The sequence below is a fragment of the Urocitellus parryii genome, chromosome 5, assembly GCF_045843805.1.
Source record: "Urocitellus parryii isolate mUroPar1 chromosome 5, mUroPar1.hap1, whole genome shotgun sequence".
NCBI lineage: Eukaryota > Metazoa > Chordata > Mammalia > Rodentia > Sciuridae > Urocitellus > Urocitellus parryii.
Window position 1 is genome coordinate 103505902 of NC_135535.1, and position 70878 is coordinate 103576779.

Genomic DNA, 70878 nt, shown 5'->3' on the forward strand with positions numbered 1-70878 from the left:
CCCAGCCCTTCAATTTGTGTTCTGACTTTGTTATGAATTATGTAATTCCTATATGTTGAACATCCCTAGTCTTTGAGACATAATTTGGGTATTGAAATCCTAGAGGTTATGTTTATGTATTCAGCTGTTATTTTCACAACATTTCTTTGAATCAAATGTTAATCTACCTGTCAGTACTATATCAATAAATATCAAAAATATATTTGCATTCAAGGATCTAATATTCTTGTGGGGATATCAAGCAATAATCAAACAAATATAGCAGTGAATACTAAGAGTGAATACTAATACTAATACTAAGAAGTGAATCATGCTATCAAGAAAATAGAGAATATGACTAGAGAATGGTAGAAAGAGTGAGTCCTGTTTAAGATGGATTTGGCAAGGTTTCTGGTGAATTTTTTAAAAAGAACTGAATGAAATGAATAAGCACAACATGTAAAAAGCTAGAGAAATATTATTTCAAACCGATGGAACAGAAAGTGCAGACATGCTCTAAGAGGAAAAAAATGTTTTTTTGTTTCTTTTTTTTAATAAAAGGGATAACATATTTAGAATGAAAAAATGAGGTGAGAACATTCAAGAGATAGGGGTAAGATTTTGCAAGGATATGCAAAGTAATATGTCTTTTTATTTTATTTTTTTATTCAAATTAGTTATCCATGACAGTAGAATGCATTTTGACACATAATAAATGGAGTATAACTTCTAATTTTTCTGGTTGTACATGATGTAGAATCACACCAGTTGTGTAGTCATATGTATGTAGGATAATACTGTTTGATTCATCCTTCTATCCTTCCTACCCTCATACCCCTCCCCTCCCTTCACTTCCCTCTGCCTAATGCAAAGTACCTCTATTTTTCCTACCTCTCTTATTGTGAATTAGCATCTGAATATCAGAGAAAATATTCAGCCTTTGGTTTTTTGTAATTGGCTTATTTTGCTTAGCAAGATATTCTCTAGCTCCATCCATTTACCTGCAAATACCATAATTACATTCTCCTTTAAAGCTGAGTAATATTACATTGTATATATACACCCCAATTTCTTTATCAATTCATCTTTTGAAGGGTATCTAAGTTGGTTTCATAGTTTAACTATTTTGAATTTAGCTGTTATGAACATTGATGTGGCTGTATCATTGTAATATGCTTATTTAAAGTCCTTTGGATATAAAATAAGGAGTGGGATAGCTGGGTCAAATGGTGGTTCCATTCCAGGTTTCCTGGAGAATCTCCATACTTCTTTCCATAATGATTGCAACAATTTTCAGTCCTGAAAGCAATGTCTGAGTGTACCTTTTCCCCCACATCCTTGCCAACATTTATTGTTTCTTGTATTGTTGATAATTGCCATTCTCACTAGAATGAGATGAAATCTTAGTTTTGATTTGCATTTCTCTAATTGCTAGAGATGTTGATTTTGAGTGTGATGAGAAATTCAATTTTAAAAAGTGATAGTGGCAGTTTGATGGATTCTTTTATAAAACTCTTTTGTTTGCTGTGTTAAGAATACATTAGTGTGGTGAAAGAAGAGTAAAGGAGTTTAGTCAGACATATTGTAGATAGCTAGGAGATGTATAATCAGAACCTATACTGAAGTACAGAGAAAGGCTGTAAAAAGTCTAAAAGTTGAAAGAATTTTCATATGCAGGGTTTTTCTGACAGGAGTTGGGAATTGAGTAAATGCTGTAAAGAGAAGACCTAGGACTTTTATGTTTTGTTTTGTTTTATATGTATATTTTATTTTATTTTTCTTTTTTATTGATTTAAAAAAATAAATGACAGTGGATTGCATTACAATTCTTATTACATATATACAGCACAATTTTTCATATCTCTGGTTGTATATAAAGTATGTTGACACCAATTCATGTCTTCATATATGTACTTTGGATAATGATGTCTGTCACATTCCACCATCCTTGCTAACCTCCTGCCCTCCCCCATTCCCTCTCACCCCTCTGCCCTATCTAGAATTCATCTATTCCTCCCATGATCCCCCTCTCTACCCCACTATGAGTCAGCCTCTTTATATCAGAGAAAACATTCAGTATTTTGGGGGGAGGGGGATTGGCTAACTTCACTTAGCATTATCTTCTCCAATGCCATCCATTTACCTGCAAATGCCATGATTTTATTCTCTTTTATTGCTGAGTAAAATTCCATTGTGTATATATGCCACATTTTTTATCCATTCATCCTCTGAAAGGCATTTAGGTTGGCTCCACAGTTTAGCTATTGTGAATTGTGCTGCTATAAACATAGATGTGGCTGTGTCCCTGTATTATGATGTTTTTAAGTCCTTTGGATATAAAACAAGAAGAGGGATAGCTGGGTCCAATGGTGGTTTCATTCCCAGATTCCCAAGGAATCTCCATACTGCTTTCCATATTGGCTGCAGAGCAATAGTAACAAAATCAGCATGGTATTGGCACCAAAACAGACTGGTAGACCAATGGTACAGAATAGACGACACATATACTAACCCACAAAATTACAATTATCTTATATTACACAAAGGTGTCAAGAACATGCATTGGAGAAAAGATATTCTCTTCAACAAATGGTGCTGGGAAAACTGGAAATCCATATGCAACAAAATGAAATTATACTCCTATCTCTCACCACACACAAAACTCAATTGAAAGTAGATCAAGGACCTAGGAATTAAACCAGAAATTCTGTTTCTAATAGAAGAAAAAGTAGGCCCTAATCTTCATCATGTTGGATTAGGCCCCAACTTCCTTAATAATACTCCTATAGCATAAGAACTAAAACCAAGAATCAATAAATGAGATGGAATCAAAATAAAAAGTTTCTTCTCAGAAAAAAAAAAAAAAACAATCTGAGGTGAACAGAAAGCCTACATCCTGGGAGCAAATTTTTACCCCTCACACATGAGATAGAGCACTAATCTCAAAGATATATAAAGAACTCTAAGCACCAAAAAAACAAACCATTCAACAAATGGGCCAAGTACCTGAATAGACACTTATCAGAAGAGGATATACAATCAATTAACAAGTATATGAAAAAATATTCATCATCTCTAGCAATAAGAGAAATGCAAATTAAAAACAACTTTAAGATATCATCTCACTCCAGTCAGAATGGCAGCTATTATGAAGACAAACAACAATAATATATGATATTATTAATATTAATATTATGATATTATGTGATATGGGGAAAAAGGTATGCTCATACATTGCTGGTGGGGACTTTTATGTTTTTAACAAGAACAAGCAGTTGAATGATACTGTCATTTACTGAGATGAGAAATAAAAGGATAGGAGAGGTTTGAAAGTAAAATTAAGAATTCTACTTAATTGTGCTAACTTTTGAGATAAGTATTATACCCACAAGTGACTATTTCAAGTAGACAGATGTTAGAATCTTACTCCTGCAGGAAAGGCAAGATCTGGGGCCAAAAAAAGGGATAAATCAACATGCACATTGCATTAAACCCACAGGAATTGTTGCACTTAATTATATATGTAAATTTAGTCTGTGAAGATAGGAGGTTTGGAACCCAGGCCACAGGATTTACCAACATCTGAAGATCAAGGCAAAGATAAGTAAACAGAAAAGTTGACTACAATACTGACAAATAAGGTAACAGTAAAACCAGGAAACTGTTGTCCCAGAAATCAAGTGGGAGAAGACGTTTTAAGAATGAAGGTGCAGAAGATTCCAGGTAGATTAACTAAACTACCCGGAATCTTCTGCACTTTTATTTACAACAGAACTAGGTGACATTTCCCTACAAGCCTTCAATTATGAGAAAATTAGAACAAATTGTTAATAATGACAAGATCTACGAGAGTTTAGCATCTGTTTTGTGGGAAGCAGAGGGAAAGAAACTGAGCTTCTGATGTCTCTGAGAAGAGTACTCCCTACCACCACCTAATGAACAAGGGATATTCACTGAAAAATGAGGCACAACCATCTGAGAACAGCTGCTAAAACTGAGAATGAATTGGGAAGGATTCAACTCATAAAAAAATCTAATGAAGCCACTGTGAAATAAGATCCAAGTATGCTAGAAAATTTGGGGTATTTTAGACTGTCTAGATTTAAAAAACTAAATCTTTCTCTCAACTAAAGGAAACATTCCTGATAGTATAACACAAACTGAGTATGTTAGAAACAAAAGAATCAAAAAAAAAAAAAGAGGTAAGTTTGCTATTGACAAAATTCTACAGAGAATCCTAAAGTATTCACAACAAAAACTACAAGAGGTAATGGATGTTATAAATGAATTCAGCAAAGTTGCTCAACATCAATTTACAAAACTGGTACAATATAAACATACAAAAACAGTTACATTTCTGTACACCAGCAATGAGAACCCAAAAAAGATATTGAAACACACTTATTTAGTATAGCATACAAAAGGAAAAAACCTTAGGGATGAATTTAATTAAAAAGATAAACAACTATTACAGTGAGAACCACAAAATATACGGAAAGGAATTTAGACCTTTCTAAATGGAAAGATATTCTGTTGTCAAGGATCAAGAATTTAATGTTGTTAAGGTGTTGATACTCTCTTAAGTGATCTGTAGATCCACTGTAATTCTTGTTTTAAAAAGTGTCTTTTGCATGTCAAAGAACATTATCATGGAAGTACAAAAATCTATATAATAGGGTAAGCTATTTGCAAATCATTTATCTATTTAGGTTAGTTACCTAGAATGTATAGGTAAACTTAACCACAAAAAGTTAAATAATCCAATTCAAATCAGGCAAAGGACAAAACAGATATTTCTCTCATATATATATATATATATATATATATATATATATATACACAAATATCCAATAAACACATGAAAGAATATTCATTTTGTCACTAAGGAATTACAAATAAAAGCATAATATAGCACTTCACATCCCCGGTGAGATATAGATATAATTTAAAATAAAATAAGAAATGACAAGTGTTAGTTAAGATGTGAGAGGTTGGGCGTCTCACATATTCTTATTGAGATGAAGAATGATGCAGCCACTGTGGAAAAGAGTTTTTGTAATTCATCAAAAAGTTAGATATATAACTACTATGCGTTATAGTGATTATATTCCTCTGTTAATAGCAAAAAGAAATGAAAATACATGTCTACCCAGAAGTTTAAATATTTATGTAAGCATAATTTACAATATCCAAAAAGTAGAAACAACCCAAATATCCCAAAAGATTGAATGGATAAGCCTGGTGTGGCAGCAGCTCAGGAGGCTGAGGCAGGAGGATCATGGGTTCAAAGCCAGCCTCAGCAATAGCGAGGTGCTAAACAACTCAGTGAGACCCTGTCTCTAAAATAAAATATGAAATAGGGCTGGGGTTATGGCTCAGTGGCTGAGTGCCCCTGAGTTCAATCACCAGTAAACCCTCCTTCCCGCCAAAAAGATTGAATAGATAAACAAATTTTGGCGTATGCAACTGTCCCTTAGTATCTGTGGAGATTGGATGAAGCCCTCCCAAACCCCACTGATACCAAAGTCAGTGGTTGCTTAAATCCCTTATAGAAAATGGTATAGTGTATATGCATTTAACAGGCACACATGTCCCCCGACACTTGAAATCATCACTGGATTATTTACAACACTTAACACAATGGAAATGCTATGTAAATAGTTTTCAGACTGAATTGTTTAGGGAAAAATAAGGAAAAAAAACTGTCTGTGAATGTTCAATGTAGACATTTTTTTCCCCAAATACTTTTGGCCTACAGTTAGTTAAATGTGCATGCAGGACTCACAGATATGCAAGGCTGATCTATATATAAAATAGAATATTATTCAACCATAGTAAGGACATGCTGAACATGATACCACTTGAATGAACTTTGAAAACAACATGCTCAGAGAAAGAAGCTGGCCATCAGAGTTCACATAGGGTGTGACTTCCTTTTAGATGAAATATCAAGACCAAGAAGTTCCATAGAGATATCAGAATAGTAGTTACAAGCAGCTTCAGAGGAGGGGAAATAGGAATAATTACTAAAGGGAATGAGATAGTCTTCCGAGCAAATAGCTTTTGAAACTAGAGACACGTGGTTGCATGATATTGTGAATGCACAAAATGCCAGTGAATTGTACACTTTAAAATAGGTAATAGTATGTAATGTGAAAACCACTTTTTAAAAAAATTAGAAGCAGGACAAAAAAAAAAAGCATAGTTCAGGAGATATAATGCCTTTTATTCCTTCTACTCTGAATAAACAATGGAAGAGGGACCTCTAGAGTTGTAAAGCTAAAGACAGTCAGTACTATCCCCCCCACTGAAATTATTGTACATTTTACTAAAAATAAGGAAAAGGAAATAGTACAATATTTGAGTTTAAACAAAAAATATATTCTCAGGGAAATTAAGTAAAGAAGGTCAACTTATTTATAAGATTCTTTTAAAAAATTCAGATTCTTAACAGCCCTTCCAAAAGCAGCAGTCTATGATAGAAGGTAATAAGTAATATATTTAAGATATTCAAATCAAAAAAGCATGAGACATGCTCTTGCCTGAGAATTGTACTAAAGAAAAGGCAAAATATACCAAAATATAAAAAGAGAAAAATATATGCCCTAAATAAAAGATATTATAAGATACCTATTAATATATCTATATGACATTCAAAAAATATCTCTATCTGTACTTACATCAAATTATATCTTTAAAATAGAAAGTAATACATTAAATTATGTCAAATACAGATAAGTTGTATGCATCAGTTTACTTATTTTCAGCACTATATATGGTAACAAAGACTTGTAAATAGCAAATGTTATCAACAGAGGACTAGTCGAATAACTATTGAAAATCGAAAAGAAGAGTATTATTGTCTATACAAAAAGCAATGAGGAGTACACTGAACACTGCTGTAAGATAATTGCTAAGATTTAGTGTTATGTAAGAGGATCAGAATAAAGTGACCAACATGACTCTTCAAGAGGAATACTGACCCATAAAACTATTAAAATGGTATCTTAGAAATAATTATATATAGAAAATTGGTAATAAAGTTATCTTAGTAATATTCATATGAATAGTGTAATAAATAAGCTCCCAACTATGACATATTTAAGGTAGAAATAATGATACATTTAAGGAATTTCAGGCATTAGTAGGGGAGTTTCTTATTTAGTATAATTGCATAGGGAGTGGGAATATCAAATACAATGAGGAAACATTCTGAGTATATAGGATTATACCTAAAAGTGTTAAAATGAGACATTTGCAGAAAATAATACTAAATATGTCTTACTGCTGGTATTTCCTTTAAAAGATCAGTGTGCACTAGTATTGCAGTCTAGTAAATACAGTAAGTTTTAGCTAGTACTAATTGTAAAATAAGAGTATATAAATAATGCAATAAATCAAAATAAGATATACATGTATATACTTATATACAGATATGTTGAATATATATATATGTATATATGTATATATATACACACACACATATACATTTTGTATATATTTATATACACAAAGTACAAGTAACAGAAATGAAAGAGAAATAATTGCTACTTATGCCAAGGACATTGGAAGGATAATATTAAAGGAATATTATGAACAACCCAATGTCTACACCTTGACCTGGAGGAAACAGACCCATTCCTTAAAAGACAAAATCTTCTAAAACTACACACAAAGAAAAATAGAACTCTGAATATCTTATATTTAATGATAAAATTGAATTGATGATTAGTAAACTTCTAAAACTCAAAGCACTGGGCTAGCTGATTCATTGGTATATTCTAACAACAAACAATCAAACATTTAAGAGAGAAGAGCTACCAAATCTCTTCCAGAAAATAGAAGTAGAGGAAAGACTTCCTAACTCATATGATAAGACTAGCATTGTCTTAGTACAAACACCAAACAAAAATACTACAAAATATGCCACATAAAATAATTATCTCTTATGATAGTAGAGGCAAAATTTTTCAAAATATTTAAGAATTAAATTCAACAACATATAAAGATTTATAATGACGTGATTTTTGCAGCTATGCAAGGCTGGATCATCATTTGAAAATAAATTAATTTATTACCTCAATAGACTAAAGAATTAAAGTAATTTAATCATGACAATAAATGCAGAAAAGGCATTTAATAAGTTCAATATTTATTTATGACCAAAAAATTGTTCAGCTACATGGTAATAATTGAGAACTTTCTCTACTTGATAAAGAACAACTACAAAAATCCTGTAGCTGACATCCTACTTAATAATGAGAAAATGGATTTTCCCTTGAGACTAGGAAGAAGCAAGGATGTTCCCTCTCAGCACTCCTATTCAAAATTGTACTGAATGTTTAAATAATAAGGTAAGAAAGGAAATAGAAGTTATACAGATTGGTAAGAAAAAGAGATAAAGTTGTCTTTGGATATGACATGATTGTTTCATTTTTTTAATACTTCTTAAAATAATTTGCCAAGAAATTTAAGTTATATTTGCCATATGAGGCAGCAAATATTTGTCATGTAAAACTTTAGTTTTCAAATAATTACTCAATACCTGCAATGTGCAAGACTTGGGTATAAACTAGGAAATTATTCATTTCCACTATGAAGAGGATACATTTTAATAGATGGCAAAAACAAATAAGTAAGCAGTGATGTAATTCCTGTGCTCACTTAAGAACACAGAATAAAGCCTCTTAAATAGGAAAAACAAAGAAGTCTTCCTACAGAGAATGACATCTTGTGAATCTGGATGAATAATCATTGAATAAACAGCAACTAGAAACATAAGATTAGATGATAGGTATAAGCATGCATATTTATAAAGTCAGGGCATTGGCATGTAGTGCTAAATGACAACCTGAGAATCTCTTTCAACAATAGAGGTAGGCAGTTTGCACACGCTAAATGGGTGGAGACATTGAAGTGAGGGCTCTTATGGAGGTGATCACAAATAGGATGTTAAAGCTTGGGTGAGGACCCCCAGAGGTGAAAGAGAATATTGCATGTGTAAGGTTAAGAGCTGGGTAGAGTATGATGTTAGATGAGGTGAGAGGTCATAGTAAAAATGAGATTGGATTGCTCAGTGGGGACTTAACAAAATAGAGGTTTGTAGATAATGTCAGAGAGCTTACTATTTTTTAGAACAATGGGGAGCCAAAGCATGGAAGTGTCAACATAATTTTGCTCAAAAAATGGCAATAGTGTAGAGAATGGGAAGTGTCAACATTAGGCAGCTATTTTTTGTAAGTATGTAATACTATGGGGTAGTATTGCTCATGCAATAGTAAGGGGGGACTGTGATGGTGAACAAAGTTGGACAGACATTAGACCCAATAAGTGTTTCTCCATGAATAGCAAACTCATTGCATGATATATGCTTGGTTTCTATCAAAAAGATATTATCTATGTATTTCTGAAATGGGTAGTGGAGAAAATTTTGCTTTTGTCTTACAGTCACCAATGTCACCACGCCAATTTTAGACATCTGAGATAATCCAAAACATAATCTACAGCCAGGGCGAGAGTAAGAGCTGAAAATAGAGGGCACACTAATCTCCAGGGGTTAGTTTTGCCAAATCACCTCATTGACCTTGGACATAGTTCAAAATTAGATATGTTGAAAGGGATTCTCAGGTTGTCATTATAGTTACTACATGCCAATGCCTGACTTTATAAATATATATGTCTATACCCAGCATCTAATCTCATGTTTCTAGTTGCTGTTTATTTAATGATTATTCATCCAGACTCACAAGAAACCAATACCCTTGCTCTTTGAGGATCCATGTCATATTGCTTTGGCTCCCAAAATAATAAATGGATGTGGCTACATTAACAATTAGTCTTTTTCAAAATAAAAGTTTCATTTGTTCCAGGCAGAATTTGCTTCTCAAATTGTAATCATTTTTATATAGTTTGACTCATTGAAACTAAGTAAGAAGTCACTAATAATCAAACTACTAAATGAAAATGTAGTTCAAATATAAAAAACATATTTGCTTTTTTTCTTTCTTTCCCTTTCCTTTGTAAATATTTAAAACTCAATTATTGACTTTGAATCCCTTAAAATGTCATTTCCCTTTTTTGTATCCATTTTCCTTCTGAATTTATACAAGATATGTGTTATTATCATTCTTTGAGAAACATCTGTATTGCAGTTTTTAAGCAAGAATCCTTAAGACATATTATTTTAAGAATGCTATAGGCAGTTCTTAAACTCATGCCAAAGAACTTTGAGATAGTGTTTGATTTTCTGTGATTTTTCCATTGGTTTTCTCCCTCTAAGATATTTTCTGGTAATTATTTCACTTTTAACTTAAATTATTATTTTTTTACTGTGCTCTTTCAATTTTTTATTGATTTTTATATATGACAGTGGAATGCATTACAATTCTTATTACACATATAAAGCACAAGTTTTTATATCTCTGGTTGTATACATAGTATATTCACACCAATTCGTGTCTTTATACATATTTTTTGGAAAATGATATTCATCACATTCCACTGTCATTTCTAACCCCCTACTCCCTCAGTTCTCCTACCACCTCTCTGCTCTATCTAGGGTTCATCTATTCATCCCATGCTCTCCTTACCTACCTCACTATGAATCAGTCTCCTTATATAAGAGAAAACATTTGACATTTGTTTTGGGGATTGGTTAACTTCACTTAGCATTATAAGAATGGTCCTTAAGATTTGATTGCATCAGGATATCAAAACTAATAGTGGTAAATACTTCAGAGTCCTCCCTTAAACAACTCTGAACACTATTCCATTTTTTTCTATGCTTTCATTACTTGTATATGAAGAAAGCAATCCTGTCACATTTCCCAGTTTTATTTTTCCAAGATAAAAACATCAATGAACAATAATAAGAAGAAAGCATGTATTGCTTCAATATAAGATCATATAGGTCAGTTTTACAAACATTTCACAGTCTGTCAAAGATGATTATCAGGACTACTATTAGGATCTTATAGAGCTCTTGTATCTCTCAAAAAGAGCTATGCTCTTAACTCTATATTCATTAATGGAGTAAATGAAGAATATAATACAGAAAGTCATGATAACTACTGAGAGGCTGGCCAGAATTATTATGGACATTCTCTTCTCCTCTGTCCCCATTAACACACACAAATAAGGCCCTTGACACAAGTCGGTACTGCACCAACTCTTTTTTCTTATCAGTGGTTCCTGATAGTGCATAAGGATGGCCAAGAAGATCACCTGTACAGACATCTGTAGCATAAAGTAGACAAGATACATTGCCAATATGGGCTTTCTTTTGGACAAGTCAAAAATCTCTTCTTCCTTCTTTGCTTCATCTGCATTGTTGTCTTCTAAGTTTTCTCTTTCTAAGGATTGCTTCTTAAACATCATGTTCTCTTTATATATACCTCGAAGAATAGCAAACTCCATTACAAAAAAGAAGGAGGTAAAAACAAAGCCAACCATATACCAAACTCCTAGAATAGGTTTGGTGAAGTGGTCCTCGTAGCATTCTGCTAGACAGGCATCAGAAATATTCCCATGGCACTGGAAGTCAGTTTCTACATAAATCCAGGACATTTTCACAATATGCACAACTGAAACGTAAATAAAAGTGACACTGAACCACAGTGTTCGTCCTATGTAGAAGTTAGTGGGATCTTTGCTCATCTCTAGTATGGTTGGTACCACACCCCAAAGTTTCGTTTTATCAGCCATCTTAGAGCCTAGGAAGACAAAAAGAAAAGTAGCAACAGTATGAAGAGATTTTTAGCCACTTATACAATTTTTGCTATTATCATATAGACTTTCTGTGAGGGTACCCAGTTGTCTTAGGTGAGAGGAAAACTCCAAAGAAAGTTTTGAAGAGCATCAAAGATATTTTACCCATTTCATTTTTTTTAACATGCTCTCATTTCCTAACTCCAATTTTCTCTTATCAGTTTCTCTTTCCTCCCTGATTCATTTCCAGCCCCCGTCCTATTGTTTATTTTTTAAACTCTCTGCATATTTATTTATCCTTTTTGTTCTCATTACAAATTCTCAGGATCATTTTCTTATTTTTATAATCTGTACCAACCTGTGCCAATCAACCAACTTGAGTCAACAGTAAGTTTCAACTGTCATAGAACTCTGGATACCGGTGCTTAACAGTGAATCATCACCACTTGTCTCTCAAGAAGTATGTGAGATAGGTTAATGGAACTAACTGGTACCCTTTAAGGCTCTTTCTAAATCCAACATTTCCAAAGTCCATCACATATTTCAAAACCTGTTTCTGGTTAATCAAGATGGATGGATCAATATATGATTGCTTTCTCCTGAAAAAAAACAGCTGAAATTAATTTCTTTTTCCATTTATATCCTCTTGATTTCTTGAAAATTTTATGGATTTGAAGATATTTTGAGCCTCATATCATTCTGGGGGTAGAGAAATGAATGAGACAGTTTTTTACTTTAAAGGCAAAGATCTGAGGGTGGGCTTCCCCAATATGTTTATAATGACCCCTGTGGCTCTGTGATTTGTTTTCCCTTTTATAAGCTAGAAAAATATCATTGGAACAATTCATTATTAAGTTGAACCTCGGTCTTTGCTGCTTCAGCCTTTACCACCCAGTTAGCTGAGGTTTTGTTAGGCCTGCAGGACAGTTTTAAATTCTTCCTCTACACAACTCTGTTCTCTCATCAACCCCCAACTCTATTTATTTTCAAAAGGATTAATCTTCAGTAAATATTTTGCACCCTCAATTCTAATCCAGCATCTACTTCCACAAAACACAATCAGTGATGCTCTTCTGCTCTGTGGAAGTCCATGAATCAAGCCACATCCACAAGGAGTTGAGCTGCCCTTCACCTCTGGAGTGAGAATTTCTAAAGTGCCAACCATTCTTTAGAACTCACAATACTTAATCCTTGCCCTGGAGCCCTCTGAAAATAAACTCTTATTTAGCACAGAGAGGTGATAGGTTTACAACAAATGTCTCTATAAACATTTCCATAGAGCCTGAAGTTTTACATGTTTTGCCAAGGAACAGACTTGTGATTCTAGGGGCTGCTCAACACAGGAGAGGGAAATGTATTCAAATGAAAATAAAACAGGAGACAGGATGCATTCAGAATTAAATACTCTTACTATCTCCTCCTAATTTTTAGGTTATTTAAAATGATTTTTTATAGTTTTTTGAAGAGGATTTTTAGTATACTTGGAACTTATTTTTAAGTGTAAATATGTACAAAATATAAAAGTCACACTGTTCACTTCTATAAATTTCATAGACTGAACATACTCATGTAATCATTATCCAGTTCAAGACAAAAACCATTACTGACATTCCCAATTCCCCATTTTCACATTCTTTCAGATATTCTTTCATATCTTCCGTTATGTGATCAATAACTGGACATCTAAATACAGCTTAGATGTCCAATTAATAATACAGCTTGGCTGATATTTGCAAATATATAAATAGAACCATGTGGTATTATGTCTGGATTTTTTAGTTTTATATATTGTTTTCAAGAGCTATCTATAATATTGTTGAGTATAGCTGCAGTTCCTTCACTCTCTTTACTCTACAGCATTCCATTATATGAATGTAAGATCTTTTATTCATTTTTCTGATCATGTTTTATAGTTTGAGGCCACATGAATAGAGATATTGTAACTATTTGATACATGTCTTTTGATATATTAGTTATACTCTCTTAACCATAAGAATCTGTTTGCTCTATATCCTTAACAATACTTTGAATTATGTTATTGGTTTTTCATTTTGATCTTTATGATGGGTATGCAGTTGTCACATTGTGGCCTGGATTTACATTTCTTTGAGGATTAATGAAATTGAGCAATTTCCAAATGTTTATTGGCCATTTGAAAACTATCCTTTGTAAAGTCTTTTGCCCATTTATTCTAATAGCTATTTATCCTTTTCTGATTGAACTTGGGAATTCTTCATATGTTCTAGATTAAATATAAAGTTCTTCATAGACAAGTGAATTGCAAATATCTTTCACCATTCTGGGGAATGCCTTTCTCTTTTCTCAATAGTTTCTTTTTTTTTTTTAAGAGAGAGTGAGAGAGGAGAGAGAGAGAGAGAGAGAATTTTTAATATTTATTTTATTTAGTTCTCGGCGGACACAACATCTTTGTTGGTATGTGGTGCTGAGGATCGAACCCGGGCCGCACACATGCGAGGCGAGCGCGCTACAGCTTGAGCCACATCCCCAGCCCTCAATAGTTTCTTTTAATAAAAAGAAATTCTAAACCTTAGTATTAGTGATATAAAAGGGTTTTTTTCCCTGTGGTTTTGGTATACTGTTTAAGAAAACTATTTATGCTGAAATCAGAAGATATTATTCTGTATTTTATTGTGAAACATTTATTGTATTTTCTCTTTTTTGTTTTACATTAAGATATAACACAGTGAAGTTCACCATTTTTATTGTACAGTACTTCAAGAGTTGGCAAAGGCATACAATCATATAAACACCACCATAATTTATATATAGAACACTTTCATCATAAAAAAATGCTCCTGTGTCTTTTTGTAGTTAATTAGCTTTCTGCCAAATCCTGTTTCCATCTCTATGGTTTTGCCTTTTTCAGAAATTCTTGTAAATGGAGTCACACCATATGTAATATTTTGTGTCTTGCTTCTTTCACTCACCACAATGCATTTGAAGTTTATCTGATGTATTATGCAGACGTAGTTGTTTCTATTGCTGAATAGTATGTATGTAATTGTTTGGATGTATTGTCATTTGTTTATACATTACCCAATTGAAGGATATTTGGGTGGCTTTCAGTTTAGGGTAGTTATGTATAAAGCTGCTATAAATATTCACATATTGTGTCAACATTTCATGTGAATAACTATTTCAGAGAGAAATCTTTAGGTTATATGGTTCCTTTCTGTTTAACTTTATAAAAAAAACTGTCAAATTGTTTTCTGAATTGCAGTGCCATTTTACATTTAAACAATGTATTAAATTTCTATCACTCATCACATGGTATTGTGAAATCTTTTTATTTTAGCTGTGTGTCTATTAAATATCTTTTGGCCTATTTTCAAACTTTTATATTGACTTATGAAAAGAGAATCATTTTCATGCCTCTCTTCTATTTTCTGGTGATTTGCTAGCGATCTTTGGCATTCTTTGGCTTGTTGATGTGTTGCTCCAGTTTCTTCCTTCATCTTCACAAGGCATTCTTGTGTGTGTCTCCAAATTTTCTTATTTTATAAGAATACCAGAGATAGTGAATAAGGCACCATCCTAATAAACTTATTTTAACTTGGAAATGACCCTATTTGAAGTAATATCACATTTTGAGATTCTCAGGATTAGAAACCCATTGTAACCTGTGACCAGCCTCTATCTATTTGTTTCTGTACCATGACCTCTGGTGATCACCATTCTATTCTCTGTTTGAGTTTCACTTAAATTCCACAAATAATTAAAATCATGCATTTGTTTTACTATGTCTGGCTTATTTCACTTAGCATAATGTCCTCCATGTTCTTCCATATTTTCCCAAGTGGCAAGATCTCCTTTTATTCATTCATAGATAAAAATTTAGATGGTTTCTACATCTTGACTATTGTAAACAATGTTACAATAAACAAGGAAGTGCTAATATGTATTCACGATCCTGTTTTTCATTCTTTTGGACAAATATCTGGAATTTGGATTACTGGATCTTACGGTAGTTCCATCTTTGATAATCTGAGGAACTTCCATACTGTTTTGCATAAGGGTTATACCAATTTACATTGCTACCAGTAAGGTATAGAGTTGCAATTTCTTCACATCTTTAACAACATGTCTGTTATTTGTTTTGATAATAGCCATCTTGACAGGTATGAAATGATATCTCACTGAGATTTTAAAAATATTTTTAGTTGTAGATGGACACAATGCTTTTATTTTATTATTTTTTTTATGTGGTGCTGTGTATCGAACCCAGTGCTTCACATGTGCTTGGCAAGCACTCTACTGCTGAACTAAAACCTTCACTGTGATTTTGATTTTCATTTGCCCAACTTGGGATTGCAGTTGACTAGTGATATTGAACATCTTTTCATATTCACATTAGCCTTTAGTATGTCTTTGGAGAAATGTCTGTTCACATCCTGAGCCCATTTCTTTTAACCAGTTTTGGGGTTTTTTCCTTCTTGATTTGTCAGAGTTTCTTAACATGTTTTGGAATTCATTCTTATTAAGGTGTATATTTTGCAAATATTCTCTTTTATTTCTTAGGTTGTCTTTTCATTTTGTTGATTTGTTGTTGTTGTTGTTGTTGTGCAGGAAACCTTCAAGTTGATATAATCCTACATGTTATTACTTTCATCTAACACAGATCTCATTGATAAAATTGATGTCAATTTTTTTTTAACTTTCATGGTTTCAAGTCTTAAAATCTTTAATCCATTTGGAGGTAATTTCTATGTATGGTATTAGAGTCTGATTTAGTTCTTTTGCATGTTGATACACAGTTTTCCCAACACAATTTATTGAAGGAATTATAATTTCCTAAAGTATTCTTGGTGCCTTTTAGAAAAGTAGTTGACCATATATGCACAGGTTCACCTCTAGAGTCTGCTCCGTTCTATTTATCCATATGTTTATTTTTAATGCCAGTAGAACACTATTATGATTACTATACTTTTGTAATGTAATCTGAAATCAGGAAGTATGGTGCTTCCATCTTTGTTCTTCTCACTCAAGTTTGCATTTGGTTTGGAGTTAGTTGTTGTTTCATATGCATTTTAGGAGCGCTTTTTCTGTTTATGTAAAAAAAACTATTTTAATAGAAATTGTACTGAACCTTTTTCTTAATATTAAATTATTTCAATTCATGAACACAGGATTTATTGCTCTTTTGTCCCTTTTGATCAGTATTTTCAGCTTATAAATGTCTCACCTCCTTGGTTAGACTTATTCCTAAGTATTTTATTTTTTATGACATTGTAATGTTTTGTTTTCTGAATTTATTTTTTAGATAGTTCATTGTTATTCATTGTTATTGGTGGGAGATATTTGATCACCTTTGATCACTAATTCAGTTTCCCTATTTACTATTGTCCAGATTTTCTTTTTTTTTTCATGATTCAATTTTTTTTTAATATGGAAGGCTTCACAAATTTGAGTGTAATCCTTGAGCAGAGGCTATGCAAATCTTCTCTATTGTTCCAATTTTAGTATATGTGCTGTTGAAGTGAGCACAATTCAGTCTTGATAGGTTTTGTGTGTTAAGGATTTTATCCAATATTTTTAGATTATCTAGTTTGATGTCATACAATTATTGACTGTGTTCTCTTAGAATCTTTTCTATTCATGTGATTTTGATTGGATTTGTATCCTTTCTTTCTTTCCTGATTTAAATTATTTGATTTTCTCTTTTTCCTTAGTTTATCTGGCTAATGGTTTGGCAATTTTGTCAATTCTTTCAAAAACTAAGTCTCCCGTTTTTACATTTTTTTTCCAAATTGCTCTCCTAATTTATTTGTGTCTCCTATAATCTTTGTTATTTCCTTTCTCTGCTTGACTTAAAAGTTCTTGAGATGCCAAGTTATAGCATTGATTTGGGCTTTTTTAATATATGCATTTGCAGTTATTAACTACCCTATTTTTTTAGCATAGCTTTTGTTGGATCCACAAATTTTGGTATGTTGTATTTTTGGTTTCACTGTGTCAATGTTTCCTTATACATTTTCCTTGAATCTTTGTGCTTAATTTCCACAAATTCTGAATATTCCAGTTTTCCTTGTGCTACTGATTTCTATCTCCTTTTCGTTATGTTTGGAAGGGTACTTTGTATATGTTTTAGTCAGCTTTTTCACTGCTGTGACTAAGGGCCCAGCCAGAACAATTGTAGAGGAGGAAAGGTTTATTTAAGGGCTCACAGTTTCAGAGGTCTCAATCCATAGGCAGCTGACTCCATTCCTTGCACTTGAGGTTAGGCAGGACATCATGGCAGAATATTGTGGCAGAGAGAATTAGCTCACATGATGATCAGGAAACAGAGAGAGACTCCACTGGCCAGATATAAAATATTTACTTCATAGCCCAGCCCCAAATGAACCACCTCCTCTAGCCACACCCCACCTGCCTCCAGTTACCACTCAGTTAATCCCATTATGGATTAATTCGATGATTAGGTTAAGAGTATAACCCAATCATTTCTCCTCCAAACTTTCTTTCATTTCTCACATGTGAACTTTCAGGGGATAACATTTAGAGGATTATAATATAATTTCTATTTTCTTGATTTTGATGACTTCTTGTATCCTAAAATATCTTCTATCCCCAAAGAAGTTCCATGTGTACTTGAGAAAAATGTCTATTTTTCTACTTTGGGGTGGAGTGTCTATATATGTCTCTTAGTTCTTATTAGTCTATACTTTTTTAAAATTAAATTGTTTATTTATTCCAATTTGTTATACATGATGGTAGAATGCAATTCATTTCATATTAGACATATAGAGCACAATTTTTCTTTTTTTTTAGTTGCTCATGATAGTACAATGATCTTGACATATCATACATTTGAATCAAATGGGGTATAATGGCTCATTTTTCCAAGTGTACAGGTTGCAGAATTCCATTGGTTATATGGCCACGTATATACTTACAGCAATACTAGTGTCTATTTTATTCTGCTGCCCTTCCTATCCCCACCCCTCCCCTCCCATCACCTCTGTCTACCCAATCTAACATGACACATTCTCTCTTTTTTTTTCTTCCCCCTCACATAATCACATGTATTTTGTATAATGATGAGGGTCTCCTTCCATCTTCTGTGCAATTCCCCTTCTCCCTCCCATTCCTTCCCACCTCTCTTCCCTATTTAGTGGTAATAGTCTTATGCTCTTCCTCCCTACACTCTTTTGAGTCACCCCCGCTTATATCAGAGAAGACATTCGGCATTTGTTTTTTAGGGATTGGCTAACTTCACTTAGCATAATCTACTCTAATGCCATCCATTTCCCTGCAAATGCCATGATCTTGTTATTTTTTAGTGCTGAGTCCATTGTGTATAAATGCCACATTTTTTTATCCATTCATCTATTGAAGAACATCTAGGTTGGTTCCACATTTACTTGCAAATGCCACAGTCTAGCTATGTGAATTGAGCTGCTATAAACATTGATGTGGCTGTGTCCCTGTAGTATGCTTTTTTTTAGGTCTTTTGGGTATAGTCTGAGAAGGGGAATATCTGGGTCAAATGGTGGTTCCATTCCCACCTTTCCAAGGAATCTCCATACTGCTTTCCAAATTGGCTGCATCAATTTGCAGTCTCACCAGCAATGTATGAATGTACCTTTTTCCCCACATCCTCACCAACACTTGTTATTATTTGACTTCATAATGGCTGACATTCTTACTGGAGTGAGATGGTACCTTAAAGTAGTTTTAATTTGCATTTCTCTGATTGCTAGAGATGGTGAGCATTTTTTCGTGTATTTGTTGATTGATTGTATATCCTCCTCTGAGAAGTGTCTGTTCAGGTCCTTGATCCACTTGTTGATTGGGTTATTTATTTTGTTGTTGTTTAACTTTTTGAGTTCTCTATATACTCTAGAGATTAGAGCTCTATCTGAAGTGTGAGGTGTAAAAATTTGTTCTGAGGAGGTAGGCTCCTTATTTACCTCACATATTATTTCTCTTGCTGAGAAAAAAAAAAACTTTTAGTTTGAATATGTCCCATTTGTTGATTCTTGATTTTAACTCTTGTGCTATAGGTGTCCTATTAAGGAATTTGGGGCCCGACCCCACGTGATGGAGATTAGGGCCAACTCTTCTTCTATTAGACATAGAGTCTATGGTTTGATTCCTAGCTCCTTGATGCATCTTGAGTTAACTTTTGTGCATGGTGAGAGAAAGGGATTTCAATTTCATTTTGTTGCGTTTGGATTTCCAGTTCTCCGAGCACCATTTGTTGAAGATGCTATCTTTTCTCCATTGCATACTTTTAGCACCTTTTGTAATTTTGTGGATTGGTCTCTGTGTCCTCTATTCTGTACCATTGGTCTACCCACCTGTTTTGGTACCAGTACCATGCTGTTTTTGTTACTATTGTTCTGTAGTATAATTTAAAATCTCGTATCCCTATACCACCTGTTTCACTCTTCCTGCTTAGAATTGCTTTAGCTATTCTGGGTCTCTTATTTTTCCAGATGAATTTCATGATTGTTTTTTCTATGATTTTGGGGGACTGGCTTGCTTCACTTAGCATTATATTTTCCAACTCCATCCATTTACTTGCAAATGCCATGATTTTATTCAATTTTAATGCTGAGTAGTGTCCAATTGTGTATATATAACAAAGATTTCCTATCCATTCATCTACTGAAGGGCATCTGGATTGGTTCAACAACTTAGCTATTATGAATTGTGCTGCTATAAGTGTTGATATGGCTGAGTCCCTGAAGTATGCTATTTTAAGTCCTTTGGGTATAAACTGAGGAGTGGGATAGCTGAGTCAAGTGGTCATTCCATTCCCAGGTTTCCAAGGAATATCCATACTGCTTTCCATATTGGCTTCACCAATTTGCAGTCCCACCAACAATGTATGAGTGTGCCTTTTTCCCCCACATCCTCACCAACACTTATTGTTGTTTGTATTCTTGATAGCTACCATTCTGACTAGAGCAAGACAAAATCTTAGAGTAGTTTGGATTTGCATTTCTTTAATTACTTGAGATGTTGAACTTTTTTTATATGTTTGTTGGTTAATTGTACATCCTCTTCTAAGAAGTGTCTGTTCAGTTCCTTGGCTCATTTATTGATTGGGTTATTTGGTTTTTGTTTGTTTGTTGGTTGGTTGGTGTTAAGATTTTTGAGGGCTTTATATATCCTAGAGATTAGTGCTCTATCTGCTGTGCTTGTGGTAAAGATTTGCTTCCATTCTGTAGGCTCTTTATTCACCTCTCCAATTGTTTCTTTTCAGACTAATATCTCTAATAAACATAGATGCAAAAATTCACAATAAAGTTCTGGCAAATCAAATATAAAAACATGTCAATAAAATAGTACACTGTGGTTCATCTTGGGTTCATCCCAGGGATGCAAGGTTCGTTCAACATATGGAAATCAATAAATGTAATTCATCACATCAATAGACTCAAAGATAAAAATCATATGACCTTCTTAATAGATGCTAAGAAGGAATTTGATAAAATACAACATCCCTTCATGTTCAAAATGTTAGAAAAGCTAGGGATAACAGGAACATACCTCAGCATTGTAAAGGCTATTTAGGCTATGCCTCAGGCCAACATCATTCTAAATGAATAAAATTGAAAGCTCTCCATCTAAAAACTGGAACAAGACAGGGATACCCTCTTTCACCACTTCTATTTAACATAGTTCTTGAAACTCTAGCCAGAGAAATTAGATGAAAGAAATTAAAAGGATACAGATAGAAAAAGAAAAACTCTTATTATCACTATTTGCAAATGACATGATTCTATACCTAGAAGACCCAAAACATTCTACCAGAAATCTCCTAGAACTAATAAATGAATTCAACAAAGTAGTTGAATATAAAAATCAACACCCATAAATTAAAGGCATTTCTGTACATCAGTGACAAATCCACTGAAAGAGAAACTAGGAAAACCACACCAATTTTACAATAAATTCAAAAAATAAAATAACATAAAATACTTGAGAATAAACTTAATAAAAGAGATGAAAGACTCTACAACAAAAACTACTACATGTTAAAGAAAAAAATTAAAGAAGACCTTAGAAGATGGAAAGACCTACCTTGTTCTTGGATAGGTAGAATTAAAATTGCCAAAATGACCATACTTCCAAAAGCACCATACAGATTCAATGCAATCCCAATCAAAATCCCAATGAAATTTCATATAGAAATAGAAAAGACAATCATGAAATTCCCTCTGGAAAAATAAGAGACCAGAATAGGCAAAGCATCCTTAGCAAGAAGAGTGAAGCTGGTGGCATTACTATTACAGACCTTAAACTATACTACAAAATAATAGTAACAAAAACAGCATGGTATTGACACTAGAATAGACATGTAGATCAATGGTACAGAACTAAGGACACAGAGTATAATTCACATAATTATAGTTATCTTATATTAGACAAAGGCACCAAAAATGTACATTGGAGAAAAGAAAGCCTTTTCAACAAATGATGCTGGGAAAATTTGAAATCTACATGTAACAAAATAATATTAAACCTCTATCTCTCACCATGCACAAAACTTAACTCAAAATGGGTCAAGAACCTAGGAATTAAACCAGAGACCTAATGGAAGAAAAAGTAGGCCCAAATCTCCATCATGTATGATTTGGGTCCCAACTTTCTTAACAATACTCCTGTAGAGCAAGAATTAAAACCAAGAATTGATAAATGGGATGAATTAAAACTAAAATGCTTCTTCTCTATAGTGTTTTTCAACTTTAGAAGTCAGTGGATTAGACCAAGGGAAAAGAAGGGAAGGGATGGGGAATAAGAACAGGAAAGACGGTGTAATGAATCAGACATAACTTTCTTATGTTTATATATGAATTCATGATAGTGAAACTCCACATCACGTACAAACACAAGAATGTGATTGCACTTCAAGTAAGATACACTCCGTGTATGTGTAATGTGTCAAAATATTCTCTATTGTCATGTATATCTAAGAACAAATAAAAAATGTTTAAATGACACCATAAAATAACCTTGAAGATAACATGGATAAAGTATATTGGGTCTAGGAAATATAAATACATTTTCATAATATATTTAAAACATAAATTTAAAGTAAATAAGAATTTACAAAGACAGAAGGGATTGCTACAGATAGTAGTATTAAAACATTTTCTGAAAGTCAAAATACTTATTGAAAGATAAGTGGCAGGCAGGAAACCAAGCAGACAAAATGTTATTATAACTAACTCAAGAGTTCTGAAGTCAAAGAAAGATGCCATTACTTTTAAGGAAAGATAAATAAGAGGTATGAGAAGATACTTTAATAAAAAATATTAATGTCTAAAATCAAAACCAAACAAAAAACTAAACCCTGTTCATAATTGAAAAAAAATATAAAAGAAGGCAACCTACCAATTTAGATTTTTTTCTTTAAAAGGATCAGACACACTTTGTGAGAATGTGGAAAAAGAGATACTGTTATGTTATTATTGGAAAATAAATTGGTACCACTTTTTTAAGAAATAAAAAAAAATATTACCAGGTTCTGCATTTTTAATCTTTTAAAAAAATGAAATAGAAAGATAAACATCATAAAAGTTAAGAATTTAAAAAAATGGAGTGTTGAATTCTACTTTTATTTTATTGTTATTTCTAAACAATCTCCCCAAATTTATTCATATTTTAATAACTTTGAGGTTTGATAAATACATATTTTATAATAATATTCTTGTGATGTATTGATACTTTTATTATATAACTGATAGGAAACAGTGTTGCTATTTTGTTCATTTTTTATACCTTATAAGGTTTTGACCTTTCTTTCCTCTCTGATAGTTCCTTTTGTGTTTCATTCTTGTAGTCATAAAAAAAAAAAGTCTTGTAGTCATTCTTGTAGGCTTTTTTTTTTCTCATCTCCTTTGTGTTTGAATCTTTTCTTTCATTCTTTATTTTTAATTTTTCCTTTGTATTTTCTATTTGTCGGGATTCTCATTTTGTTTCTACTTCATTCTTCTGATTTTATTTAGTAATCTATCTCTCTCTTTTTTTTTAATCTCTGCTCTCTTTGAGCATCTTTGTAACAGTTATTTTGAATCTTTGTCAGGAAACTCAAAATATGCCTCTTTTCATGTTGGTTTCTGGAAGACGATCTTATTCCTTTGATTGGGGCATATTTTCCTTGTCTTCTGAGTGTCTTAGAATTTATGTTTTTCTGAATACTGGCACCTGATAAAACAGTTACTGCTTCCAGTCTTTGGGTACTGTATTTGTCCAGAAGACATTTACCAGTCACACTGACTGGAGGTTGTAGGGTCTATCTTTTTTTTTTAAAATTTCTGCCTCCTGTGGTGTCTGATTGCAAAACTGCAGCTCTAATCTTCATCCACTTCCAGCTCTAGTGTATGTATGGTCTAGACTATTGAATGTATGGTTCATTCTTGCTTCCAGAGAGGAGAGTCAGCGAATTAAGGGATTTGCTCCATGCATTGCTGTGTAGCAGGAAAAGCATGCCAAATACCATTGATTTTCCTAACACTTTTGCTTGAATTCCTTTTTATTGCTTAGGTTCAATAGCCTCTTAAATAGTCTCTAAAGTTGTCACAGTTATTCTTGCCCATATATTGGTAATATCTGGGAGGATGTCCTGAAGTTTACCATCTGCCATCATGGTGATGTTATCAAAACTACATTTTCTTTTTTGGTACTAGAGATTGAACCAATGAGTGCTTAACCACATCCCCAGCCCTTTTTATATTTTATTTAGAGACAGGGTTTCACTGAGTTGCTTAGGGCCTCGATGAATTGTTGAGGCTGACTTTGAACTCATGATCCTCCTCTCTTAACCTACTGAGCCTCTGGAATTACAGGTGTGTGCCACTGTACCCAGCTAAAACTGCATTATTAAGTAAATCAAAATATTTAATAGTAATCAAAGGATCAGAAAATGAAAATCTGAACATGCTATTATGGTGGATTAGTGTTTATCTATCTAATATACAAATAATGCTAACCACATATGTAATTTAAAATTTTCCTCTACTCACATTTTTAAAAAGTAGAAAGAAATAGGCCATATTACTTATACTAATATGCTTTTTTTAACTCAGTATACATAAAATATTATTATATAACCATGTAATCAATATAAAACTCAAAATGAATAGAAACCTGTGTTCACTTATAGATAATAGTATTTTTATGGAGTTGAAATAGTTTTAAAATATTAAGTCTATAGATTCAGATGTGTGTTTTGTATTCATAGCCCATTTCAGTTTGGACAAGTCACATTCCAAAGAATCAGAGCCACAGGTAACTTTTGATTCAGATATAGAGGAAATATGACAAGGGAAAGAAAAAAAGTTATAATAATAAAAGCTTATGTCTTATGCATACTGAATTACCCAGAATACAAATCTGCTGATAGTTAATATTCTAAAGCAGAATTCTAAATGAACCCTATTAGAATGAGATGAAACATAAATATAAAATGTAATCAAAAGAGAGAAGCTCTAAAGCAAGAATCACTTTTAGCAAAAACCTATTTTAATACAGTAGTTTAAAAACATCCACTAATGGATTATATATCTATTATATACTGCTCTGTAACAAATTTCCCCTAAATTTAGCTGTTTGAAACAAGCATTAATCACATCAGTTTCTACGTGTCAATTATAGGAGCTGGCTCAGATGGATCCTCCAGCCCCCAATAAACCTATAGTGAAGGTGTCAGTTTGGGATCTCATCTTAAGGCTTGAAATGAGAAAGAATCACTCCACATTCACATGGTCACTGGTAGGATTTGGTTACTGTGATTGTTGAGCTGTAGGATTTAGTTCCTTAAGAGTTGTTGGCCAAATACCTCCCTCAGTTCTGCACCATGTGAGCTTTTACATACTCTGTCCACAAAACATAGCAGCTGGGTCACATCATAATGAGAAAATAAAAAAGGAAGAGGGGATAAGTGCATGGGCTCTCTCTTGTCCAGCGAGGTCCATGGAACAGGTAGAGGAGAGTGTGGCTGCTGAGTCGCTAATAAAGACCTCCAGAGACCAAGCAGGAAGCAGGTCTGATTTTATTGTGCAGTTACTATGTATATATACTCAGGCAGTAGCTAAGCAGATTACAGGCAGCCACCAATGCAATTGCTGTCAAACTGTCCCTGCAGTGACCAATCAAGGAATAGGCCATGGAGCAAACACAGGGACTTCAACACATGGCCTCATGCCCAGGGCTGTGCCTATGGGGTAAGCGGTTTGCCACTCACACACCTAGAATGAGGGAGTGGTTTGCCACTCAGATGCCCTTAACATATATCATGTGTTCAGTGCTCCATGCACTTGTCCCCACAGATGAGCAAGATGGAAACCAAACCCTCTTGGTACTGAATGTTGGACGCGACATTACATAACTTTTGCTTATATAATGAGAAACACAATTAAGAGAAGCAATTCCACAATGATAGCACTTAATAATCTTAGAAAAGATGAATATAATTATGATGGTTGATAACAGTACTTTTAGCATCTAGACTCCATAGATCAAATTGTTTTTAACCACAGAAACAGATGAGTAGTCAACAAAATATTTCTTCCTTTACAAAACCAAGAAAAAGGGGGATCCAACATGGCGGCCCGGCGAGGAAGCAGCGACTCCAACGTCTCCACTTTAATGGGATAAGAAAGACCCACCTGGACAGCTGCAGCCTACATACGGAGGAACTCCTAGCAAAATTCCCTTTAGAGGAGAGCAGCCGTGATCTGGTAGGTTTATTGGAAGTGACAGTTTGTCCCAGAGAAGTGGATCTTGGGCGGCCACTCGGGCACAGAGGTCTAGTCCGCAGACATTAGCCACCCCGGCAAGGGGCTCCCCCGGGAGGCCTAGCTCTCGCTTTGCAAGCAGCCACCCCACCTGTCCAGTTCCTAACCACGCGGCCACAGCTAACCAGCTCCACAGGTGGCAACGCGGCGGGTGCAGAAGTCAAGTCCCGGAGCCAGAAATCGCTTTTGCAAGCGGCGGTTACCCTGAGCGGCTTGGGCCGCCCCGCCCGAACCCGCAGTGGGCCTCCGCCATCCGGGCTCCCCCGGAAGGCATAGTGCTCGCTCTGGGAGCAGCTGCTTCTCCCTCCGGGTCCCTAACCACGCGGACACAGATAACCGGCTCCACAGGTGGCACCTCGGCGGGTGCAGAAGTCAAGCCCCGGAGCCAGCAATCGCTTTTGCAAGCGGCGGTCACCCTGAGTGACTTGGGCCGCCCCGCCCGAACCCGCAGTGGGCCTCCGCCATCCGGGCTCCCCCGGAAGGCATAGCGCTCGCTCTGGGAGCAGCTGCTTCTCCCTCCGGGTCCCTAACCACGCGGCCACAGCTACCCGGCTCCACAGGTGGCACCGCAGTGGGTGCAGAAGTCAAGTCCCGGAGCCAGCATTCGCTTTTGCAAGCGGCGGTCACCCTGAGCGGCTTGGGCTGCCCCGCCCGAACCCGCGGTTGGCCTCCGCCATCCGGGCTCCCCCGGAAGGCATAGCGCTTGCTCTGGGAGCAGGTGCTTCTCCCGCCCGGTCCCTAACCACGCGGCCACAGCTACCCGACTCCAGAGGTAGCACCGCGGCGGGTGCAGAAATCAAGCCCCGGAGCCAGCAACCGCTTTTGCAAGCGGCGGTCACCCTGAGCGGCTTGGGCCGCCCCCCCCGAACCCGTAGTCGGCCGCCGCCAATTTCCAGCGAAATCGAGGGGCTCCAGACAGATTTCCATCGTGCAAAGTTCGGCTGCGGGAGCTCCTTTTCTCCGCACGGAGGGGCGCATAGCCTGATAGGCAATCGCCCTGCAGCTGGAGTCTGTGGCGCGCACTAGGGAGCGGCAAGGTGCCAGAGCGGGGGGAGCAAAGATACCTGCGGCCCACTGGAAAGACAGGCCAGGGGGTAAATTTCAAAAACACAACAGTTGCACCAAGCAGAAAGAAACGGGAGCAGTATGAAAAGACAAGGAAAGAAAGGACTACAAGCTATGCAGGTCAACTCAACATTAGAAGAGGTAATAGCTGCAACTGATGGAATGTCAGATAAAGAGTTCAGGATATACATGCTTCAGATTATCTGGAGTCTCAAGGAAGACATGAGACAGCAAAATCAGACAATGAAAGATCACATTGACAAACAAATCCAGGAAGTAAAAGATCAATTTCACAGGGAGATAGAGGTAATAAAAAACAAACAAATAGAAATCCTAGAAATGCAGGAAACAATAAACCAACTTAAAAACTCAATTGAGAATACTACCAGCAGAGTAGATCACTTAGAAGAGAGAATATCAGACAATGAAGACAAAGTATTTCAACTGGAAAAGAACATAGACAGCTCAGCAAGTCTGCTAAGAAACCATGAGCAGAACATCCAAGAAATATGGGACAATATCAAAAGACCAAATTTAAGAGTCATTGGGATACAAGAAGGCACAGAGCTCCAAACCAAAGGAATAAACAGTCTATTCAGTGAAATAATATGAGAAAACTTCCCAGACTTGAAGAATGAGACAGAATCCCAAATCCTAGAAGCCTACAGGACGCCGAATATGCAAAATCATAAGAGATCCACACCTAGATACATTATAATGAAAATGTCCAACATACAGAATAAGGAGAGAATTTTAAAAGCTGCAAGAGAAAGAAAGCAGATTACATTTAGGGGTAAACCAATCAGGATAACAGCTGATCTCTCGAAACAGACTCTGAAAGCTAGAAGATCCTGGAATAACATATTTCAAACACTGAAAGAAAATGGGTTCCAACCAAGAATCGTGTATCCGGCGAAATTAAGCTTCAGGATAGAAGATGAAATTAAACCCTTCCACGATAAACAAAAGTTAAAAGAATTCGCAGCTAGAAAACCATCTCTTCAAAAAATCCTTGGCAAAACATTACAGGAAGAGGAAATGGAAAATAACATTGAAAACCAACAATGGGAGGTAGGACAGTAAAGGGGGGAAAGTAGTCAAAGAGGATAACAAATCAGGTTTAGTAACATCAATAAATAAATATGGCTAGAAGAACAAACCATATCTCAATAATAACCCTAAATGTTAATGGCTTAAACTCACCAATCAAGAGACACAGGCTAGCAGAATGGATCACAAAACAAGACCCAACAATATGCTGCCTACAGGAGACGCATCTGATAGGAAAAGATATTCATAGACTGAAGGTGAAAGGTTGGGAAAAATCATACCACTCATATGGACTGCGGAAACAAGCAGGAGTGGCCATACTCATATCTAATAAAATAGATTTCAAACCAAAGTTAATCAAAAGGGATAAAGAAGGACACGTCATACTGCTCAAGGGAACCATACACCAACAAGACATGATAATCATAAATATATATGCCCCAAATAATGGCGCAGCTGTGTTCATCAAGCAAACTCTTCTCAAGTTTAAGAGTATAATAGACCACCATACAATAATCATGGGAGACTTCAACACACCTCTCTCACCACTGGACAGATCTTCCAAACAAAAGTTAAATAAGGAAACTATAGAACTCAATAACACAATTAACAATCTAGACTTAATTGACATATATAGACTATACCACCCAACATCAAGTAGTTACACTTTTTTCTCAGCAGCACATGGAACCTTCTCAAAAATAGACCATATATTATGTCACAGGGCAACTCTTAGACAATATAAAGGGGTAGAGATAACACCATGCATCTTATCTGATCACAATGGAATGAAACTGAAATTCAACAATAAAAGTAGGAAGGAAAAATCAAGCATCACTTGGAGAATGAACAATAGGTTGCTGAATGATCAATGGGTTTTAGAAGACATCAAGGAGGAAATTAAAAACTTCTTAGAGTTAAATGAAAACACAGACACAACATATCGGAACCTATGGGACACATTGAAAGCAGTTCTAAGAGGAAAATTCATTGCTTGGAGTTCATTCCTCAAAAAAAGAAAAAACCAACAAATAAATGATCTCATACTTCATCTCAAAATCCTAGAAAAAGAAGAGCAAAACAACAGCAAAAGAAGTAGAAGGCAAGAAATTATTAAAATCAGAGCTGAAATTAATGAAATTGAAACAAAAGAAACAATTGAAAAAATTGACAAAACTAAAAGTTGGTTCTTTGAAAAAATAAATAAAATTGACAGACCCTTAGCCATGCTAACAAAGAGAAGAAGAGAGAGAACCCAAATTACTAGCATACGGGATGAAAAAGGCAATATCACAACAGACACTTCAGAAATACAGAAGATAATCAGAAATTATTTTGAATCCTTATACTCCAATAAAATAGAAGATAGTGAAGGCATAGATAAATTCCTTAAGTCTTATGATCTGCCCAGATTGAGTCAGGAGGATATAGACAACCTAAACAGACCAATAACAATAGAGGAAATAGAAGAAACCATCAAAAGATTACCAACTAAGAAAAGCCCAGGACCGGACGGGTATACAGCAGAGTTTTACAAAACCTTTAAAGAGGAACTAACACCAATACTTTTCAAGCTATTTCAGGAAATAGAAAAAGAGGGAGAACTTCCAAATTCATTCTACGAGGCCAACATCACCCTGATTCCGAAACCAGACAAAGACACCTCAAAGAAAGAAAACTACAGACCAATATCTCTAATGAACCTTGATGCAAAAATCCTCAATAAAATTCTGGCGAATCGGATTCAAATACATATCAAAAAAATTATACACCATGATCAAGTAGGATTCATTCCTGGTATGCAAGGTTGGTTCAATATACGGAAATCAATAAATGTTATCCACCACATCAATAGACTTAAAAATAAGAACCATATGATCATCTCGATAGATGCAGAAAAAGCATTCGACAAAGTACAGCATCCCTTTATGTTCAAAACTCTAGAAAAATTAGGGATAACTGGATCATACCTCAACATTGTAAAAGCAATCTATGATAAGCCACAGGCCAGCATCATTCTGAATGGAGAAAAATTGAAGGCATTCCCTCTAAGATCTGGTACAAGACAGGGATGCCCTCTCTCACCACTTCTGTTCAACATAGTCCTCAAAACACTGGCCAGAGCAATTAGGCAGACGAAAGAAATTAAAGGCATAAAAATAGGAAAAGAAGAACTTAAATTATCACTATTTGCAGATGATATGCTTCTATAACTAGCAGACCCTAAAGGGTCTACAAAGATGCTATTAGAGCTAATAAATGAATTCAGCAAAGTGGCAGGATATAAGATCAACACGCATAAATCAAAGGCATTCCTGTATATCAGCGACAAATCCTCTGAAACGGAAATGAGGACAACTACTCCATTCACAATATCCCCCCAAAAAATAAAATACTTGGGAATCAACCTAACAAAAGAGGTGAAAGACTTATACAATGAAAATTACAGAACCCTAAAGAAAGACATAGAAGAAGACCTTAGAAGATGGAAAAATATACCCTGCTCATGGATAGGCAGAACTAACATCATCAAAATGGCGATATTACCAAAAGTCCTATATAAGTTCAATGCAATGCCAATCAAAATCCCAACAGCATATCTTGTAGAAATTGATAAAAGAATCATGAAATTCATATGGAATAATAAAAGACCCAGAATAGCAAAAACAATACTAAGCAGGAAGTGTGAATCAGGCGGTATAGTGATACCAGACTTCAAACTATACTACAGAGCAATAGTAACAAAAACAGCATGGTACTGGTACCAAAACAGGAGGGTGGACCAATGGTACAGAATAGAGGACACAGTAACCAATCCACAAAACTACAACTATCTTATTTTTGATAAAGGGGCTAGAAGCATGCAATGGAGGAAGGATAGCATCTTCAACAAATGGTGCTGGGAAAACTGGAAATCCATTTGCACCAAAATGAATCTGAATCCCTATCTCTCGCCGTGCACAAAAGTTAACTCAAAATGGATCAAGGAGCTTGATATTAAATCAGAGACACGGCATCTGATAGAAGAAAAAGTTGGTTATGATCTACACGCTGTGGGATCGGGCTCCAAATTCCTCAATAGGACACCCATAGTGCTAGAGTTAACAAATAGAATCAACAAATGGGACTTACTCAAACTAAAAAGTTTTTTCTCAGCAAAAAAACAATAAGAGAGATAAACAGGGAGCCTACATCCTGGGAACAAATCTTTACTCCACACACTTCAGATAGAGCCCTAATAACCAGAATATACAAAGAACTCAAAAAATTAGACAATAAGATAACAAATAACCCAATCAATAAATGGGCCAAGGACCTGAACAGACACTTCTCAGAGGAGGACATACAATCAATCAACAAGTACATGAAAAAATGCTCACCATCGCTAGCAGTCAGAGAAATGCAAATCAAAACGACCCTAAGATACCATCTCACTCCAGTAAGACTGGCAGCCATTAGGAAGTCAAACAACAATAAGTGCTGGAGAGGATGCGGGGAAAAGGGCACTCTTGTTCATTGCTGGTGGGACTGCAAATTGGTGCAGCCAATCTGGAAAGCAGTATGGAGATTTCTTGGAAAGCTGGGAATGGAACCACCATTTGACCCAGCTATTCCCCTTCTCAGTCTATTCCCTAAAGCCCTAACAAGAGCATGCTACAGGGACACTGCTACATCGATGTTCATAGCAGCTCAATTCACGATAGCAAGACTGTGGAACCAGCCTAGATGCCCTTCAATAGATGAATGGATAAAAAAAATGTGGCATTTATATACTATGGAGTATTATTCTGCATTAAAAAATGACAAAATCATAGAATTTGGAGGGAAATGGATGGCATTAGAGCAGATTATGCTAAGTGAAGCTAGTCAATATTTAAAAAACAAATACCAAATGACTCCTTTGATATAAGGGGAGTAAACAAGGACAGGGTAGGGACGAAGAGCTTGAGAAGAAGATTTACATTAAACAGGGATGAGAGGTGGGAGGGAAAGGGAGTGAGAAGGGAAATTGCATGGAAATGGAAGGCGATCCTCAGGGATATACAAAATGTCATATAAGAGGAAAGGAGGGGTAAGACAAGTTAATATAAATCGAAGAAATGATTTACAGTAGAAGGGGTAGAGAGAGAAAAGGGGAGGGGAGGGGAGGGGAGGGGAGGGGGGATAGTAGAGAATAGGACAGACAGCAGAATACATCAGACACTAGAAAGGCAATATGTCAATCAATGGAAGGGAAACTGATGTGATACAGCAATCTGTATACGGGGTAAAAGCGGGAGTTCATAATCCACTTGAATCAAACCGTGTAATATGATGTATTAAGAACTATGTAATGTTATGAACGACCAATAAAAAAAAAACAAGAAAAATAAACCCTTGTTATGGTTTATATATTGAATGTTCCCCAAGGTCCCATATGCAAAAGTCTTGGCCACCAGCCTGTGTGTCATTGGGAGGTGGTGGAACCTTAGGAGATAGGGCCTAGTGGAAAGAGATTAGGTAATTGAGGATGTGCCTCTGAAGAAGATATTGGGACTCTGATTCTCCCTTCTTTGATTTCTGCTCTAGCTTTGCTCCACCATGTACTCCCCAGGCTTAAAAATAATGAAGCCAGGGAACCAAGGGATGAAATCTATTAAATGATGAGGGAAAAAAATATTTTCTCCTTTTAAGTTGATTAGGTCAGGCACTTCTTCCACAGTGGCAGACAATTAACTAACACACCTTAGAAGTGGTATAAGGATTTATGATGAGAAATTTCAATACCTTGATAGCAAGGTATACCTTGAGAGTTTGAGACCTAAGTAAGTTAATACAGAGTCAATTTATTAAAGAAAGTCTTGTTACTTTACAAAGAAAGATGGGTCTGATTGATCTTAATTATATGTGGTAAATATTCTTTCAAGTTTTCTTTTCTTTTCATTTGTCTTTCTTTCTTTTTTTTTTCATTGGGGGTTGAACTCAAGGGCACTTAATCACTGAGCCCATCATCAGCTCTTTTTTTTTTGTATTATATTTAAAGACAGGGTCTCATTGATTTGCTTAGGTCCTTGCTAGGTTGCTGAGGCTGGCTTTGAACTTGCGATCTTCCTGCCTCAGCTTCCTGAGATGCTGCGATAACAGGTATGGGCCACCATGCCTGCTTTTTTTTTTTTTTACTTGACATATAATAATTATATGCATTTATTTATTTTTATGTAATTTTTAAATTTATATGACATTGGAATGCATTACAATAATTACACAAATACAGCACAATTTTTTCATATCTCTGGCTGTGTATAAAGTATGTTCACACCAATTCGTGTCTTCATAGATATACTTTAGATAATGATGTGGTACACTGTTAGAATTCAACACACCTACACAATGTCTAATTAGCATTTCTATTTCCTTATCATTTCTTTGTGTTTGAATTGCTTGAAGTTCTATTTTCTAGTTCTTCATAAACATATAAAAAACATAAAACATAAAACATGTCTTATTATGCTGTATAAAACTAAAACTTTTTTCCTACTACTTACCTGTATTTTGATACAATTATCAAATTTACCTCTGTATTTCCTCCTTCTTACCTTTCCCAACCTCCAGTAGTTACTATTTACACTCTTCTTTAAGATTGACTTTTTAAAGTAAAACATGCAATACTTACTTTTTTTTTTTTTGTGCCTGCCTTATTTCACTTGATTTCTTCTGGTTCCCTTGCTTTTGTCACAGAAGACAGAATTTTATTAGTCTTAACAGATGAATAAAGCATCCTTATGTATGAATACCACACTTTTTAAAATCAATTTCATCTGCCAAAGACAACTCAGTTAATTTCATATCCTGGCTATTGTGGAGGATGCCACAATAAACATGAAAGTGAAGCTATTTATTTGATATGCTGAGTTCATTTCCTTTGATATATATACTCAGAAGTGGGACAACTGGATTATACAGTAGTCCTTATCTTAACTTTTTGAGGAACTCCATGCTGTTATCCATTGTACAATTTTTGGTTGTACATTTTTTTCTTACCTACAGTGCATCCTCATCAGTATTTTTTAAATAACATTTCTAATGGACACAATACCATTTATTTTATTTGTTTACTTTTTTGTGTTTGAGCTGAGGATTGAACCCAGTGCCTCACACATGCTAGGCAAGCATGCTACCACTGAGCCACAACTCTAGGCCTCTCATCAGTATTTCTAATCCTCTTTTTTTTTTTTTTTTTTTGGTTACCAGAGATTGAACTCAGGGCATTTAACCACTGAATCATATCCCCACTTCTATTTTATATTTTATTTAGACACAGTGTCTCACTGAGTTGCTTAGTGCCTTGTACTTGCTGAGGCTGACTTTGAACGTCTGATGCTCCTGTCTCAGTCTCCTGAGCTGCTGAGATTACAAGCGTGTGCCACTGTGCCCAGCCTAATCTTGCTTCTTTGATAATACCCATTCTGACTGGATGAGACAATTTTTTTTTATTTACATATATATTTCCATTATGACTACCAATATTGAGGATTCTCCTATTTGCAGAAAATATTAGAAAATTTTAATAGACCTATAAAAAAATAAAGACATTTAATTCATTTAAAAACTTTATTTAAAGAGTATCCCAGATCCACAGATGTCACTGGTATATTCTGAATACTAAAAACAAAACAAAACAAAACATTAATAGCAATCCTAATAAACACTTTGTTAAAGGTAGAATTCATATTTTATTTTTTATTTTGATTATTTATTTTAATGCTCTTGAAAACATATACTAATTACATATTAATGAATTCAGTGTGATATTTTATGCATTATGTGCATAAAACATGCACTAATCAAATCCAACCACTCTTTTTGTCCTCCCCTACTCTGCACATTGTTTTCCAAACTCAAATAATCAATATTCTACTTTCAGGTTGATCTTTTTTTTAGCTTCCATATATGCACTACTTGTCTTTTGGTGTTTGACTTATTTCATTGAACATGCTATCTTCCAGGTCCATCCATTTTGCTGCAAATGTCAGAATTTCATTCTTCTTTATGGTTTAATAATACTTCATTGTATATACATAATACACTTTCTGTATCTTAATTATTGTTAATAGTATCAAGTACACATGGGGATGCAGATTTCTTTGGTATGCTGATAAAATTTCCTTTAGATATATATCCATAATTGGAATAACTGGATTTATTTTTAGGCTTTTGAAGAATTTCCATACTGTTTTTCTTAATATCCATATTAATTTTACATTCTCACCAACAGTGTATAAAGATTTGTTTTATTTTTATTTTTATTATATATGACAGTGGAATGCATTATAATTCTTATTACACATATAGAGCACAAATTTTCATATCTCTGCTTGTATACAAAGTATATTTACACCAATTTTTGTCTTCATACATGTACTTTGGATAATCATGACCATCACATTCCACCATCATTTCTAACCCCATGTCCCCCTCCTTTCCCCTCTAGCCCCTCTGCGCTATCTAGAGTTTGTCTATTCCTCCCATACTCCCTCTCCCTATCCCACTGTGAATCAGCCTCCTTATATCAAAGAAAACATTTGGCATTTGTTATTTTAGGATTGGATAAATTCACTTATAATTATCTTTTCTAAATCCATCCATTTACTTGCAAATGCCATGATTTTATTCTCTTTTAATGCTGAGTAAAATTCCATTGTGTATATATACATTTTTTATCCATTCTTCCATCTAGGTTGGCTCCACAGTTTATCTATTGTAAATTATGCTGCTATAAACATTGATGTGACTGTGTCCCTACAGAGTGCTGTTTTTAAGTCCTGTGTGCATAGTCCAAGGAGAGGGATAGTTGGGTCAAATAGTGGTTCCTTTCCCAGATTTCCAAAGAATCTCCATATTGCTTTCCACATTGGCTGCACCAATTTGCAGTACCACCAGCAATATATGAGTGTACCTTTTTCCTCACATCCTCTCCAACACTTATTGTTGTTCGTCTTCATAATAGCTGCCATATGACTGGAGTGAGATGATATCTTAGAGTAGTTTTGATTTGCATTTCTCTAATTGCTAGAGATGGTGAACATTTTTTCATATAATTGTTCATTGATTGTATATTCTCTTCTGAGAAGTGTCTACTCAGGTCGTTGACCCATTTGCAGATTGGGTTATTTATTTATTTATTTATTTATTTATTTATTTATTGGTGCTTAGCTTTTTGAATTCTTTATATACTCTTGAGATTAGTGCTCTATCTGATGTGTGAGGGGTAAAAAAAATGTGGGCTCTCTGTTCACCTCACAGATTGTTTCTTTTGCTGAGAAGAAACTTTTTGTTTGATTCCATCCAATTTATTGATTCTTGGTTTTAATTCTTGCACCAAAGGAGTCTTATTAAGGAAGTTGGGGTCTAGTCCCACATGATGAATATTAGGGCCTACTTTTTTTGTATTAGATGTATAGTCTGTGGTCTAATTCTTAGGAACTTGATCCATTTGAGTTAAATTTTGTGCATGGTGAGAGATAGGGGTTTAATTTCATTTCTTGTGTATGAGTTCTAAATTTCTTTGTTCAGTTTTTGTTTAAAGAATCTATCCACGTGTGAAACAGGTGTGTTAATGTCACCCAGAATTTTTGTGTTGTGGTCTATTTGACTCTTGCACTTCAGATGAGTTTGTATGAAGAAAGCAGATGCTCCATTGTTTGGGGAATAAATATTTATAATTGTTAAGTCTTGTTGTTGAGCAGTATGTAGTGTCCTTCTTTATCCTTTTTGATTGACTTTAATTTGAAGTCTACTTTATTTGATATGAGGATGGAAACCCCTGCTTGCTTCTGCAGTCTATGTGAGTGGTACAATTTTTCCCAGCCCCTTACCTTCAATCTTTGAATGTGTTTTCCTATGAGATTATGATATAAGTCTCTTGGAGGCAGCATATTTGGGGCTTTTTCTTTTTCCATACTGCTAGCCTACCTATGTCTTTTGATTGGTGAGTTTATATCATTAACATTCAGGGTTATTATTGAGACATGATTTGTATACCCAGCCTTTTACTTATTTTTGTATTTAATGAGACTTGGTTTCTCCTTTGATTAGATTTTTCTTTAATACCTCTCTCTGCTGATTTCCATCATTGTTTTTCATTTCCTCTTCTTGGAATATTTTGCTGAGGATGTTCTCTATTGCAGGCTTTCTAGTTGTAAATTATTTTAACTTTTGTTTATCATGGAATATTTTTATTTCACCATCAAATATAAAGCTTAGTTTTGTGGGATATAAGATTCTTGGTTGGCATCCATTTTCTTTCAGAGCTTGGTATATGTTGTTCCATGATCTCCTGGCTTTGAGGGTCTGGGTTGAAAAATCTGCTGAGATGCGAATTGGTCTCCCCCTACATGTGATCTGATTCCTCTCTAGTGGCTTTTAAGATTCTATCCTTATTCTATATTCTAGGCATTTTCATTATAATGTGCCTTGGTATAGTTCTGTTTTAATTTTGTACACTTTTTGTCTTATAAGCCTCTTGTATTTGATTTTCCAATTCATTCTTCATGCTTGTGAAATTTTCTGATATTATCTCATAGAAGAGATTGTGCATTCCTTTGGTTTAAAACTCTGTGCCTTCCTCTATCCCAATAACTCTTAGATTTGGTCTTTTGATGCTGTCCCACAATTCTTGTATATTCTATTCATGGTTTCTTACTATCTTCACTGTGTGATCAACTTTATTTTCCAGATTGTATACTTTGTCTTCATTATCTGAGGTTCTTTCTTCCAGGTGATCTAGTCTGTTGGTCATGCTTTCTATTAACTTTTTTATTTGGCTTATTATATCCTTAATTTCAAGGATTTATGACTCTTTTTCAGAGTCTCTATTTTTCTTTTGAAGTAATCTTTTGCTACCTTTCCTCATTGTTGGAGTGATCAATTTTTGCCTCGATTTGCTCATTTAGGTTATTCTTTGATTCACAGATCATTTTAATTATTAACCTTCTGAATTCCATTTCTGATATTTCATCAACTTCACTGTCCATGGATTCTGTTATTATAGTATCCTGGTTTGTTTGGGGCACTTTCCTCCCTTTTTTTTTTTTTCATATTGTCAATGTGTCTTCCTTACTTGCTTTGTGGATCTGAGATATTAGTTTCTTCCCTATATTCTTGTAGTACCCATGCAGATTGTCTGTACCTCACCTTGATATTGGGCTTCCAAACCCTGCTGGTGTCTCTCAGTGTATGCTACTCCATCTAAAATTGGTGGCAGCAATAGCAGACGTAACTCAAGAGAAGAGTTATGGTGCCTGAAGATGGAAGCAATGTCTTACAGAGAAGGGGCTGCAAGACTGGATCTCACATTTCCTTTCAGATGCTGCTCTGAGATGCAGTTGCTTGTAGGCACTGTCTGTTGTCAAAAAGTTCAGGGCTACTGTGTGGGGAAGGCTATGGTGATAATTGCAGTGTCTCAAAATGAAAGTGGGTTAGGCTTAAGTTCCCAGGTGGGGGTGGGCGAACTTGGTTCTACCCTGGACCTGGGTCTTTCACAAATCAGTATGAACAGATCTGGGCCAGGCCTCACTCCTGTGGTAGTCTACTGGACCAATGCCAATGGGGCATTTCGGTGCCAGAGGCTAGGCTCTGGGTGGGGGTCTGCCCCCCCTTCCACCCCCCCCCCATGGAGTGGTGAACCAGGGCCTACTGTCATAGTTTTGATTTACATTTCCCTAATGGCTAAAAACAATGGATTTTTCTTGCATATTTTTTGGCCATTCATATTTCCTTTTTGAGAACTGTGTCTGAATCATTGCCCAGTTTTAATTGGCAAACTTTTTTTGTTGTTAAATGTTTTGAGTTCCTTATATATTCTGGATATTAACCCTGTGACAGATAAATAGTTTGCAAATATTGTCTCCTGTAAGATCTCTCTTCCCTTTATTGATTGTTTTCTTTGCTATGCAAAAGCTTCTTAGTTTGACATAATCTTATTTGTTAATTTTGCTTTTGTTTTCTGTATTTTGGGGATCCAGTTATATTTTTTAATTAATTCTAATTCTATATTATTATTGACATAATTCTATTTACATTTGCATTTTGTTTTCTGTATATATTACATGTCTTTTTTTTCTTTGCTTATTCTTAATTCTATATTAATATATAGCTTCCAGTACATGGTTATAATCTTTAAATTTTCAAAAGTTTTTGAGTATTTTTTTATTATTTTTCTATGACTTTCAATATATATCTTATCAAGATCTAATTCTGATTTATACTAAATTCCAGTGAAATGTGGACACTACTCTAGTAATATTTCAGTATTTTTACCACTTGGAATTTATTGCACACATACATATGTATGTTATATTACACATAAATATATATATATATAGTGATTATACTTAATTATATATTATAGCAATGAATTTGATACAGTAAATACAGTGTGATATTAATTATAACAATGAATTTGTTATATTAATCTAATAATGAATTTCTATCTCCACACGTTGTTAAATTAATAACAAATTCATTGTTATAATTAATGTCATGCACTATTGTTTACTATCTCAAATTCATTGTAATAAATAATACCATGCAGTATTATTGAAAGTACCTTTATAACAAATTTTGAAATTGTAAAGTGTCTGTCCCCCAACTTTGTTCTCATTCATTGCTCTTCTTGGTCTTTTTGTTTTTACATATAAATTTTATAATTATTATGTTGGTATATACAAGTAACTTACTGAGAAGATGTTTGGGTTTCTTTGAATTTACAAAATTTGTAGTACCTGACATTTTTATGATGGTGAGTTTTCCTATTTACGAACATGGGATACATCTTCATTTAATTAGATAGATTTATTCTCCATCCTTTGATTTATGCTCCATCCTTTTCATTCTTTTTCACTTTCCTTTACAGTTTTGAAAATTTCTCTTCACATAATTTTGAGCTCAATTATTCTTTCCTTAGCCATACTTAATCTATTAATGGACCCATCAAAAGAATTTTTATTTCTATTATCATTTGTAAAAACTTTTAACAGTTCATTTTAATTCTTTCTTAGAGTTGCCAGCTCTTCTTGTATTACATATCTGTTCTTGACTATTGTCTACTTTGTATCAGAGATTTCACATGGTGCTCAGAGTTATTTTAAATTTTCAAATAATTCTAAAACTAATTAGGACTAGTTTAATTCTTGAGTCTTTTACCCTACAGTATGACTTATACATTTTTGTTAAAGTCTGGATAAGATGTATTAAGTTACGAAAATTGAAGGAAATAAGTAAATAAGCTTGTAGTATCAAGTCCTACACTTATTTGTCTAGGTGTTGCCAAGTGTTTGTTTTGCTGCAGTATGGTGTTATAGGTAAGACTTTCCCCCAATGTCATTATTGATTCCTCTGTTGCTTTTAGGTTTTCTTACAGATTATCACATCAAATTGGGGTGCAAATATTGCTGCTCTTTCAGCTGAAATTTCCAATTTTTGTAGAGGGATTTCATTAATGTGATGGCACATGTTCAAAGTATGGAAAACTTTTTCATAGACCTACTATTAGGTCTTAGTTTTTAAATGTCACATCAAAAGTTAGAGATGGCTGGAGTTTGTTACTTACATTTTCCCAGGTCAGTTAGGTTTTTGTAAAGCCCTAATATATTAGAATCAGGTAATGCATTTTCTGTTGTAGAGAGTATGTCTTGTTAAGATCAGAGTTCTGTGCAGATTTTTAAAGTTGTTATTCTCATCCCCAGTCCCATTGGGTACATGAAAGGAACTTTCTTTGATTTTTGGAGAGAGAATATAACAGGGTTTCTTAAGTTAAAACTTAAGACTGGTCCCCTCACACTTTTGTTTCATTTTAAATTTTGTTTTATTAGTGCATTATAATTATACATAATATTGAGATTCATTGTCACATATTTATAAACATATATTACTTAAATTTTTCCATTTCATTCCCCAATCCTCCCATTTCCCTCCTCTCCCTTCCCTTTATTAATTTAAAATTAATTTTTTTACCCTCTTAATTCCTATTCTGCTACTAACTTCGGTCTAATTATTACCATTTATGTTTGCATCATGGAAATAATTTCCTGACAAGCCCCTATTTACCTTGCTCCTAACCAATATCAGCTTCACAAAGCCTCCTGTAATCTTTATATTATTAAAAATTATTTTTTTATTTGTCCTCATTAGCTACACATGATAGCAGAATGTTTTTTGATTCATTCTATACAAAGGGAGCACAACTTTTCATTTCTCTGGTTGTACATGATGTAGAGTCACACCATATATGCAGTCAGTCATACATGTACCTAGGGTAATGATGTTCATCTCATTCCACCATCTTTCCTACCCCCAAACTTCTCTCCTTCACTCCCTCCCTTCTGCCCAATCAAAATTCCTCCATTCTCCTCCTGCCCCTCCATTATGAATCAGCATCTATCTACTTATCAGAGAGAATATTAGACCTTTGGGTTTGGGGGATTGGCTTACTTTGCTTAGCATGATATTCTCCAACTCCATCCATTTACCTGCAAATGCCATAATTTTATTATCTTTTAATTCTGAGTAATATTCCATTGTGTATGTATACCACAGTTTCTTTATCCATTAATCTATTGAAGGGCATCTAGGTTGTTTCTACAGTTTAGCAATTGTGAATTGTGCTGCTATATACATTGAAGAGGCTGCATTAGAGTAATATGTTGTTTTTAATCTTTTAGGTATAGATCAAGGAGTAGGATACCTGAAACAAATGGTGATTGCGTTCCTCTTCAACAAATGGTGCGGGAATAACTGGAAATCCATATGCAGCAAAATAAAACTAAACCCAAAGTGGACCAAAGACCTAGGAATTAGACCAGAGACCCTACGCTTAACAGAATAAAAAGTAGGTTCAAATCTTCATGATGTCAGATTAGGCCCCAACTTCCTTAACAAGACTTCTAAAGTGTAAGAAATAAAATCAAGAATCAATAAATGGGATGAATTCAAACTAAAAACCTTCTTCTCAACAAAGAAACAATCAATGAGGTAAAGAGAGAGCCTACATTTGGGGAGCAAATTTTTGCCACATGCGTGGCAGATGGAGCACTAATCCCCAGGATGTATAAAGAACTCAAGAAACTTGACACCAAAACAACAAAAAACCCAATCAATAAATGGCCTAAGGAGCTTAACAGACACTCCTTAGAAGAAGATATAGAATCAATCAACAAATATATGAAACATCTCTAGTAATTAGAGAAACGCAAATCAAAACTACTGTAAGATTTCATCTCACTCCAGTCAGAATGGCAATTATCAAGAGTACAAACAACAATAAGTGTTGGTGACTATGTGGGGGGGAAAGTGTACTTGTACATTGCTGGTGGGACTGCAAATTAGTGCAACCAATCTGGAAAGCAGTATGGAGATTCCCCTCAGACTTTTTAAGTATCAAGTAGTCTACACTGAGCTTCCAGTATTTCACCAATTACAGTTTCTTATATTTCTATCAATATAATAAGGTATAGCTCTCCAGTTGCTGGCTTTTGCACCTAGACTTCTGTTTGTTAAAAATTGTGATTCTCTATATTTGTCTGTCATTCTCTAGGGTTTATGTCAGCAGTATGCATTTTGACCTAATTTTTCTGATGACTATAAGAAGAATTGTTGATTTTCAGCTTCTCTGTTGTTCTGAAAAGAAGAGAGCTGACTTCTAAACTTTTTACATATTAGACCAGTAGTTAAACACAATGTATTTTTTATAAACCACATATAAAATTTCAGTGTGTGCATGGGCTCTCTCTCATCCAGCGAGGAGGTTCTTGGAACAGGGTAGAGGAGAGTGTGGCTGTGTAGTGCCACAGTATGGCTGGGCACAAATCACTGAGCCACCACAAAGCACTTGTATGTTCAAACAGGAAACTTTATTGCCTGAACTCCAACAGCACTCCATGCACATTCCCCTGGGAACTCTCCCTAACGCCACCCACGCTGCCCCTCTCTGGCACACCACACCAACTGGAACTCCCTCCACCAGAACTTCACCAACCAACAGGAAATCCCCAGGAAATCCCCGTGAGACTCCAAAGTAGCAGGCACCCAAGGCAGACAGCAGGGGTCTATATACAATTGAATCAATTCAGCATCATCTTAATGGCTCACCTCTCAACCATTTCTTCTGGCAAAATTCCAGGGGCCATGCCATCTCCGCTGTGGCTCTCAACAGTGGAGTTGCTACTCAAGACCTTCAGAGACCAAGCAGGAAGCATATCTGATTTTATTGTGCAGTTATCATGTATATATACTCAGGCAGTAGCTAAGCAGATTACAGGCAGCCACTAATGCAATTTCTGGTAATTGTCCTTAAAAGACCAATGGAGGAGTGAGCCATGGAGCAAGCACAGGGACTGCAACACACGGCCTCATGCCCAGGGTTGTGCATATGGTTTAAGTGGTTTGCCACTCACACGCCTAACATGGGGAAGTGGTTTGCCATTCAGACACCCTTAACGTGTGCCATGTGTGCAGTACTCCATGCACTTGTCCCCACAAGTGTGCAATTTACAAATTACAGGTCATAAACAGGTTCAAAAATGTTATAGTGCACCAGTCATTTAAAGGAAAAATATATATACATATGATTTTGTATGTATTTATTATGTCCACAAAACATTTGTTTTAAATCTGCCATTGTAAGATACTGAGGGTATAGTGATAAAAATATGGAAGCAATGAAATTTTAGTCTTATGGATATTCTGGGGTTTTTTTTTTCAGTTACAATAAGATTTAACTTTCATGCACATGCACACACAAACAAACAAACAAAAATCTAAAAGTAGAAAAGTCCAGAATTTTGTAGAAACTCTAATGTGTTGGGACACTTTACTTGAGTTTGCCATTTTCTTGACCTTGTCCTCATGGTTGTAAGAAGATTAACACTTTTCATTTCATCTTTGTCAAAGAAAGACATAAGAGAAGGAACAGGGAAACTTAGGGGAAGGAAAGATAACTTCTTTAATTAACACTTTTCATTTACATGGAAACATAGAATCAAGCATCTTAATTGTAGTAAATATTTAAGTGAATATAATGATTTATCATTTTCAGCACAGTAATGTGTATTGTCTCAATTATATTTTTAAAAATTATATGTCTATTTGTCAACAACTTTTCCCTGTTTTTACTCATTTAAATTGAAAAAAACATGATTAAAAATATTCAGATGAAGGCATAAACAAATTTATATGTTCAAAGGTAGTGGGATTGTCAAGAAAAAAACTGACACTAAGGCATACACTGATGAAATATCTCAAATTTTTGATTGGTATATGAAAACTCAAATTTGATTTATGAGTAAGAAAATATGATGACTTTATATGAAGTATAACTATGGTTTTATGAAAGCTGAAAATTGAAAAATGAGCCCTAGTTACTTATATTTGACTTACTACTTTGGTCATCAAAAATAGTAAGTCAAACATAAGTAACTAGGAAAGGCCATAATGGTACACAATAAAACCAGTTAAACATAGGGATACAAAACCCACAAATATTACAAAAAAACATAGATGGAGAAATAGAAAACCTAGACAAAAAGTAGTCATTCATTATAAGAGTGAGTATAATGAAAACATAATTCTACAATATTTAGAGACTGAAACTACAATACAATCAGAAAATTGTAAAGCAGATAAGTTTCTTAAAATTTCAGCATGTATACTTTTCATTATTCATGTTGTAGAAGTTAGGTTTGAACCTTTCCCGCAGGAAATCAGCATTATTATTTTTTATGGTTTGATTATAGACTCCTGTTTCAAGCACAATATATGAAATGTATATAAACCAAACCTGGATAAATGTTAGTGGCATCTATAGCATTCATATGCTTTTTATCTATCCCAGGTGTTTGCATGACCAACAACCACAGCTACATTTTAATACCTATCTGATATATGTTACACTGTATAGTAAGAATTTTATAATTATTATCTCATTTAACCTTAACATAATTTTTGAAAAGCAGGAATAACACAAAAGGACATACATCTAGAACAAGCCAATTCAATGCTACTTCTCTCATTGAGATAAGTTAGGTAGAGACAAAGAACAGCTTACCTTCTCTGGTAAATCAAATTTTTGTAGTCCTAAGAGAGTGAAGTAAGAGGGAAAAAAAGGGTACATTCAAGATGCATAATAATATAATAGGTGTATTACTTATTTGAGAACATAAAAAAATGGTGAGTGGTATAAAAAAAGGACAGAGTGCATCAATGAGAAACATAAGAGAGAAACATTTGGAAAGCCTGGGAAAAGAATAAGGGAATCCTGGAGAAAGGAAAGTTATGAATCAGCAATGGACATTCAATAATTATTTGTGAATTTCACTGATATTAAGAGATATAAATATGTTCTTACTGATTTACTCAATTATTCACACAGAGTTACTTAGATCAGGCTAGACTGCATGGGTACAATCTCCTGAAGCCTTGCCTGATAGAAAGATCATAGAATTAAGGTGCCACCAAATCATGGTGTTCAAATACAATCATGAGAAACATTCCCATATTTTAAATAAGAGCATATAATTGAAGGAGTAACTATTAGGAAATAATTTGAAATCTTGTTGGGCTTTCTCTCTCATATTTTATATCTATATATATATATATTTTTTTTTTCATATGTGCCAGACCACTCTATAGTTTCTATCCTTTTCATATCTCCTATGTTTGTGTAAGGACTGGCAACAGTTAAGTAAGGTCAAACAAATATTTTTCCACAGCATCATCTTAAGAGAAAAACCTGACTCAGAAAAATGAATATTCATTTACCTCAAATCATAGCCTTCTGAATCATATGAGCCTTCCTGAAAACACTAAAATCCTCATTTTCATTGCTGTAAATCAGAGTTTCACACTTTTACTTCCTTGCACTGTTTAGGAAGAGGTTAGAGCCCTCACATTGACTCCATTTCCTCATTCCTTAAAAACTTACTTCCTCTTCATGCTTACTTTCTCCTTTCCTTGCTAACCCTAGAGACAGTATCCAGAGAAGGAGGACTGGGAAAGGAAGAAAAACATGGCCAGAAGTAAAATCTTCAACCACAAATTATCCTAAATAATAACTCAGCATTTCCTTTTATGGCCAGTTTTGCTGAATACAAATGCACTTGCCTCAGTCCTGCTGACACACATTTTCTTCTGCCCTTGCCTTCAACCCTGCTCTGCATTCCCATATATTTCTTAGTCACTTATGACTCTTTTTTCTGAAACAATGTTGGACATTATATGTGCATATATGTTTTCTAAAATGTGACAGATCTAAAATGTTTTATTACTCTCGCCCACGACAGACAGATTGATTGAAAGAACTTTAAGATCATAAACATTGTCTTGCAACAATCCATCGCTGTATATCCTTTGTTACCTCTTGCAGAAAATAAATCTGGGGCCAGTTTATTTTGTTTCTTTGGATTATAGGTTACCAAATTTTTTATTGTTATGACATTTATATGTTATGTTATATTTCGCAGAATGTTTTTTCTTGTATTTAACGTTTTTTCACATTATATGCATGATTCTATTTCCATTATTTATTTCCCCAAATGCTGAGGGCCATTGCCAAGTAGGAATGACGCATCAAAATTTCCTTGCCAGCGTACCCCATGTTAAATGGACTTGCCTTGGAAATCTGCTGTGACCTTGCATGTGTGTTTGAGAAAGGTGACCCTGCTCAAGGACGAGGGTGGATCCAGGTTTAAGGTGTATCCTGCAGGTTTGAGGAAGTATCCAGCTCCTTGGGTTTAGGGCGTTCCCGGTTTAAGACAAGTTTAAGGTGGCGTTCCAGGTTTAAGACAATGTGGTTTTAGGGAAGTTCCAGGTTTAAGTTTATTGCTGCTGGGAATAGGGCGTTCCTGCTGCCTGAGTTCCCATTGAGTTCTCGTGGAATTGAGAAAGTATTTGGGATGTGAATTGTGCAGGCATTTTTGAGATTTCCCCTGAACGTGTTTGTAGAGGCCAATGTGAGTTCAGGAATAAAGAATTGCTGTTTGAATCGACAAAGCTGTGAGTGGCTCATGATTCTGTGCCCAGCCAAGACTGCGGCACCTAAATACAATTATTTTTAAAAATCTACCTATTTAATTATTTTTCCCACTTATGGAATACTTTAAAAATTAAGATTCATTCCCATCCTCTAGAAAAGATATGTTCAAATTACAATTTATTTTCTACCCCTGAAAATAAATTATTATCTTAATCCAATACAGATTCAATTACTTGTTTTTTTTATACTCTTTATTGTGATTTATACATAGGAAAGAGCTCTATTTCTTAGATTGTTTTGTTAATCTTTGCCACACTAAGCCTTTTTCTCTTGTTTTCAGTACTTTGACAGAGAGTCTCAGATTTACCATCATTTTATATATTAATTTTTCTGTATGATCAGCTATCTTCTTTACTTCTTATAAAATATATATTTTTAATTATGCTATTGTATTTTCAATGTTCTTTGAATTTTTCTAATTTCATAAAGCCCCTAATCCAACTCTTAATATCATATCATCTTACTTTCCTCCCACATTTGTTCATGTCTTATTAAAGGCCACAATATATAGAAAAAAAAAAACATTTAAATATTTTTAATCCCTTTCTTCCTCAGGAGTTACTTGTCCTTCATGTCGACAATCCTTATCATACACATTCATTCATTCATTACAGTTACAACACTGATTTTTGGTTTTGTTCACTCAATAGATAAGAAGGGTGTGTGTGTGTGTGTGTGTGTGTGTGTGTGTGTTGTTCATGTTCATTTCCTTATATCTGCAACAAGAGAGTAGTTTGATGAACATTGTTTCCCATTTAATCCCAATTTCTAAAGGATAGCCCTTTTTGGTATCAAAGCTGGATTTAAGTAGAATATCATCCTATGCTTATTACCTAGTTTTTGACACATTCAAATTATGAAATACTTCATATTGTCCTCTACAAAAGATATGGTCACATTCCAATTGATTTTCTGCCTTTACAGTTATCTATTCTGTAATGGTGCTGCATGACTCTAAGAAGTCAAAGATGGATTAGAGATCCCATAGATTTTTTAAAAAATGATAGGAATGAGGAACATCTGCTGAGGTAAGCTGCAGAGAGCACTCAGAACCTGTGTAAGAGAGAGACTCTGTGGGATTCTCAACTGGCAGAGCTACTCAAACCCTTTGGTGATCACAACTCACTACCAAGTGCTCCAGATGCTCAACATGGATGTATAGGACTTGTTTGCCCAGCTGAATTTTGATCTTGTTATGGTTCCATCCCTTCTTTCTATGCCCCTGCTCCTCCTTTTGGGATCATAAATATTTAATCTGTGCCATTGGGTATTAGATATATGTGACTTACTTTGATCTTTACAGGGGTTCACAGCCCTGTTAAGGCTTGATTCTCAGATGAGACTTTTGATTTACATTTTGGAGCAGTGCTCTAACTATTAAGATTATGGGAACTCTTGCAGATGGACTGAATGCATTTTGCATTGTGAGATGGGCATAAACTTTTGGAGGTCAGGGGTAAAATATTTTGTGGACCTTTAATATTCCCCCCAAATCTCATGTTTTGAATGTATACTTCTCAATACATCAATGTTCAAGATTCAAACTTTTACACAATATTAGATTATGTTATATTGTGTAACTATAACACCATTAGTAGATTTATCCATAATTTGAATACACTACTGGGCAGTAATTATAGGGAGGTGAAACAAGACTTAAGGAAGTATGTCACTTGGGACATACCCTTGGACTATATATTATCCCCTTGCTCCTAACTTTCTGCTTCCTGGCTGCCCTAAGCTGAGCATCTTTCATTTGCTACACCCTTCATCTGTGATACTCTGCCTTACCTCAAATCCAGAGCATTGGAGTTAGTTGGTCATAGACTAAACCTCTGAAACTGTGAGCCCAAGGTAAACATTTCCTCTTCTAATTTGTTCTTGTCAGGTATTTGGTCAAAATAACCAATAAACAAACAAACAAATAACTCAGATAACTTAAGTAACTTAACAGATGCCTCAAAGCATGAGGCAATATAAAACAATTACATAAACAATCATAAAAAGAGAATAGAAACATGACTCCCACCTAGCTCATACTAGAACATAATTTGATAGTGCCCAGACATAAAATTTTAGGTAATTTTATTGTCCTCATAAGGGTAAATAACATAATTCGAGCTGAAGGATAAGTCCGAGACTAGATCTTCACAAAACTTCTATCTCTGATGAACCTAGATGCAAAAATCCTCAATAAAATTCTGGCGAATCGGATACAAAGGCACATCAAAAAAATTGCACACCATGATCAAGTAAGATTCATCCCTAGGATGCAAGGATGGTTCAATACACGGAAATCAATAAATGTTATTCACCACATCAATAGACTTAAAGATAAGAACCATATGATCATCTCGATAGACACAGAAAAAGCATTCCACAAAGTACAGCATCCCTTTATGTTCAAAACATTAGAAAAACTAGGGATAACAGAAACTTACCTCGACATTGTAAAAGCTATCTATGCTGAGCCTCAGGCTAGTATCATTCTGAATGGAGAAAAATTGAAGGCATTCCCTCTAAAATCTGGAACAAGACAGGGATGCCCTCTCTCACCACTTCTATTCAATATACTTCTCAAAACACTGGCCAGAGCAATTAGACAGACGAAAGAAATTAAAGGCATAAAAATAGGAAAAGAAGAACTTAAATTATCACTATTTGCATGTGACATGATTCTATACCTAGAAGACCCAAAAGGGTCTACAAAAAAACTACTAGAACTAATAAATGAATTCAGCAAAGTGGCAGGATATAAAATCAACACAAATAAATCAAAGGCATTTCTGTATATCAGCGACAAAACTTCTGAAATGGAAATGAAGAAAAACACTCCATTCACAATATCCTCCAAAAAAATAAAATACTTGGGAATCAACCTAACAAAAGAGGTGAAAGATTTATACAATGAAAACTACAGAACCCTAAAGAGAGAAGTAGAAGAAGATCTTAGAAAATGGAAAAATATACCCTGTTCATGGATAGGCAGAACTAACATCATCAAAATGGCGATATAACCAAAAGTTTTCTATAGGTTTAATGCAATGCCAATCAAAATCCCAACGGCATTTCTTGTAGAAATAGATAAAGCAATCATGAAATTCATATGGAAAAATAAAAGACCCAGAATAGCAAAAGCAATTCTAAGCAGGAAGTGTGAATCAGGCGGTAAAACGATACCAGATTTCAAACTATATTACAGAGCAATAGTAACAAAAACAGCATGGTACTGGTACCAAAATAGGCGGGTGGACCAATGGTACAGAATAGAAGACACAGAGACTAATCCACAAAGTTACAACTATCTTATATTTGATAAAGTGGCTAAAAGCATGCAATGGAGGAAGGACAGCATCTTCAACAAATGGTGTTGGGAAAACTGGAAATCCATATGCAACAAAATGAAACTGAATCCCCTCCTCTCTCCATGCACAAAAGTTAACTCAAATTGGATGAAGGAGCTTGATATCAAATCAGAGACTCTGTGTCTAATAGAATAAAAAGTTGGTTCCGATCTACATATTGTGGGGTCTGGCTCCAAATTCCTTAAGAGGACACCCATAGCACAAGAGTTAATAGCAAGAATCAACAAATGGGACTTACTTAAAATAAAAAGTTTTTTCTCAGCAAGAGAAACAATAAGAGAGGTGAATAGGGAGCCTACATTCTAGGAACAAATCTTTACTCCTCACACTTCAGATAGAGCCCTAATATCCAGAGTATACAAAGAACTCAAAAAAAAGACAATAAGATAACAAATAACTCAATCAAAAATGGGCCAAGAACCTGAACAGACACTTCTCAGAGGAGGACATACAATCAATCAACAAGTACATGAAAAAATGCTCACCATCTCTAGCAGTCAGAGAAATGCAAATCAAAACCACCCTAAGATACCATCTCACTCCAGTAAGATTGGCAGCCATTATGAAGTCAAACAACAACAAGTGCTGGAGAGGATGTGGGGAAAAGGGTACTCTTGTACATTGCTGGTGGGACTGCAAATTTGGAAAGCAGTATGGAGATTCCTGGGAAAGCTGGGAATAGAACCACCATTTGACCCAGCTATTGCCCTTCTCGGACTATTCCCTGAAGACCTTAAAAGAGCATACTACAGGGATACTGCCACATTGATGTTCATAGCAGCACAATTCACAATAGCTAGACTGTGGAACCAACCCAGATGCCCTTCAATAGATGAATGGATAAAAAAAATGTGGCATTTATACACCATGGAGTATAACGCAGCACTAAAAAATGACAAAATCATGGAATTTGCAGGGAAATGGATGGTACTAGAGCAGATTATGCTTAGTGAAGCTAGCCAATCCCTAAAAAACAAATACCAAATGTCTTCTTTGATATAATGAGAGCAACTAAGAACAGAGCAGGGAGGAATAGCAGGAAGAAAAGATTAACATTAAACAGAGACATGAGATGGGAGGGAAAGGGAGAGAAAAGGGAAATTGCATGGAAATGGAGGGAGACCCTCATTGTTATACAAAATTACATATAAGAGGTTTTGAGGGGAATGGGAAAATAAACAAGGAGAGAAATGAATTACAGTAGATGGGGTAGAGAGAGAAGATGGGAGGGGAGGGGAGGAGGGATAGTAGAGGATAGGAAAGATAGCAGAATACAACAGTTACTAATAGGGCATTATGTAAAAATGTGGATGTGTAACTGATGTGATTCTGCAATCTGTATTTGGGGTAAAAATGGGAGTTCATAACCCACTTGAATCTAATGTATGAAATATGATATGTCAAGAGCTTTGTAATGTTTTGAACAATCAATAAAAAAAAAACTTCAGGTCAGTAAACCCTTAAATAAAATTGAGTAAAAGTTATTTTTTTTTAATAATTGTATCCCACTTCTCAGTTCATTAACATCCTATCACTGGAACAAACAACAGAAATAATGTTTGGAGAAATGGGAAGAAGTTAGTTGTGTCATTACTATACAAACTAAGATGTTTGCTTTTAGTCATTATTTTATTCTTGTGGACTCATTTGATGACTTGTGAGGTAGTAAGTGTACTTATAAGCACTGGCTAGATTTGTGCATTACCAGTTATCTGTTTTAACTTGTATACATTTAAGGAATATAACAAATTATATAAATATTAATATATATAAAGAGATAAATATATAGATATATAAATAATAAAGCAAATCATTATGCCATCATCTCACAACTCATCATTTGTTCATGATAAAGACTTAAGGAAGTATGTCACTTAGACGTGTGTCACTTGGAAGTATGTCACTGAAATCTACTATATTAGCAAATATCCATTGTGCAATATAATGCTATTAACTACAGTATTCCTGTCCTATATTACATATCTAGCTCTACACAACTTAAACCATGTACCATTTTAAAACCATCTCTCCATTTCCCCTACCTCAAACCCTTCCATTTCTGCTATGAATTTGAGTTTTAAATTTTTTAAATAGTGTGTGTGGGGGGGGGGGCAGGGGAGAGAGAGAGAGAGAGAGAGAGAGAGAGAGAGAGAGAGAGAGAAAGGGAGATATTATGCAGTATTTTATTTTTCTTTTGGGTATGACTTATTTCACTTTATATGACATAATAATATAATATCTATTCTCTGTATGAAGTTATAGTTCCTTGTAGTTTTAATTTGCATTTCTCTTCTGCTTACTGATGTTGAGAAATTTTTCTTGTAACCTTTGATTGTTTTTATTTCTTCTCTGAAAAAAACATTTAGTCATGTTTTTGCTTCTTTTGCTATTGAGTTTGTTACTTACTTATGTATTTTGGATATTAACCACTTATCTGATAAATGGTTTTTTCTTCCAATTCATTGACTATATTTTCATTTTTGTTGATTATTTCCTTTGCTGTTTAGAAGCTTCTTAGTTGGATGTAGTAAAACTTGTTTTGTTGCCTGTGCTTTTGATAAGATGTGAAAAAAATTCCTTGTCAACACTAATACTAAAGATATTTTTGTCTCTTTCTTGAATTTTATTATTAGGTCTTACTTTTAAGTCTTAAGTCAATTTTGAGTTATTTTATATATAATGCAAGGTAAGGATCCAATCTTATTCTTCTGCTTATGGATATCCAGTTTCCTGACACCATTTGTCAAAGGGATCATCCTTTTTCCATTGTGATTTTTTTTGTCAAAATTAATTGATTATATATACTTGGATGTATTTGTGGGCTCTAAATTCTGTTGCATTTGTCTATATGTTGGTTTTTATACCAGTACTATGGTATCTGATTACTATGACTTTATGATATAATTTTAGATCAATAAACATGATGCCTCCTGATTTTTTTCCCTCAAAATTGTTTTGGCTACTTAATGTCTTTTGTGGTTCCATAAAAATTTTTGAATTCTTTTTTCTATTTCTGTGAAAAATTTTGGCAGGGATTGCATTGAATCTGTGGATCACTTTAGGTAGTATGAACAGTCCTATCTCTTGAAAATAAGAATGTATAGTCCTTATACATATCTTTTCTAGTTCTTTACAGATATCTTCAGGTAAGACAACCACAAAATGTTCATAAGACTTACATGGAAAATAAAAAAAAAGTATAAAAGGCTAACTTCACTATTAATACTGTTTTTTATAAGCAGGAAATAATCATTTCTTTAGATAAGATGTGCTTATTTTTAACAGAATCTTAAAATATTTAAACTGAGATGCAGATTACCTGCTAGTGTCAAACTGTGGCCACTTGAGATAAGAGTTTCATTTTATTTCATTACCATGATTAGTTAGTATATGCCCCTTTAAATTGATTACAACAGAAATTATGTTTTCTTAACAAAAAAGCATATTTCTTATAAATGTAATTTATATTTTACAATTATCAAAGCAAGTTTTTGAACATAACTATTATCTAGGATTATATTTTAAAAATAATAGTCTCTATTAAATTCATATTTTCCTCTAAGATAATCCAGAAAACATTTTAAAGTCATATCTCCCTATTTCTAGGTTTTCGATCTAAAACAAGTTTTAGAAAGCATAAAGTCATCTATAGTTAAAGTTCTTCAATCATTAATAGTTACAATTTCTAATTTTTACTATTTATAATGATTTATAAACTATATACATAATACAAAATAGCATTATTATCAATAATAATGATAATGATAGCTAACTTTTCAGCAACATTTATGTTCCGGAAGAGCTTCATTATAGCTAATTTGTTCCAATCTCTGATACAATGTAGTCCCATTTGGAAACTCTTAGAATGTTCATTTTTAAAGTAAAAAAATATTATTTTAATGATGATTTTATTAACTTTTATCAACAATAAAATGAATTATTGTTACTCCATTTACTAAAATGAGTATCCCTTTACTTTTATAATAAACTCAGTGACTTGTCAACTTATAATGGCTGGGGATAGTTTTACTATACCAAACTTCCTACAGTTTGTATTTCATAAAATTTGAGACTTCAGAAAGGATCTCAGATAAGAACTAGTGTAGTAGTTTGCAGACCCAAGTACCTGCCTCTCTGGTGATACTTTGAGACTTTCCAAAGGTTGTGCTGTCAAGACTTGCTTAAAGATAACCAAAGTTCATGTCATGGCTGGGTATTTTACTCAGTTTTAGAGTGCTTGCTCAGCATTCCAGAGGCTTTGGCTTCAATAACTAGGACAACCCCCACCCCTTGCCATAAAAATATAACCAAAGTCTAGATCTTTAATTTCATGTATAATTTATTAAAGTATGACCCTTCCAAACTTCTCTATTAAAATTGCTCTTTAAATTTTCTTTTTTTTTAATAAATGGAATGATCATTTATTATTTACTGTGTAGATTTTCTGGTACCCACTATTTCCACAGTCTGAAATAATATTCCCATGTGAAAAGAACGTTCATCCAGATAGTATGGAGCATAAAGCAGACTGAAAGTTAATATGGAGGAAAAATGTGTAAATTTTATAGCTATTTGATGGTGGTATTCAGCATGAAAATGTTAACTTATAAAAAGCTTTGAAGAATACAGAGTCTTTGATAAATCCATATAAAATATAATGGATTTTTTAAGGCCCAGTGAAATAGTATTGATAAAAATGTTTTAGAATTTTTAAATTGGTTTTATATATGCTTTTTTTCTTTATTTTCTTCTTTTTTTATTCTTGGTTGTTCAAAACATTAAATAGTTCTTGATATATTATATTTCACACTTTGATTCAAGTGGGTTATGAACTCCCATTTTTACCCCGTATACAGATTGCAGAATCACATCAGTTACACTTCCATTGATTTACATATTGCCATACTAGTGTCTGTTGTATTCTGCTGCCTTTCCTATCCCCTACTATCCCCCCTCCCCTCCCCTCCCCTCCCCTCTTATCTCTCTACCCCCTCTACTGTAATTCATTTCTCCCCCTTGTATTATTTTTCCCTTTCCCCTCACTTCCTCTTGTATGTAATTTTGTATAACCCTGAGGGTCTCCTTCCATTTCCATGCAATTTCCCTTCTCTCTCCCTTTCCCTCCCACCTCTCATCCCTGTTTAATGTTAATCTTCTTCTCATGCTCTTCATTCCTACTCTGTTCTTAGTTACTCTCCTTATATCAAAGAAGACATTTGGCATTTGTTTTTCAGGGATTGGCTAGCTTTACTTAGCATAATCTACTCTAATGCTATCCATTTCCCTCCAAATTCTATGATTTTGTCATTTTTTAATGCAGAGTAATACTCCATTGTGTATAAATGCCACATTTTTTTATCCATTCGCCTATTGAAGGGCATCTAGGTTGGTTCCACAGTCTTGCTATTGTGAATTGTGCTGCTATGAACATTGATGTAGCAGTGTCCCTGTAGCATGCTCTTTTTAGGTCTTTAGGGAATAGACCCAGAAGGGGAATAGCTGGGTCAAGTGGTGGTTCCATTCCCAGCTTCCAAGAAATCTCCATACTGCTTTCCAAATTGGCTGCACCAATTTGCAGTCCCACCAGCAATGTACAAGTGTACCCTTTTCCCCACATCCTCACCAGCACTTGTTGTTGTTTGACTTCATAATGGCTGCCAATCTTACTGGAGTGAGATGGTATCTTAGGGTGGTTTTGATTTGCATTTCTCTGATTGCTAGAGATGGTGAGCATTTTTTCATGTACTTGTTGATTGATTGTATGTCCTCCTCTGAGAAGTGTCTGTTCAGGTCCTTGGCCCATTTGTTGATTGGGTTATTTGTTATCTTATTGTCTAATGTTTTGAGTTCTTTGTATACTCTGGATATTAGGGCTCTATCTGAAGTGTGAGGAGTAAAGATTTGTTCCCAGAATGTAGGCTCCTTATTTACCTCTCTTATTGTTTCTTTTGCTGAGAAAAAACTTTTTAGTTTGAGTAAGTCCCATTTGCTGATTCTAGTTATTAACTCTTGTGCTATGGGTGTCCTATTGAGGAATTTGGAGCCCGATCCCACAGTATGTAGATCGTAGCCAACTTTTTCTTCTGTCAGATGCCGTGTCTCTGATTTAATATCAAGCTCCTTGATCCATTTTGAGTTAACTTTTGTGCATGGCGAGAGAAAGGGATTCAGTTTCATTTTGTTGCATATGGATTTCCAGTTTTCCCAGCACCATTTGTTGAAGATGCTATCCTTCCTCCATTGCATGCTTTTAGCCACTTTATCAAATATAAGATAGTTGTAACTTTGTGGATTGGTTTCTGTGTCCTCTATTCTGTACCATTGGTCCACCTGCCTGTTTTGGTACCAGTATCATGCTGTTTTTGTTACTATTGCTCTGTAGAATAGTTTGAAGTTGGAGTTCATTCCTTAAAAAAAGAAAAAAACCAACAACAAATAAATGATCTCATACTTCATCTCAAAATCCTAGAAAAAGAAGAGCAAAACAACAGCAAAAGAAGTAGAAGGCAAGAAATAATTAAAATCAGAGCTGAAATTAATGAAATCGAAACAAAAGAAACAATTGAAAAAATTGACTAAACTAAAAGTTGGTTCTTTGAAAAAATAAATAAAATCGACAGACCCTTAGCCATGCTAACGAAAAGGAGAGAGAACTCAAATTACTAGCATACGGGATGAAAAAGGCAATATCACAACAGACACTTCAGAAATACAGAAGATAATCAGAAATTATTTTGAATCCTTATACTCCAGTAAAACAGAAGATAGTGAAGGCATCGATAAATTTCTTAAGTCTTATGATCTGCCTAGATTGAGTCAGGAGGATATAGACAACCTAAACAGACCAATATCAATTGAGGAAATAGAAGAAACCATCAAAAGATTACCATCTAAGAAAAGCCCATGACCGGATGGGTATACAGCAGAGTTTTACAAAACCTTTAAAGAGGAACTAATACCAATACTTTTCAAGCTATTTCAGGAAATAGAAAAAGAGGGAGAACTTCCAAATTCATTCTACGAGGCCAACATCGCTCTTTAAATTTTCATAAAAGAAAGATATACTGCTCTGTCACAACTTCTGTTTTCTTTTTTAACAGAAGAAATATACATTATTCCTTCTCCTCAAACTTTATATCAGTGAATTTCTCTGGGGTATAGAAAATTTCAATGTGTCAAATAAAATGAGCTACTAATATATGTTTAGAAAAGGAATTATTCTAATGACTTAGAGACAAATACACTTGAAAAGTCAAAATATTTTCATTTCTTGGTTTTCAATTAAATTGAAGAAATATTCATTAGTGTTTAGCTAGTGACCATCCTTTATAACAGTGATAATGTATTATTATGTGATTTTTGACATGTAACTCAAACAGCATGACAATAACAAAACTTCATCCAATTTTATTTCCATTATTTATCTGAATAATGTTTTTCAGCATCTTGATCTATTAAAAATGATATAATTTAGGCTGGATTTCACAGATTATAGTAATAAATTTTAATGATAAATACATGCTACATTTTTTTATTTTAGACTTTCTCAATAAAGCTTATTGGTAGCAATGTGAATCAATTACAATTAAAAATCAAACTAAATAAGTCTTAGCCACTAATAATTGCCTATGTAGAAATGAAACTATCTTCTCCACAAGGTAATTTTTAAGAGAACTGCACAGCTCCTCAGGGATCTTCCATGACTCCAGAGTTCAAATATAGACTTGGGACACTCTGTCCATTTCATTAAGTTTTTTGCAAAATCTTCAGAGGGAAGACTAAGAATCCAAAATGGAGACTTTCTTAAGTTTCTTAACTGCTGATGAACTGACCTCCAAAAAGTGAAAGCAAAGATTTTATTTTGCTTCTTGACTCTAGTTCCTCTCTTGTATCTTCTAAGTGGTATTTTTGTCTTGTACTCCAGAATTATCTCTCTATTCAGGGTTCACAGCAGTGCCATTGCAGCTGCCCTTTAAATGTTTGTGTGACCCTACTTGCTAAAATTTTAAAAGTCTATTTTAATTTAGAGAGATTGTCCAATTAAATGGTACTTGATGGGTTTTATAATTATTCATCAACATTTCAATATAATTATGTTGTTTTGATTACTTGTATAATATTGATTGTAATCATAACTACATCTAGAAAATGGTTATAACTTATAATTAAAAAGCAAATAAAATCTCAAAGTAAAATAAGAGCATTACAGATTTAGATTGTATTTTTTATTCACAGTTTTAAATTTTGCCACCTCAATATATTTTCTCTATTTAGATATTCAGAATCATAAACAAAGGATCAAAATTAACATTACCAGTAGTGGAACAAATCAACATCCTTTGTCCTTGAGATAATGACTGAGAAGAAGTTATAAAGTGCCTAACTTGAATTATTTTAGATTTAATCATGATTACAGTTTTATCAGTGTAAGTCAAAACACCACAATCATAATTATAATGAAATATTTGAATAATTACTAGGCACAATTAAAGGATCAGACTTGTTACTTGTTGTGGAGTAGAGGTATTTTTATACATTCTTAAAGTATCTTTCTGTAAATTGCTTAAGTACAAAAGGAAAAATAGCAATTGCACAGAGTGGAGAATTCTAGTAGCTACCAATTAACCAGATGATAAAAGTAATGCACAATCTATGATTTTCTTTCTCTGTAGGTGATATCACTAAGGAAGCAAGCAAAATCTAATGTCTGCAAATTAAATAAATAAAAGTTGGTAATGATGTTGCTCTCTTGATATATAAAATTTCTTCTGATTTTGATAATTGTGGATGAAAAGAAAAGAGAACGTCCTTATTTTTAAAAAACACAAGGAAATAATGAACTACTTTTCCTGTTTCAAGAAAATATGTAAGAGAAAATGAGCACCATGTTTTCAAATTAGCTCTTACATTATTGAGGAAAAAGTGTACATATGAGAATTATTCTCAAATTGTATGTGAATGCCTGTATTGAAACAGATAAAAACATGTAGTTATACATGCATTCACCAATCTTTTGAGATAAGGTCAAAACTATTCAGTTTTTATTGGTTTTTATTGACCACAGTTCTGAATTTCACCATCATGTACATCCACAAGACACTACTTAAAAAAAAAAGAAAAAGAAAAAAAAAGTGCAAGTAAACAGCAGTAAGATCAGAAGAGTAGAGGGAATGAGTCACAGGTTGAGAAAAGGAGAGTGAAAGAGAAAATACTGGTGACTGAATTAGACAAATTATATTCCATGCTTTTATAACTATGTCAAAATTAATCCTATCATTATGTATAACTTAAAATAACCAATTAAAATTAAAAATTTGAATTAGAATGATTTTCCAAAAAATGGAGTAAGTGCAGTGCTACATTGCTGTCTTTATCACCTCTCATCAAGTGCTAATTCCAACAAATAGGATCAGTTGCTCAGTACAAGAAACAGCACATTTATGAACTACAGTAACTAGAATACAAGGCATTGGTTAATATAGAAAAAAGTCATAACTGAATCTCATTAGTCTACACAAGAATATGAACCATATGCTTTTCTAAGGGAACAAAACCCCTCTTTGTAATGGACACAGGATGTGGGGATGAAAGTGAATTTCAACAGTCAAAAATAGACCAGTTACTTATTTGTGAGTAAATGATAAAGCATGCTTGAAATTAAAAATAAAAAAGAAATATTAATATCTCAATGGAAATATAGGATTGGGGAGTGTTTCTTAAAAACTAATTATGGGAAAAGCTTACTGAGAAGCTGACTGAGTTAATATTTGGTGAATGTGAGAGAACTAATCAGCTGGATATTTGGAAGAACAGTGTTCAAGACAAAGAGAACAGCTAGTACAAAGATTCTAAGGCAGGATCACAGTTTTCTTGCTTTGAGAACTGGAAGATGACCAGTCTTGATGGGAATCAGTGAGTAGGAAAATAATCAGAGTGGATTTAGAGAGTTAAGGGGAGTAGTGTGATGTCATGAGTAATTCCTCTATGGATCACTTTACATCATTTAGTTTTAAGGTATAAGGGAGCATTTGGAGGCTTTTGAATAAACAAGTAACATGACTTTACCTAAAATTTGAAAAGATTAACCTACTTATTTTATTGAGATAGGAGACTGAGCCAGAAGGTGATAGTAATTCTGATCCAGTGTAGTTGTAATGGACACAGATAGATTTTGAAAGTGATTGTAATGACTTGCACTGTCCCCAAAGTCTCATGTTTTGAAAGTGTGATCCCCAATGTAGCAACCTCAGAGGCGAGACTTTGGGGAAGTCATTGGATCATGAGGGCTCTGATCTCATCAATGAATAATCTGCCTCTGTTCTTCCATGATATTTTGCCTCACCTCATGCCCAAAGCAATCAAACTAGCCCACCATGAATTGCAACCTCTGAAACCATGAGCCAAAATAAATCTTTCCTCCTTATAAGTTTTCATTCTCAGGCATTTTGTCACAATGACAAAAAGCTAACACAGTGATACACGGAATATGAGAGAAAGAAAACAAGATTATCTCTAACATTTTGGCTTGAACAACTGAAAATTGATGGTGTTGTCTTTATTATGGCTTTTGCTTGACAGTAAAAACCTGAAACCCATGTTGGTAACATACATTTTCTATGTTTGAATCTTAGGAAACATCTCTGAGAGATTCTCCTATCCGGATTGCCTCTTTAATTTTCTTTCTAGAATGCCTTCTTAATTTTCTTCCTAGAGTAGTTCTTCCTCATATATTTAAAACTGGGTTAAAATAAGAATTAGAATCAGTTCCCAGTCCATTTTGTCACATTTTTTTAAAGGTTGTTGAAACTGTAAGATCTCTAACATTGTGTGTGTGCATGTGAGTGTGTGAGTGTGTGTGTGTGTGTGTGTGTGTGTGTGTGTGTGTATGGGTAGTTGTGTCTAGTATCTAAGTCAAATTCTTGATTTGGGTACCAAAATTATGGAATCCATTTATCTTGATCATAAAGCTGTCTCAGAATAACATTTTTGTTTTTCTTCAAAAATGTCTTCATAATCTACTCATCATATTAGTTTTTATTAACTATTGCTTGATAGTGACTGCTAGCCACTTGTTTCTCTATGGATTTATAAATTAAGTTGATTGACAGGTCATGAGCTACATGAATAATTTTTTCTATTCTCTCCACGCTCTGAATATTTCACTTTTTTTCAGTAGTCTCTATAATTATACACTCTTGGGGAATGACTTTCCCTGAATAATTTTAATTTCATATGGAACTCAAAAGCACACAGTGAAAACCAATATTGTTATATTCACAATCATGTTGAAGATCCCTCAAATATTTCCTTCTAATCTAGTGGCTAAGAAAAAATTCTGGAAGTCATCCACACCACCCAATTAATACTCAAGTTCACCGAGTCTACTTGCTTCTTTAGTATCTTTTAACTACATTACAAAATATTCTCTTCTTACCTCAATTTTTTGTCCTAAATCAGAGAAAAATCTCAAAATTGTAATGGAAAGGATTTTTATTTTTATTAATGGAAAACAAACACTGGAAGTTTAAAGTAGAATACTTCACAATACATAATAATAATAATCACTAACATTTATTACTTATTTTGTCCTCAACACTGGGTTAACTAGTTGGTACATATTGTTTAATTCTCAACACCACTTCACTAGATACTATGCTAATTTCAATTTATACTTGAGATTCACACAAATGAAGTCACTTGCAACTGCACACATTAGTAAGAAGTGGCAGAAACAACATTTGACCTCAGACTGTTCAATGTGTACCACTCATGCATTAATTGTGGCCATTATCGTGTTTTTTTTTCTTTTTTTGCAAACACAACAAAAAATTGCTGATTTAAAAGTTACTTCAACATTCTGGCTATAGCAGATATTTATCTTTAAGGGCTAATTTGTTTGGATAGTCCATCATATAATTATTTTCTTACAATGCAAGTTAAAAACACTTAGCTAAAACTTCTTTAAAATGAAGCAAAATAATTATCTTCATTGTTGCTGAGGTTATTACTTGACTAAATAAAAATTGATAATTATTATTTTTACTTTTTTACTCTTAGGGTCCCTGGGACCTTGAAGAGAAATATTAGAGAGAGGTCTCTGATTTGGGCAGAAGCAAGTTCTAGAAACATGGTAGATGGTTGAGGGGTAGAAAAGGAGTCGCCCAATAGGAAATCCTGTGATAGGGCAAAGTTGATGAATATAAGGACAAGAATTATTTGGTTTTTAAGTTTAAATTTTGTTTTGTCTTATATTCCTAATAATTTTTACAATCTTACTTAAAGATTATTAGCAAAAATAATGGGAAGAAACATGTACAATGGAACAGAACTGATCCTAGAGAAGGGAGGAGAGGTAGTTTAGAAATAATCAATATATGCAAACATTCACAGGAGAGTTTCAGACTCTCCTGTGTGTACCAGGCACAGGGTTCTGAGTTCTCTTCAACATCACAGGATAGGGACTCATATTAAATGTATTTCACTGTTACAATGAATGCTGACTTTAGATGTTTGGGGATTTTGTGACTACATGTGATATGTACCCTGTTTTTCCATATTATTCTTATCCATCTGATTTATTGTTGTTTCGTTTATAACCTGTTTCACTGACTAAACTCTTTTACTAAATACCCAATATCTCCTACAAAAAAGTCAAAGATTTCTTACTTGTTCTTTTTTGCTTCACTTGAAAATGTAAATTCTTCCTCAGATAATTTATATTTTATCTATGTAACATCCAAATTCCCATATATGTACTTTCACGTGCTTCAAAGACTGCCCTAGTTCTGTGACTGAACTATTTATTGCCTTATAAGCATAACTACTATTGATACAGTTTCAGATTTAGCCCAAAATCTCTTTTTAACATCAAGCTCAAATTGTTATCAAAATCTATATCAAGTTGAATTTTTATTGCTTATTTTCTTGTTTACAGTTTTTTTATACATAAACTCATGTCGTATATATCACAGAGATGAACATCAATCAGATAATTAGTAAATAGTTGTTAAGTGAAATATTGAATAAAGAGTTTCAGTAGCATGGAGAAACATGCTATTTTAAAGATACTCCTTTACTTTTGGTATAAAAATAAAATATATAACACAAAATAATCAAATAAAGTACAATTCACTTTGTTTTATAATCCAGAACTTTCAATATATGCATAGATAATATGCATATGAAATAAATCTTTGCAAAATATTTATAAAACATGATTATATTATATTACAATATTGTGTAACCTGCTTTTCTCACCTAAAAAATGACATGGATTTTCCAGGTTGGTACATGGACTGACAGTAGTAGAAGTATCAATAGCAGTAGTAGTAATGGTAGTACTTTGGTGCTAGGGCTCAAATCCAGGACACCTCACACGTTCTAGGCACAAGCTCTTCTACTGAGCCACATCATGGCCCTGACTTTATAATTTTTAACAGTTTCACAGTATTTCATCTCATGAATGTCCTAAATTTTATTGAAAATTTTCTCATTTTCTAGGATGCATATTTTTTATTCAAAATTTTCACTATTCTAAATATCTCCTCAAATTTACCTCTGCATACTTGTCCGTAAAATCTATGACTTTGAGTGAATTTTTAAATATCTTTGACTTCAGGATTTGATAGTAAATGCATGGGGAAAATCTATGCTGTGTATATTTTGTACTCACCCTTTAAAATGGATACAAAAGGCTGAGGTTTTCAGCAAGTAACTCGATGTGATGTTCCTGGTTTTTGCAAACTTCAGCTGCTTTTCAAAAAGGGAAGAACACTATATTCCTCCAAAAATAAAATAAATTTATGAAAACATTCATCTTTATGCTGACAAAAATATGAAGCAATTTTATAAATACAGGCATGAAATTCACATAACACTTTTGGAATTTAATATGAATAATGTTTAGTTGTTACCTAACATGTTGCTTCTTTTTCTTCCCTATAAAGATTAAAATAAAGATTCTTGTCACTATACATAAATGTTCACATTCTTATACCTGGAGAATTCTTAATAATGAAAATATGTACATATCTCTGAACTCTACCAAGCTATATTTTTCTGTTTATACTGGTATTTTAACTAAGGGTTTAAGTTTTGCTTAGAGTTTGAGTTTTTATTTCTTCTCAAATTTTCAGACCAACTAAAAGTTTCTTGTCTCTGAGATTGTGTTCTTAATGACTGAAATTCATTGTGCAATTGGTTTTGCATTTCCTTGAGAGTTTCTTATTTTTTAATATAGAATTATATTGACATACAATATGTTTAAATGGAAAGGAAAATGGGCATATGGTCAAAATGTCATTATTTTCTTATTCTTCTACATATCATTTAAGATTGGGGAAGTCATCTAATTTACTTAAGCCTCAGCATTCACATCTGCAAGATGCAGAATTTATGAACAATGGTGGTTGGTAAGATTAAATGAAGCAGCATTTGTGAGAAAGTACAGAACATCACTTGAAAAAAGAATGTATTCTCTGATTTCTTAGTTGATAGATTGACTTGAATTCTACAAAAGCCTTCGTTTCTTACTCCTTATTTTTCATATTCATCTTTATATTTGTCATTTACTCTTCCTCTTTGTTCTTGGGGACTGTATTTTTCTTCTGCATGTTCAGTCTCTGGTTTTTCAAGTGACTTGTTATTTATTTTTAAAGGAAAGGTCTAATCCTTTCCAATTTTGATAACCATTTTTCAGACTTAATTGTTTTAAAGAAGGAAAATGCCTTCTGCAATGTGGCTATTCTGTCCACATTGATTGATAAACCACATGTATGCCATCTTGTCTTACATTTTTGCTTGACCACTACAACTGGGCTCTACTTTTGCCTTATATCCTGTTTCTGGTTTTGTCACTCTTGGAAACTCTCCTTCCTAAGTCCTTGATGATTTCTGTAATTTGATCAGCCACTTGTTTTCCTCTGGTTCAGCCATTCTAATTCCCTAACAGAACCTACTTTCAAAATGACCTACATTTACATCCTCCTTTTCTGTTCTTTTAATTTTAAATCTTATATTATTGGGTTGATGAAAGATTGAAAATTGAAATTCTTATTGTGTGCAACTTGGACTATGAAATAAACCAACTGCTAAAGTCAAACAATCCAGTTCAGAAAGCATTTCTGGAAATGATTGAAACTTCATCAAGTGGGATGTTTTCTTGGAGGCAACTTTTAGTATAATAATATCGTCATGTTAATCATTTTCAATGTTTCTAATGTATCATTTATTTACTCATAGAATTATTTAAAATAGTGCTCTCTAACATTATTGAACTGGGATTTGTTTTGAACCCTGAAGTAGAGTACTGGGAATAGAATAAATAGGTTCCCATTTTCTTATGATAATTTTTTTTGCAGTACTGGATTACTAGAGGTGGAACCCTGGAGGACTTTACCCAGGAGCTACACAACCACATACCAAGCTTTTATTTTACTTTTTATTTAATTTTTGCCATGATGGGAATTGAGCCCAGGGTCTCATGCATGACAGGAAGGCACTTTACCCACTGAGCCACATTCCCATCCCCTCATATAATATTGTTTATAGCAGCAAAGCTCCAAATAACATAGTAAATCCTTTGAGATTGAGGGTTCTACTTATTTTATTCCTTGTGCTTATCACAATTAAGTTAAGGAATGATGGGCCTGGATGTGCAAGGATTTTTTCCATGGTACACTTGAACTTTATCTTAGAGTAAGACTCAAATGAAGATATATATTTTATCTATATATTATATATATTTTATATGAAGATATATATCTTATATATATGGCATTATATATATAAAATTCCTTTTAAACAAAATATTTTAAAACTATTTTTTTATTCTTTCATTCAATAAACACATTTTTTATTCAGATATTAATGATAGTAAGTGCCAGGCTGAACAAACAAGCAAACAAACAAAAAAACAGCTGATGCATAATTGTTAGTTTTATCTGAATTGATTTGTGAAATGAAATTTTATTTTTGATATGTTTATACTGGGGTTCACACTCCAGATGTTTATTGATATTTTATGTCCTTTGGAGTTCTTAGGAATCTTTATGCAGAGTTCTTTTTTTCCCTGTATTTTAATCTTAAATTCCTTTTTGAAACCAATGTTTTCCTTTGATTCCCTTAAGAATTTAATGTTCTTTAAATCTTACATAGTTAAAAACCTTTATTAAAATATTGATATTAATGAGCTGCTATTTCATAATTTGTGATATAATATTTTCATCTCTATCACGGAATAGTCTGATTAGTTTTTTTCACCTATAATATTTTCTAGTTCAGATATAGTTTCCCTAGTTCAAGTTGCTTTTTGAATATATATATATCATTCTTGGTATTATAAATTAAAATTTGACACATATTTAAAATATTTGATCCAAATGATTAAATTTAACAAATATTTTTCTCATCCAAAGATGAGGTTTTGAATTTCTGAATGTAATTCTAGTCTGGTGAAAATTTATTTTAATACAGAAATACAGTTAAGTTGCTTTAGTAAAAAAGTGACTCAGACATGTTTGATTTGGTAAATATTGAAGAGGGATGAAATAAGAGAAAAAAGTCTGCTATACCATTTTCTAAATTAAACTTAAAATTGATCAGATAAAATATTGCAAGATACAATTTTTCACACACTACTAAGATTCAGATTGTTGTGGAGTTAAACATAAACCTCAAATACATAATTGTAGACTTAAAAAAGATTTTCTTTTTTATTGATTTTTTTTTAAAATAAATGACAGCATAATGCATTACAATTTTTATTACATTCATATAGCACAATTTTTCATATCTCTGGTTATATATAAAGTATGTTGACACCAATTCGTGTCTTCATACATGTACTTTGGATAATGATGTCTACCACATTCCACCATCCTTGCAAACCCTCTGCCCCCTCCCTATCCCTCCCACCTGTCTGCCCTATCTAGAGTTCCTCTATTCCTCTTGTGCTCCCCCTCCCTACCCCATTATGAATCAGCCTCCTTATATCAGAGAAAACATTCGGCATTTAGCAATATCTTCTCCAACACCATCCATTTACCTGCAAATGCCATGATTTTATTCTCTTTTATTGCTGAGTAAAATTCTATTGTGTATATATGCCACATTTTTTTATCCATTCATCCACTGAAGGGCATATAGGTTGTCTCCACAGTTTAGTTATTGTGAATTGAACTGCTATGAACATTTATGTTGCTGTGTCCCTGTACTATGCTGTTTTTAAGTCCTTTGGGTATAGATGGAGGAAAGGGATAGCTGGGTCAAATGGTGGTTATATTCCAAATTTTCCAAGGAATCTCCATACTGCTTTCCATATTGGCTGCACCAATTTTCAATCCCACCAGCAATGTGAGTGAACCTTTCCCCCCCACATTCTCTCCAACACTTATTGTTGTTTATCTTCATAATAGCTGCCATTCTGATTGGAATGAAATGATATCTTAGAGCACTAGTCTCTAGGGTACATAAAGAACTCAAAAAGCTAAGCACCAAAAAAACAAATAACCCAATCAACAAATGAGCCAAGGACCTGAATAAACACTTCTCAGAAGAGGATATACAATCAATCAACAAATATATGACAAAATGTTCATTATCTCTAGCAATTAGAGAAATTAAAAAAGATTTTCTTAAGATCTAAATAATTGGAACAATCAAGTATTGCAGCAGAACAGCAGGACTTAACACTTCTTCTTTCTCTTTATAATTCAACCTAGCAGGTCAAGGATTCAAAATCATGTTGATGGTGATTCCATTCACTTCTCAGTTCCATTCACTGGGTAAATCAGTGAATCCATTCTTCTTTCTAGATGGTCCAACTGGAACAATATACAGAAAAGGGTGTAAAAACGCAGGACATCTATGTAGGGACTTCAAAATAGGGTCCTCTTTTTCTTTCTTCATTTGTCTAATGATAGGTTAAGTTAAAATTATTTTCTTGTCTTTAATTTCTAAGTGAAACAAGTTAACATTTTAACATTGCTTTAAGATACACATTCTATTACTTCCTGAAAAGACTGACAGAAAAGAAATTTTAGTCAAACTCCTATCCCTGTAAATTGCAGTGGCTAGGAAAGAGTGCAAGAAGAACTTGTCATCTATAGCATTTCTGTTAGGACATTTTCTGCTAGAAATCCTCTAGACAGAAGTTTGATGGAAAGCAATAGAAAATAGAAGAAAGGAAAAGTAGTCATTTCTCAACAGGATTGCTGTGCAATTGCTCCCGGAATCAGTAAGCATAATCATATTTTAGCCAATGATGAGGAAGTTCCAAGTTAGTCACTTAGAGAAACATTGCTGAATTTCACCCTGTTCCTGTTTCCTCCCTCACTGTGATCACTGCTAGAGAAAATTATGCAACCAAGCAGATGTAAACCATTTAAAATCATGATCTCAGTCCTCACCTGGATCATCAGTTCCGCTGTTCAAATTCCTATCATAATTTGTTCTGTGACTCTAAATCATATTTTAGCAAAAATACAAATAAAAATCACCACTAAGGGGCTGGGATTGTGGCTCCGAGGAAGAGCACGTGACTCGCATGCAAAAGGCACTGAGTTCAATCCTCAGCACCACAATAAGATAAAAAAATTAAAAAATATATATTGGGTTGGGGATGGGGCTCAAGTGGTAGCGCCCTCGCCTAGTATGCATGAGGTACTGGGTTCAATTCTCAGCACTATGTAAAAATAAAAAAAAATAAATAAACAATATACTTTGTTTGTTTAAAAAAAATCACCACTGAAATTCTTCTTCCAAATTCACAAATCAAAATCATGTTTCTGTCCTTATCTCATTTGATATGTCAACATTATTCAGCACATGAACTTTTGCCTCTTTTTTTCTAATACCCCTATTCCTGGCTGTGGAACCTCACCCTTCAGGATTTTCTTAGAAATAGGATTATTTTTTTCTCTGTTTCTTCTGAAAGCTTTTGTCTATTCACTAATTCCATGCTGGAGTCTCTTGATGTCCAATCATGATGTCCAGTCATTACTCAGGATCTCCTGGTAGGCCATGTTTTTGACTTTGTCTTCAATTGTCTTTAACATTGAAAACATCACCTGTTATGATTTTTCTCTAATCTGGCTTTGAGGTCACTCTCACACAACTAGTAAATGCAGAGTAAGCAAGAAAGAGAAGGATTTGTGAGCTAAAGGCTTTATTTAAGACCAGGGTATTAGCTGAGCAGGTGTTCCATCTGAAGTTCTAATTTCTGAGTCTATAGCAAGCAAGTGTGAGCTCTGTGGTCATGCTATGACTAAAAGGTGATCACTGTGCCATATCTGGGCCTGCCATGGAGGGTATGGGAGTCCATGGATGAATGGAGTGGATTGTGTCCATCATAGGATAGTGGTCATCAGGAGGAGCTGTATGAGGCAGATATCTGGATCAACCACCCCATGGAACTAAGAGCACTAGAGAACTGGAAATTGTGTCAAGGGTGACTAAATCCCATTCTGGCATGATAAACTCCAATATATATTCAGAATGAATGCCCAAATAAGACAAAATTATAGGATTCACTACTCTCTCAAACTTACATCTCAAATCTAGATTTTTGTCCTCCAAAATTCTTAATTACATGTATAATTATTTGATCATTGACTTGCTTTCATGAGGTAAACAAGCTTCTGTCACATGCCTGATTTTAACCCATTGCTTTTCATTCCAAACCTTCTCCTACTCCTTATAACAACCACAATCTACTCAATTCATTTCAAAATTGAATTCTCTCACTCCCTCATCATGGATCAAATTTTGTCTTTTGACTACCAGGGTATATTTCACATATTTCCACTTCTTTTTCTATTCTTTGATTTCTAGAAGACGTAATTGAATCAGAGGTAATTTGGGGACCATAGCATTTTCA

At 34.1% G+C, this 70878-nt stretch overlaps 1 non-coding gene across 1 annotated transcript; it reads right to left on the bottom strand.

The window, feature by feature from the left end:
* Positions 1-17085: 17085 nt before the first annotated feature.
* On the bottom strand, positions 17086-17190 carry LOC113201648 (U6 spliceosomal RNA). Its single transcript, XR_003303177.1, has one exon. It is a non-coding gene; the product is annotated as a U6 spliceosomal RNA (small nuclear RNA).
* Between the last annotated feature and the right edge of the window lie 53688 nt (positions 17191-70878).